Source organism: Procambarus clarkii, chromosome 71 (genome assembly GCF_040958095.1).
Source record: "Procambarus clarkii isolate CNS0578487 chromosome 71, FALCON_Pclarkii_2.0, whole genome shotgun sequence".
Lineage (NCBI taxonomy): Eukaryota > Metazoa > Arthropoda > Malacostraca > Decapoda > Cambaridae > Procambarus > Procambarus clarkii.
Window position 1 is genome coordinate 5,457,515 of NC_091220.1, and position 72,089 is coordinate 5,529,603.

At 43.3% G+C, this 72,089-nt stretch overlaps 2 protein-coding genes across 2 annotated transcripts; both read right to left on the minus strand.

The window, feature by feature from the left end:
- Nucleotides 1-11,979: 11,979 nt before the first annotated feature.
- Nucleotides 11,980-22,108, minus strand: LOC138356196 (piggyBac transposable element-derived protein 4-like). Its single transcript, XM_069311925.1, has 2 exons — nt 20,743-22,108; nt 11,980-12,140 (listed from the first exon to the last, which is right to left on the minus strand). Exons 1-2 carry the CDS (start codon nt 22,106-22,108, stop codon nt 11,980-11,982), a joined length of 1,527 nt encoding a protein of 508 aa, XP_069168026.1.
- A 7,762-nt stretch (nt 22,109-29,870) lies between these two features.
- LOC123745502 (uncharacterized) lies at nt 29,871-30,635 on the minus strand. Its single transcript, XM_045726077.1, has one exon. The coding sequence runs from the start codon at nt 30,633-30,635 to the stop codon at nt 29,871-29,873; it is 765 nt and encodes a 254-aa protein (XP_045582033.1).
- Between the last annotated feature and the right edge of the window lie 41,454 nt (nt 30,636-72,089).

Sequence of the window (72,089 nt, forward strand, 5' to 3'; positions counted from 1 at the left end):
ATTAATTGCACATTTGGTGGAGTCCCCAGTTGAGTTATCCCTGGAGCGTCGTCATTTACCACGAGACGACGTTAGTCACAGGTCGGCGTGTACATAATTTAATTAAACAAATAATATTTTTTTCAGTATCAGGGTACTTAACAAAAGAAATGCGCTAGGAAGAGATGTGGCAGAGGCAGACTCCATTGTGAGGGATATTATATATTGTTTTATTCCTGAAATTGCATGTAACGGCACTAGAACAGGTGGTAACACTGCAAGAGGTCACTTTGCAGAAAGTCCTAGCAACAGGCGAGAGCAATCACCGAGGTCCACTCAGGTGGAGAGAAAGACCCTCTGGTGGAGTCGCAAAATGTATTTTTTTTTTTATTATATAAAACAACAGTTATATACACATAAATGTAAAGATACCAAAGTAACATTGTTGTACACGAACACCACCAGATACAGCGCCAGAAACAATGCACCAAACCAGGGCTCCACAATACACCAAACCAATACATAACTTTATAAAACAATATATACACAATGCTAATACAGAAGACACATACCCAGGGCACAGCACATATACGTGCACTATATGTACACCAATCACACAAGTGGAACACACATAAGGTACTTCAAATACAGAGCACCAGTATCACACGACAGAAAAACATAACAATAATAATAACACACACAATAACCCTCCACAAATGATGGCGGTTACCACGCACCAAAATAAATAAAAAACAGACGGAAACACCCAACATAATAAGGCCCAAAAAGGGAAATCCAAAAACAATCCCATGAAAACATTACACTACAACTGACTACAGTCAGAGAGGAAAGAGGCACACACACGACCGGAATGAACATATTCCAGGGTCAAAACACATACACAGCTCAGTTGTAACTAGCAAGTAGGAGAGACACCTCTGAAACTTGCAACACAAACACACACACACACACACACACACACACACACACACCACACACACACACACACACACACACACACACACACACACACACACACACACACACACACACACACACACACACACACACACACACACACATTGAAATCCCCACATACAATGGGGTCAAGACAGCACAATGTCAAGGAAAAATGCATGGCAAAACTCATTGCAACGTTGGACACCACCTAAGAGCAGGACCAGGAAGCGCGGGCTTGTCCGCCCGAAACAACGGTTCCTGAAAAATAACATAAAGAGGGAAACCCTGCCGGACCGAGCGCACAATGGCAAGTAAATAATTATCAAAAGAAGGCACCAAGCCGGGGGAGGCTACATAACACCGTCAAAAGTGCGGGATATTCAAAAGGCACTAAATATCACTAAGGATGCCAATACGAGAACAAAAGCGCATAAGGGGAACAATATCAAAGGCATCTGATTCACCAAGGATACTATCGAGGGACAGGGAACCACGAGGGACAGATGGAAATCGAGGCGCACTAACATCCTGGAAGTCAGGACATTCAACAGGAATATGCACGACCTTAAGAGGGACAGTGCAGTTTGGACAATAAGGAGCAGGGCGGCGCCCCATTAAGTGCCTGTGAGTTAAGCATGTATGGCCAATACGTAACCTCACTAGAGCCATTTCTCACCGCCGGTTACGGTGGAAGAAGGAAGGCCGAAGGGACACACTTCCTTTAAGAGCACCCAGCTTGTTACCAATAACAGAAGACCAACGACCCTGCCAACAGGCAAGGATGGAGGAATGAATAACTTGGTAGAAGGGGGAATAAAGAATACCTTTACAGGAGATGGGACAAGTGTGGATAGCCTCCTTAGCAGCAACGTCCACACGTTCATTTAAGAACACACCAATATTGCTGGAAACCCAGGAAAACTCGACTGTCTTAAACCTGCTGGAGATAAGAAACAGCCAACATGGAATTTCGACGACCACAAGATGGACAGGATTAAAGGACTCGAGAATCATGAGGGCACTGCGAGAGTCAACTACAACAACAAAGGAAGAATTACGGCGCGAAAGCAGTTGACGAAGAGCGTATAGAATAGTATAAAGTTCTGCCGCGAAGATGCTAGTCTCCGGAAGCAGGCGACACATATAGGTGTGGTCAGGAAATACAACATAGTAGCCTACACCATCTGCAGACTTAGACCCATCGGTGAAAACGGAACTGGAGCGGAAGTGTGAAGAAAAGTGAGCAAGGAAAAGGCATTTCAGAACTGTATGAGGGGTAAACGCTTTAGTCATGCAGGTAAGGCTCTACAAAATATAGGAAGAAGGGTTCCACCCTACCCTCCATGGGGGCAAGGGTGGAACGACAAGAGAAGAAACATTGGCAACACGAACCGAGAGAGAACCATGCAAGCGAGACAACCGCTTGTCTCGGTTGTCTCGCTTGGGAAGGTGGTGAAAGGGAAAAGGGCCCACAGGAGGGGTAACGGTCAAAGTATAACATAAGTGAGAATGAGAGAATAAAGACCGCGCAAAGTAGCGAAGACAGAAGCGATCACGACGATCCTGAGAGGCAGGATGCCGGTCTCAACATACAGTCTTTGGATAGGGGTCGAATGAAATGCACCAGAGCTAAGACAGAACCCAATATGGTGAAGAGCATCAAGACGACGTTGTGTGGAGGGAGAGGCAGACGAATAAGCAGGATGACCATAATAAAGTTTAGACAGCACAGAGGAATGTAAGAGAGGAATGTGCGTCTATCAGCTCCCCGGGAAGTATGGGACAAGACTTTAAGTAAATTAAAGGCCTTAGAGCATTCAACTCGGAGGTAAGAGATATAGGGTGACCAGGACAAGTGTCAAAGATTAACCCCAAAAACTTACCAGAAGCCTTATACAAAGGAGGATTACCATAAAGTGATAGAGGGGGGTCGAAGGACGACCTGCTTCTGAGTGAAGGTCATAGCACAATTCCTAGCCGGAGAGAACTTGAAGCCATGATTGGTGGCTCAGGACGACACGGCATTAATCGCAAATTGAAGCCACTGTTGGAGGAAAGGCGAGTCATCACCTTGACAGCAGAGAGTTAGATCGTCAACATAAAGAGCGAAGAAAATGGCCCAGAGCAAAGAAGCACGCAACACACGCGCATAAGACATGCCAGACAGAGGGAAGACGGCGAACATGGCGACTAGCCTCAGGAAAAGACAAATGATCACGATGCTTCATACTGAGGATGGCTTCCTCAAATTTGTAAAGCACACATGCATGGGAGAAGACTGGGTGAGCGTCACCGCAATTGATGCAGAGAGTTTGGGAAGACGGGCACTCCGTCTTGGAATGACCCGAGGCTCCACAAGGGGCAGAGAGAGAGAGGCTTAACTTGTTGCAGCTGGAGGGACCATGCCCAAATCTCCAGGGAGCCTGACAGCTGAGTTGAGGGGGGCCTGATAGCTGAGTGGACAGCACTTCGGATTCAAAATCCTGAGGTTCCGGGTTTGATCTCCGGTGGAGGTGAAAACAAATGGGCAGAGTTTCTTTCACCCTGATGCTCCTGTTACTTAGCAGTAAATAGGTACCTGGGAGTTAAATTGCTGCTACGAGACACACCTACTTCCTGGGGGTATATAACAAAAAGGAGGCCTGATCGAGGATCGGGCTGCGGGGATGTATTCATGAACGGAGCATCTGGCACCAGCAAGAATGACTGAAGAGGGAAGGGACCGACCGTCAAACGTGACCTTCACAACGCTAAGAGGCTGACGGCGACGACCACGAGGGAGCCAAGTAAAGGTATCCACCTGGAGGATAGAATGGCCTTGGGCGTCAAGGATATACTTAATATCCTCTTGGCAGTCTTTAACTTCCCTATCACCAGTCGCAACATGGTGCAGAAGAAGAATTGTGCCGATGCAGGCATTCAACGGGGCATTTTTGGAGATCCGAACAGGGGTCTCCCCTAATGCAGGACAACGAAGCCAAGCGGGCAGACGCTTCCTGAGACGGGGCTGCAACAATACGGGTACCAGTACGGGTGGGGTTAGCGGTGATCATCGTATCCACCGAATCAACAAGGTGCTTATAGAGAAATAAGTCATCAGGACGAGGAGGGTCAACATGACTAAGATCAAAATACTTAGTCCATGTAGCAGGACTAAACAAAGACTGGAAAGAAAGAGATTGGGAAGGAATCAAGTGCGAGGGAGTGTGGAAGTGACGACGCTGAGTACCCCCACTAAGAGTGGGCTTAGTGGGGGCAAGTTGACCAAACCACACACTAGAAAGTGTAGGGACGACGACGTTTCGGTCCGTCCTGGACCATTCTCAAGTCGATTGTGGACCATTCACAATCGACTTGAGAATGGTCCAGGACGGACCGAAACTTCGTCGTCCCTTCACTTTCTAGTGTGTGGTTTGGTCAACATATTTCAGCCACGTTATTGTGACTCCTCGTCTGCAGAGGGGGTAAAAAGCACAGTGGTGACAACTAGAGATAGAGCCATGCCAGGTGATGAGGTTGTCACCACTGGAGGCTCAAACCCTCCACAGAGGTGGGAGAGGAGCAGAGAGGCAGTCGGTAGATCCGGGGAGGAAACATGATCAGTGGGCCAATGTAGCCGGGGCTATACAGAGACCGGTTTTCCAACACACTCTAACTCGGGGGCTTGGTCGCCCTCCCCACGAGTCTGGGAAGTGAAAAGAGGGTCTGTCATTGTCATAATAACGAGCAGGTAACAATTTCATTCACGAATAAGCCTCCATACCTACCATACCACAATTATGGAATAGGACACAGAATGAGTGTCCCTCTAAACAGTTGACGAACTTCTGAACACACCTTGCTGAGTAAACTTGACCACACGTCTGTCTCGCACGATCTGAATGCCCATCTCTTCCGCAAAGTTGAAAAGGAGCACCTTCACCAACGCCACATGGAACACTGATGAAAAACTCGAGGCCAGCCGGGGCAGTCCGCTTCACCGGAGGAAAGGGGCGATCCCATCCTTGAACAAACACACCCCGTACCAGCTGGGTGTGTTTGTTCACACTAACTTTTGTGTGTGTTGACAGACCCAAAACAGATCAAGGAACAGCCACACGACCGTCAGCTCCAAGCCTTACATGCCAACTGGGAGCAATAGTAGAGTAAACCTGCCTCCTCTGACGGCAGACTGTCGAGTCCTCAAAAGGTTCTGGTCAACCCTCGTCCCCAACCCAGTATTCAATTATCTCCCATCATTGGGTCGTTAGTCTCTCAACTGCTTAAGCAATCTAGAGGATAAACTAATGGGTCCTCACACCGAATTTGTATTCACTGTGTAAGACTATGGGTCTTGATACCCTGAGCTAGCTCAATTAAAACAAGCAGCAATACACACAGAAATAACAAAAGTGTGATGCATCAAATGAACAAATCCACAAGGGCCGTGACGAGGATTCGAACCTACGTCCGAGATGATCCCAGACGCACTTTAATCGACTGAGCTACGACATGGTATAAGAATTGCAACCAGGAAATCAACTTGACCTACCACGGATCCTGCAGTCTCTCCATGACACAAACCAGGTTTTTTACACAATTAACCCATGCACCCGAGCTCTGCCAGTACACTATTCTACCTCTTCGCCCATATTTCATTACACACAGATATCAGCAATAATTTAATAACAGAACATATATATCGAGACATGACTCAGAAAAAGGGATGACGGAAAGACACGTGTACAACAAAATAAATTTATTCTATAAACTTACTCACTAATACACTATGACATGGTTACGTTACGTTAATGGAGAGTGTTACTTCCAACAACTAGGAGATACTACAGCAGCAGGCCGTGGTCCCACCACTCTGAATGGCAAGTATGACACTTCAGTCTCTAACACTCTTTCATGGGCAAAAGAACAGATTGAGAGAAATTACCTCCCTCTAACGACTAGAGAGTTGGGATTGGACATAATTCCAAACAGAGACAAATAAGAGATAGAGATAATTCTTATTAATACATGTTTTTTACAGTAAACTATACACCCAAACTATAATCTAAACGAGTGAAATGAAGATCAAATGCTACTCTGAAACCACAATGAAAAAAAATGGTGATATTTTACTATTTACATTTTTGTTAATGTGAAATTGTCAATTTATTAAAATAATAATTCTGCTCATGTTACGATGTTGATCCATTAGGGAAAATGGGAGCATTTACCATGTAGATTACTAAAAAAATTGAGAGTGTTTGAGGAAGTTTGAGAACATCATTGCCGGCCCCTTCCTGACTTTTTCTGGTGGAGGTTTATCAAGGTCCTGGTTGATCTACACTCAAGGCAGGCGAGCAATGGCCTCGTCGTTAATTGTGGCAGGGTGGTTAAGGACTTGATAAAATTGCTCACCCCATCTATCCAAGACCTGCATCTTCTTTGTCAGCAGTTGGTCCCATCTGCACTGATGATAGAAGCTGAGCCAGAGGGCTGTGGTCCATATATATTACCTTCAGAGCGTCATAGAAATGCTTGGTGTCGTGACTGCATAACTTTGGATTTCATCGGCCTTCTTGCTAAACCATGCGTCCTGCATCTCACAGCATTTCCTTTGTACCATTATTCGGGCACTGGCAAAGGCATCTTTCTTCCCTTGTGACGTAGGATCATTCTGGTGTGCAGAGAACAGGTGATATTTTTTACCGCAATATCAGTTTCTCCTCATCGTTTTCGTCAAACCGGTCCTGGTTTATGCGGGTTGCTGGTTCGAGGTGCTCAAGAACAGTAGAGTAGACTGCATCTCTTTAGGCTGCCAACCTCACATCGATGCTGTCCTGGCCCTTCTGGAGTGTCTAGTACCCTGCTTCTAGGTCGTTGAAGAATCAGTCAGCACCTTTACTGCTCTTCAGCTTAGACATTGAGTCTCAATATTCTTCAGACTTTAGGGTTTTCTCGTGGGGAGGCTGTGAAGTTTGCACTTGGACACAATAAGGCAATGGTCATTTCATCAGTCGGCACCAAACATGGTCGTAGTCACTCTCATGTCCTGCCTGTCTTTCCTCCTGGTGATGATATAATCAGTAAGATACCAATGCCGAGAGCATAGGTGTATCCATGATGTCTTGTTGCGGGAGGGAAGGTGAAACAGCGGGTTGGTGACGATGAGGTCGTGAGTAGTACACAACGTGAGGAGCAGAAGGCCATTACTGTTTATCGGGGGGGGTTGGGGATTATCAGGATGGGGTTGGGGATTTAAACCTCAAAAGGGGTCTCTGGTTGTTACACCAGACTGTAACTTGCGAACAGGCAGACAGTGTCGGGGAGGAATTAGATCTACAATGAAATTATATTAAATGTTTCAAAGGACCAAAATTAATGTTAAAGATCAGAGAACCAGTGGCTTTTGGATCCCCAATAATAAATGCATGAATATAATTCAATATATTTAGAGAAATGAACTGTAATATTAATGCCAATTCAGAACTAACTCCATACACCCTACAACTTGGGATTAAATAATATGAAGTTAATACACTTCGGATTATAAAATAAATCATTCAAATGGTTAAATTCCAGTGAGAAGACAAGTATATTAGCTAACTGCTATATAAGACAGAAACAGCTTAGCTGCCAGAGATGAACGCAGATAACGTCTGGCTGCGTTAACCCCTTTATTCCTGTCTGAGTCAGCCGTCCCCAATGACACGTGAGCATGCAGGTAGAAACTTGTCCCTCTCACAGTTATTTCCACACTGAAAGGCAAATCTTATGTAATTTTCACTCTAGACTCTAAATTCGTGCATTCAATCGCATATTCTAAAGAAATTGGAGCAACCCGTTCTCGCAAATTCGTAAAGTCAATATTGACTTATTACCTACGTCCATAGGTGATATACTAAACATAATAGATACCCTCAAAAAGCTTCATAGAAAACACCGACCTTACCTAACCTTGTTAGTATCTTAAGATAAGCATCTTATTGCTTCGTAATTACAATTATTACTTAACCTATACCTATAATAGGTTAAGTAACAATTGTAATTACGAAGCTATAAAATGCTTATCTTAAGATACTAACAAGGTTAGGTAAGGTCGGTGTTTTCTATGAAGCTTTTTAAGGGTATCTATTATGTTTAGTATGTCACCTATGCACTTATTTAATAAGTCAATATTGACTTTACGAATTTGCGAGAACGGGTTGATTGGAGGGTAAGATCAGCACTTAAGTGGGGTTATTTTATCTCTCGCTACGTAACGACTGGACACCAACAATATAGTACATAAAATGGCCAAATTAAATACAAATGCAGTACTCTGTCCTGCCGAACGTGATGTTTGTAAATTATGGAGGCTGTACACTCGATGAGAAGCTCCCAGAAGTACGGATGTGCTCTATTTCGATCGATTACTCTCGTGCAGCTCCGGAACATCCAAACACCAGATTTCTAACATGGCGAGTCTATCCCCCTTCTCTCCTCCATCCCGTGGTGCATGCGCACTCACGCCAATGCTGGAACTCTGGGTATTAATTGTAATATTTCAAACAGGGTTTCGAATAGATGGAGACGTGGGTTGATGACTATTTACGTCATAATAAGGGGTTTTATAAGACTGCAAATGATTTTTCATAGTGTAGGTCAATTAATTTAGATGATGTTAAACACACGAGAAAATTGAGAGTTGAAATCAAATTTATCGTTTTATTTACAGGAACAGCTGATCGTGACTGTATAAATTATTTCCAGTAAACGGCCATATAGATTATTAACTAAAGGTAAATCTATTACTACTCAATTATGCTTAATAAAAAAAGGTAAAATAAGATTGGATTCAACTTGTTCCATTAATATGTGAAATTATTTCTTCTAGCCGGGTGGCTGACGCAACACCATGGCCATGATTTCTAGAAGGGATCGGGTGTTCTACGCCTCAAATCTATAACTTGAATATCTATATACTACTGGTCAGTAGTGTTAGTAAATTATAATGTCTAGTACAAGAATTACCTTTTTTCGTACTAGGTGGTTAGTAATTAAGTGTTGGAAATTTCCAACAGACAGTGTCCCCAACCACTCCACAACAGAACAAACAGCCAACCGCTACCGTTGGTCGATCAGCAGGGGACATTGGAGTGCTTGAAATTTACCTAAGAGATCTCCCTGTACGCCTCTTGATCTTGGGTGCGGGGTTCAGCATCAACTATTTAGGTGTGCGGCTCCAAAACTGACCTTGTTGTCTTGTGTACACACCCTACTCGAGCTGCCGTAACTCCCCTACTCTCTACTTGTTTGGAATGATCTCCTATATCCCCCTTTTGTGAATTAGTGTTTACTGTCACCCTATCAACAGCCGTGACCCTCTCTCTCTCTCGCTTACTGGGAAACCTCACTAGGACAAGAGCAAAAGCCAGCTAACATATAAAATTATTTAATATATTTTATAAACGTACACAATGAAAACATAAGAAGCAATATGACCATACAACACTCCAAACTGCTACAACCCAGTAGCACTCCAATATCATATCCTGGCTTCACCAACTTTCCTTATCAGGTGAGTGCACAACTCTATGCTCTCACACTTACTACTCCCTCACTGCTTGGAGGCAGAGATCCTCTCCCAACAGTTACTGTATCTGCAACCGTAAAGTACTATGAAACTGCTTGGGGCTAATATACCTGAAACATCTACATAAGTATCCCTCCCAACAAAAGAAGAACTCAATCTCTCCCCTTACACTTACACTTATCTCTCACCTTACAAGAAATCAAACCTCTCACCTGTCTTACATGCCAATAAGCATTCAAGCTCTCCACTTATACAATCATGTGTCACACAATGAACCTCTGTTCTGCTCTTATAGGTTTACAACCAATGCATATCTATAGGTCCTCCAAAATATCAGGAAAGAGACTTCTGCATTCCTCCCAGTTCTGGTGCTAACGAAGTCCTCCAACATCTGTGTCGCTTCTTCACTGCTTCCACAATGTAACCTGCAACTCCCCTACACTGCTTGAAGATCAACTTATTTACTTATTATTTACTTATTTATTTATTTACATATTTATATATATGTATTTTATGTACAAGAAAGGACATTGGATATATTGTGAGGATATATGGTGTTTACATTCTTATAAAGCCACTAGTACACACAGCGTTTCTGGCAGGTCCTTAATCTAACAGACAATTATAAGTAGGTAATTTTAATAAATTTTATAAAATGATAACAGGTACATTGCAAGGAAAAAAATAAGATGAGATTAATAGGTATATTAAAGCACATTGGTAGCGATGATTGATTGCATTGAAAGCTTGATTGGTAATTTAACGAAGATTAATAGGCACAATACAGCATATTGATAGCAACATATAAGAAGACACCAATGATCACAATGGTAAAGTGGGTTGGATAAGGTACATAAAGATTGGGAGATTGGGTAGCACTAGATACAGTGCGATTTTAAAGCACAGAGTAGGAAACTATGAATATGAAATTGGGTACTTTTTGGTTTTGGTTTTGAATGAGGCAAATACACACATTCACACAAATACACGTTGAACAGCTTTTCAATTCATTAGGGAGTGAGTTCCATAGACTAGGTCCCTTTATTTGCATAGAGTGTTACACAGATTAAGTTTGATTCTGAGGATATCAAAGAGATATTTATTTCTGGTGTTGTGATAATGGGTCCTATTACATCTGTCCAGGGAGAGTCCTCACTAAGGAGCTCTGCTCTTCCTCAGTGTTCAGCAAAACACTTTCACTCCAGCCTCGAAGTTCCCCCATTAACGTCTTCTCTAGCCTCGTAGTTCCTCCATTACCTTCTTCCCAGACAAACCTGCAATTCCATTACCATGCAAATAAAAATATTTCCTAATAAAACATAAGTAATAAAACCTATATCCCAGTATTAAATCTCGCCCTCCAACACCACCATGCCGTTAAACTGTGGTGGGGTATTCCCCCATCCTGGACGAATCCAAGCTGGAAACAAGTCTTGACACGCCGCCGGGAGCTTCCGTCGGCCGTGACGCTGTTGGCCACCGCCTCAGTTGACCCTTGACCTCCATCGAGAGCAGACGTACCACTGCTCCCTCCAGCATGTCCTCTCAACTTAAATTTCCTATTTCAGCTTAATGGCTCAATAAAAATTACTACCTTATATATACACATATACTCACTATGATCGCTGGGCACACGATCAAATACTGGTAGATAATCTAACCACTGATTAAACAGGCTTACCGCAGGGATCTATGACGTAGGGGCGTTCACTCCCTGGCCCTCAACATGGCACTCATACAGGCGGCCCACAAATATCGCTGTAGGACTGCTTCACAAGGCTTCTTCTAGTACTGGCTTAAGTACAAGGAGTCGCCCCGGCAGGCTCCACACAGAAACAGCACGCAATTAGAGTTCCACAAAGGCGCGACCAACACTCACTTCCAGGTCGCCTCCATTATATCCAAATCACAGGGAAATGGTGTACTATGTCCCCAACAGCTTCCTCACACTTGCAAACAAGTAGCTATCACTCCGGCACAAACACAGTGAACGATATTCTTCGTTCTTCCAGGAGAATCAACGAAGTACGACCATCTCTGAATACGTCGTGACGTTACACAAGTAAACGTCACGACGTTCCGCTAGCCTCACGTCAAGTCACCAAAATATCGACATGTCAATCCATGTCACTTTTACTAGAAGCTGCTCTTCAGCTCCTATTCTTAGACTACTCACTGATGTTTATTCAATTATTTAATATATACATCTTTCCTCTGACCTCTCGCATCAGGCCCGTAAAACAGAATAACCAATGAGGTGAAGACTCGTTTCCACCCAGGCTACTTGGGGTCATAATATGTTGCACTTTCCAGTGCCATGTCTTCCAATCATCCGTTCCCAGGTCTGGTAGTTCGTCCCTACTATGACGTTGAAGTCCCCGAGGATAAAAAGTTTCTCTGATTTGGGGAATGCTGCAATGATGTTGTCCAGTTTTTCATAGATCTTTTCCTTGATGTCTTCTGGGTAGGTCATGGTTGGGGCATACACACTAATGAGCGTTGTATTCCACTTGCTTCCAAGCGGGAGCTGGAGCCTCATTAGGAGGTCGTTGATGTCCTCTGAGAGCTTGGCAAGTTTTTGGGTGAGGTGGGATGTGATGGCAAATCCACCCCTTCAGCTTCTCGTCGTTTTGGCACTCCCTCGACCACTCTAGAAAAACGTGTACCAACCACAACTTTCTGTAAGCTGACCTTTGTCAGCCAAGCGTGGTTCACTGTGTGCTTCTATGTCCACAATGTAGCGTGTTAGTGCCTTGCAACCAGTGCAGTTCACCTTTCAGGTGAGTTCGAACGTCCCAAGTACCGAGATGGAGCATCCTCACTTTTTACTTTATATTTGTTCGACTGCTGTCGGGAATCCCCGCCAGCCGCGGCTTGCTAGCCACGATGATTTAAAGCAGGCTAAGTTTAAGGCACCTTTTCCAGCTCTTTCTCCATGGAGGCGAATAGAGTGTGTCCTAAAGAAGGCTGCTCAGGCACCCAGGAGGCTGCCGAACTCATACGTGCTTCTTCGGTCCAGAAGAGAGTGACCCTATGCCGTGACCCGCCCTGTGTGCAGGTCTGTGACTACAGCTTCCAGTGTATCCTCACCCGGTGCTTCGCCACTCGCCTATTGCTACAGGAGTTGAGGTTGCGAGGTATGGGTTGAAGTTATGACTTGCGCTTCATTTGGATTCAAGTGAGGGAGAGTTGTGCAAATCGTCAGCCTCGCTCTCTCGTCCTGGTCTATCTGAATAGGGCAGTCAAGGCAACAGAAAATAGGTTATGATGCAGTGGATAGCTAGCAGTGTTCAAACGTGTCTCACTGTGCTCTAATTGCGGTCCACAACGCTCTGCTGGTCCGCCTTCCTGCCCGTTCTGGTGGTTACCTCCAGATAGTCCGCCGGTCCAGTCTTCACATGAGTAGGCAGACAAGGCTGAACTCATTGAGGGCTTCAAACCTCCGTCTACCCTCACCTGGTTTTGACTGCCAGTCGAAGCAGTTTACCAGGGAGTGGCCGCTGTTGCATGCAAACAGGTGCTAGGAGCCACAGGTGAGAGTTGAGTGCAGGTGGGGACCACAGCAGGTGAACCACCTGAAGGTACGACTGTTTCCTGTCAGAGGTACTACCCCTAACTGACACCCAAGTATTATATACCCCTCCATTAAATGACAACAAAAGGCCAGCCATCAGTATGATAGAAGCAGCTTGGCAACCATTAATAAAATTTCGCTTGCAGGAATAGATCTAGACTGTTAATTACGGGAGACTTTACCTAAGGAAAGAAAGACTGAGAAAACAGACACACACATGGAGAGCTAAACTATTAGACCTGGTGAGAAGAAACTTTGCAAGTCAAGAGGCCCACAAGAATGAGGCAATGGCGAACCAGCTAGACTTGATCTCATGACCCTGAATGAGTCAGACATGAGGGAAATCAAACTAGAGGACAGTCCAGATCCACAGAGCTCTCAACAGGACTGCTAGAAGACCCAGATAAGTGGACCATCCCGGACCCAATTTATACTTGAAATATATATATATATATATATATATATATATATATATATATATATATATATATATATATATATATATATATATATATATATTATTAAATATGACCGAAAAAGTAAGATTAATAATTCTAACACGAATTTTCTCAATTTTTCGTACATTACGCTTCACTGTTGGAGGTAAATCAAAAATCACTTCTCCAAAATTCATTTTTATTTCTAGTCTGACGCGACACGGGCGCGTTTCGTAAAACTTATTACATTTTCAAAGACTTCACAAATACACAACTGATTAGAACTTGCGTTTCCCTGATTTTATATCTACATTTGAGTGAGGTGGGAAGGGTGATGTGGCATTAACACAAGACCAGAACACTAGGGGATATTAATAGGGTATTAAAAGTATCAACACAAGACAGAACAGAAACAATGGGTATTGAATAGAAGTGTTTGTAGACAGCCTATTGGTCCATATTTCTTGATGCTTCTATATTGGAGCGGAGTCTTGAGGTAGGTAGAATATAGTTGTGCAATAATTGGCTGTTGATTGCTGGTGTTGACTTCTTGATGTGTAGTGCCTCGCAAACGTCAAGCCGCCTGCTATCGCTGTATCTATCGATGATTTCTGTGTTGTTTATATATATATATATATATATATATATATATATATATATATATATATATATATATATATATATATATATGTCGTACCTAGTAGCCAGAACGCACTTCTCAGCCTACTATGCAAGGCCCGATTTGCCTAATAAGCCAAGTTTTTATGAATTAATTGTTTTTCGACTACCTAACCTACCTAACCTAACCTAACCTAACCTATAAAGATAGGTTAGGTAGGGTTGGTTAGGTTCGGTCAAATATCTGTTAATTTTAACTCCAATAAAAAAAAAATTGACCTCATACACAATTAAATGGGTAGCTTTATCATTTCATAAGAAAAAAATTAGAGGAAATATATTAATTCAGGAAAACTTGGCTTATTAGGCAAATCGGGCCATGCATAGTAGGCCGAGAAGTGCGTTTTGGCTACTAGGTACGACATATATATATATATATATATATATATATATATATATATATATATATATATATATATGTCGTACCTAGTAGCCAGAACTCACTTCTCAGCCTACTATTCAAGGCCCAATTTGCCTAATAAGCCAAGTTTTCATGAATTAATTGTTTTTCGACTACCTAACCTACCTAACCTAACCTAACCTAACTTTTTCGGCTACCTAACCTAACCTAACCTATAAAGATAGGTTAGTTTAGGTTAGGTAGGGTTGGTTAGGTTCGGTCATATAACTACGTTAATTTTAACTGCAATAAAAAAAATTGACCTCATACATAATGAAATGGGGTAGCTTTATCATTTCATAAGAAAAAATTAGAGAAAATATATTAATTCATGAAAACTTGGCTTATTAGGCAAATCGGGCCTTGCATAGTAGGCTGAGAAGGGAGTTCTGGCTACTAGGTACGACATATATATATATGTCGTACCTAATAGCCAGAACGCACTTCACAGCCTACTATGCAAGGCTCGATTTGCCTAATAAGCCAAGTTTTCCTGAATTAATAAATTTTCTCTAATTTTTTTCTTATGAAGGGATAAAGCTACCCATTTCATTATGTATGAGGTCAATTTTATTTTATTGGAGTTAAAATTAACGTAGTTATATGGCCGAACCTAACCAACCCTACCTAACCTAACCTATCTTTATAGGTTAGGTTAGGTTATGTAGCTGAAAAAGTTAGGTTAGGTAGGTTAGGTAGCCGAAAAAACAATTAATTCATGAAAACTTGGCTCATTAGGCAAATCGGGCCTTGCATAGTAGGCTGAGAAGTGCGTTCTGGCTACTAGGTACGACATATATATATATATATTGGTGTATACTGGCAGCAGGTTTTCTTTCAAACATGTTTCATTGAATATGACCGCATATTCTGTATTTATTATTTTCTGGTTTAGGGCTTCTATCCCTCTAACTATTTTCTTAGCATCAGGGCTTAATTGGAATAGGAGTTCTCCAAAACTCATTTTCGTACTTTTAAGGTGAAGAAAAGAAGTGATTTACTATAGAGTGTATTACACTTATTTGTATAATTTGCACGACGTTTCGAACCTCCATGGTTCATTCTCAAGTGAACAGATCTTACAATACTAGTTGATTTTTATACCCGCATTAGGTCAGGTGATAATACACTGAAGGTGAAAAACATGGGGGGATACATAAGGGATAAACATAGGGGCTGCAGAAGGCTTATTGGCCCATACGAGGCATCTCCTATCTAAACACAAAGATTAATCCAGTGTAATTGGCCTGTTATGTTGGACATTGTCTTCTGTGTTGGCATCGATATGTTCTTGTCTTGTCCTTACTCTCATGGTGGGTAGAGTAAATAGTTCCGTGATTTGGGTGTTCATGGTAGGTCGCTCTATTCTTATGTGAATTGCCTCAAGAATTTGTAATCTTCTTGAATCTTGGGTTTTGTCTATTATGCAAGTATTCTTGTTCAACATTTCTCTTGTTAGAGTAATGTCATGGGCTTGTCTCATGTGATTCCTAGGGGCACCAGATTGAAGATGGCATGTCAAACGCCTCGTCAGCTTGGTCGACGTCATACCTATGTACTTACATTGAAGGTTACATCCTTCGTGGGGGCAAGTGTACATGTATACAACGCTTGACTGCTGTAGAGGGTTCTCCGTCGGCTTCGGGCTGTTTTTGATAAGGAGTTCGGAAGTCTTCTTGGTTTTGTAGAATATTATCAGGTTTATGTTTTGGTTAGGAGTAGTGCTTTTTACTCCTTTACGGATTATTTCTTTCATTATTCTTTCCTCTTTTATATGTTCACTGTGCATGGTTGATTTGTAATATAATTTTATTGGGGGTGTTGTGGTTTCTGATCTAGGTTCTGAATTATACCAACGGTCCAAGTGTCTTCTTATAGCAGCGTTTATTAGAAGATAATAAACGCCTGCTATAAGAAGACACTTGGACCGTTGGTATAATTCAGAACCTAGATCAGAAACCACAACACCCCCAATAAAATTATATTACAAATCAACCATGCACAGTGAACATATAAAAGAGGAAAGAATAATGAAAGAAATAATCCGTAAAGGAGTAAAAAGCACTACTCCTAACCAAAACATAAACCTGATAATATTCTACAAAACCAAGAAGACTTCCGAACTCCTTATCAAAAACAGCCCGAAGCCGACGGAGAACCCTCTACAGCAGTCAAGCGTTGTATACATGTACACTTGCCCCCACGAAGGACGTAACCTTCAATGTAAGTACATAGGTATGACGTCGACCAAGCTGACGAGGCGTTTGACATGCCATCTTCAATCTGGTGCCCCTAGGAATCACATGAGACAAGCCCATGACATTACTCTAACAAGAGAAATGTTGAACAAGAATACTTGCATAATAGACAAAACCCAAGATTCAAGAAGATTACAAATTCTTGAGGCAATTCACATAAGAATAGAGCGACCTACCATGAACACCCAAATCACGGAACTATTTACTCTACCCACCATGAGAGTAAGGACAAGACAAGAACATATCGATGCCAACACAGAAGACAATGTCCAACATAACAGGCCAATTACACTGGATTAATCTTTGTGTTTAGATAGGAGATGCCTCGTATGGGCCAATAAGCCTTCTGCAGCCCCTATGTTTATCCCTTATGTATCCCCCCATGTTTTTCACCTTCAGTGTATTATCACCTGACCTAATGCGGGTATAAAAATCAACTAGTATTGTAAGATCTGTTCACTTGAGAATGAACCATGGAGGTTCGAAACGTCGTGCAAATTATACAAATAAGTGTAATACACTCTATAGTAAATCACTTCTTTTCTTCACCTTAAAAGTACGAAAATGAGTTTTGGAGAACTCCTATTCCAATTAAGCCCTGATGCTAAGAAAATAGTTAGAGGGATAGAAGCCCTAAACCAGAAAATAATAAATACAGAATATGCGGTCATATTCAATATATATATATATATATATATATATGTCAAGTTTTCATGAATTAATGTTTTTTCGACTACCTAACATACCTAACCTAACTTTTTTGGCTACCTAACCAAACCTAACCTATAAAGATAGGTTAGGTTAGGTTAGGTAGGGTTGGTTAGGTTCGGTCATATATCTACGTTAATTTTAACTCCAATAAAAAAAATTGACCTCATACATAATGAAATGGGCAGCTTTATCATTTCATAAGAAAAAAATTAAGAGAAAACATATTAATTCAGGAAAACATGGCTTATTAGGCAAATCGGGCCTTGCATAGTAGGCTGAGAAGTGCATTCTGGCTACTAGGTACGACATATATATATATATATATATATATATATATATATATATATATATATATATATATATATATATATATATATATATATATATATATATATGTATATATATATATATGTATATATATATATATATATAATTATAATATATATATAATTATATATATATATATATATTTATATATATATATATATATATATATATATATATATATATATATATACATATATATATATATATATATATATATATATATATATATATATATATATATATATATATATATAGATTGTGACGATAATCTCTTTCAAGAGAGATTGAGCCTGCTCTTCCCTTCAAAGTACGTAAAAACAACATAATATAGAAGATGTATCCAGCAAGTATCTCCAATACGTTTTGACCAGAGAGCAAAACGTATCCAGCACACCAGCACACCTGCTACCGCCTGCCACCGTTAACCGGCAAACTGCTTGTCCATTGCCTGCCTGTCGCTGATTGGCTGGTGTCCCGTCGCACCTGCCCTCCACCCTCCGCCACAAGTTGATGTCTGGGCTGCTGTGGCCCAGAGTCGTCAGAATATTCCAGTGCTCCTTGCAGTTGACATCTCTCATTGGTAGACTAAGCCTTGGCTTTCGTGTACTAAGGGAGGTGGCAGCTCGAAGCCAATATTCCAGCATCATTATTATAAAAATGTGACTGTGCAGGGAAATAAGGGCAACAAACCCCTTAACAAGGCATCCATCCCGGCCAACTCTAACAATATTCGTGTTTCTCCGTCTGGAAGCTCTGGGGTCCGGGGCGGCGGTGCTGCCCTCCCCTCCACCCCATTGAGCAAGGGAGCAGAGTCCTCTCAACCCTCTCCTATGAACATGCTAGCATCCCAGTATAAGCAACTCAAGCGAGCTTCCGGTCCCTCACCGGAATTCACTAACTGGACCGAGAATCAGTGGTTCAAAAAGTTGTGCCTAGTCCTCGAGTCACAAAATACTATCATCTTGAGTCTTCTAAATGAGAATCTAGCGAACCGCACTAATCTCCAACAACAACAAGAAGTAACACTGTCGCGCTCTCGGCGCTCAAAAAAAATCAATACCCCAGATGCTTTCGGCACTTCGCGCGCCTACGCTGTAAGACCGAAAAAGTGTACACTCTTTTGACTGTCCTGACAATAATTGAAGGCGCACGTATTTAAATTTGGTATCACTGTGTTCGCAATGAAATTGTCTATAAGAGCATACCTATAAAATGCCGCCCAAGCATAAGGAGTATCAACACCAAATAAAAAACTATGCAGATCACTCGCCGAGAGCGCCAAACAGCAACAAAATGTTTCCACTCTCTTAATGGTTGCGAAGCCTACAGTTTTCCTACATCGCTAATTTTGGTATCATTGGAATTGCAATAAAATTCTCTACACGGACATATGCATATGAATGTTTAATATAGGTAATTGCCCACCCGCAAGAGTGTGTGAAGTGGAGAGTAGTTAGCCGCGAGCGCACTGGCGAAAACACAGGGGGGAAATCATGCTTGGAAAGTTTATACATTTATACGTTTCCTGACCCTACTTTTCTATGTACGTATTTCTTTTTTATACCAATGTGTTCGCAATAAAATTTTCTATAAGATGAAATGTATAACATTTGTACAAAGCATGTGTAAGAGAAGCGCCAAATATAGAACAACGTCGCTCAGTATGCGTTCGCGGCAGAAACGAACGCATTGTTTTCGTTCGTTTGATGTTTGTCATGTTTATACTTGTTGAAACATTTTATAATTTGTATGACAGTGATCGCAGTAAAATTCCCTACACAGATATATACATAACACATACAAATATTTCCCACGTGTTGGATATATCAACGGCTAAAGGGAACCCACTGCCACACGGCCGCCACACCCAGAGCCACACCCCAAAACATACTTTGTGTTTTTTTTTTTTTTACTCATAGAAGTTTATGTGATATAATATTCATTCTGGTACCAAAAAATTCGCAAATAAATTCTCTACAAAACGTATATAATATAACTTCTTATACATGATAAAAAATTCCAAATAGGTGTACTTACCCTGTCTATGTTGATTGAAGATCAACAGTTGAGCATTTTTTCTTCACTCCACCATCTTCAGGCTTCTGATCCTGAAGTTGCTCATCTGATGTTTCTTAGGTGGAGTGAAGCTGTTGCCGGTGGTTATTTTTTCTCCACCCAAAATATCTTTCTTCGGTGGTACCTTGTGTAGCAAGGCGCAGCGCACAGTGCCACATCACAAATTTTACATCCATATATCACGTCCCTCCTTTTGCCAGACTTCTAACAAACACGGCATCTTCTTTTTTTAGCCAAGTGCACGAGTTCATGCGTTAACTTGTAGTTGAGACGTTGTTCTGAATCTATAATTCTTGTATTTCTTGGATGCACTGGAGGAATATTGTCTTCTACAGGAACCACCAAACTTGTAGTAGAATCTTCTATGAAATCAGAAACATCAAGTGGTTCTATGTCCTCAATGTCCATTTCAGAATTTGTGGTTGATAAGTGGGCTTGAGGTGTTGAGGTGAACAGAGGACGCCTCGCACCAGATGTGCCGGGTGTTGAAACTGCCGCGTCAGCAGGAGGAGCTGCGCTGGCATCTATGTCGGGAACATGTGGTATACTTGTTGTTGTTGGCCATTCCTCGCTGTTCCACGCCAATAAGGCTTTTATTCCTACTGCGTGAAACTCTAATAGTGTTAGTTTTTTTGTATCTGTTGAGTAGTGGTTATACAATGCGTATGCATTGTGCATGGCCATTTGCAGAAAATAGAAAGTGATCTTCTTGGTCCATTTGTTGGTTTTTCTTGCAAACTCATAATATTTGACCATTTGATCAAAATGATCAACACCTTTCATGAACTTACTGTAATCCACTATGGCCTTGGGTTTGTTCATTTTCACAATTTCTACTCCAGTTCTCCCGTCACGTTTACGAACGCGTTTCCTGCGCTGTGCTTGAGTAGTGTCGGCATTGTGGATATTGGTGATGACAGAGACGGGGCGCTTGTCCTTCCAAACTATAACAAAGGTGTTATCCTTATGCATGTGTAGGGTCGTGTCGGTTGCCATTTTACCCTTTACCACTTGTTGCAGATCCTTGGGGGCGCCACGTTGGAGTCTAAGTGTGCCACATGTGTAAACACCCACTTCACGTAATTGTTCTGTTAGGCTTACCGAGTTATAGTAGTTATCCATATACAGATGATAACCCTTGTTGACTAGGGGCGCCATCAACCCCATCATGGTTTCCACTGTCGTTTTTCCAATTCCACAATGCACATCAAATTTATATATGTAGCCTGATGTCCCTTCGGCCAACATATAAAATTTTACACCATATTTATCAGGCTTGTTGGGATTGTAGACCTTGAAAGAGAGGTGGCCGCGCCATGCCATTGTACCCTCATCGAGACTCAATTCTTTTTTTGGGATATATATAGATGCAAATTTTTCTGAAAAATAGTCCATTAGTGGTCTCACTTTTATCAGTCGGTCACTATTATTCACTGGAACGCCTTTTTTGTTATACATGTGGAAGAACTTAGAAATGTGTTGGAACCGAGCAGACGACATAAACAAGTTGAAGAAGCGACAATGCCACATCTGATTCGTCTGCCAGTACATCCTCATTGTAGGCATCTTCACTATGCCCATCAGTATGCACAGGGCCAAATATCGGGCCATTTCTTTCACAGACACTGGTTTCCACGTGTTTCTTGCTGAGTCAGCCATGAGATGTATGATGTGTGTGGCATGCAAATTGGTTTCATACGCTAAGTATTCAACCACTGCTCTAGTGAAAAACAGTTGTAAAAACTGCAATGGAGTAGTAGGTAGTGGAATTGTTAGGCCAGGGTTTGCAGAAAAGTCATCAACGATGGGAGGAGTATTGCTACGATTCCAGTCATCACCCAGCCTAGCCCTCTTTGGTACCGGACACGTGCGGTTTCCGCGTGGCGGGGCAGGGGCTTCTTCTTCACTCTCATCCTCACTCTCACTCGAAATATCATCATCAGTTGTGGAAACCTCATATAACACATCATTTTCAGGTTCGTCAGCCTCAAATTCATCATCAGAAGACCCTGAAAAGGCTTCAACAACGTCGGGAATCTTGGATGGAGTGAGCTTGACCCCACGATACAGATCGTGAATCATGGCGATCTCTTCTGCTTTCCTAGATTTCCTACCTTTCTTTTGCGTTCCACTGCTTGTTCCTGGTGCAGCATCCATATTGAAGGTATTGAATGGGTTTTAGGTACACGAGAACGGAAACGGAACGGAAATAAATGCGTAAAACGGGTCACGTTTGCCGCGAGAGGGGAGCGCAGTGTGGGCACTTGGAGTGTCAACAAAACAATGGGCCGACCACGTGATCGGGTAGGCCGAGATGCCATGTGTTCGGTGAGGGAGAACGGGAATTTCATGGAGAAAAATCTGAGAGTATCCCCATCCATTTCGGTTAAAAAATGGAATTTATAGAAATATTTTTTCGATGGACGAGAAAAGTAGGCTGTTATGCGGAATCGTAAGAAAAAACGGTGACAAGTTATCTCTAATATAAAGCGCGAAAGTGCTTTTTTTAACGTTTTTTTAAAAGTTTTTTTAACCCTCCTCCGCGAGGATATTAGAAACTGCAAGGCTAGCCAAGACCAACTACAGCATGATTTGAATGATCTCCGTGAGGAAAACAACCTTCTGAAAACTGATGAAGCCATAAAAAAACAGGAGGAAGCTCTCAGCAAAATGGCTGCATGTATCAGTACATTTTCAGCCCAACGTTCCGTCTCCCAGGATGAACAAGACCAGCAAAAGCTGCTAGACTCTGTTATTGTGTCGTCCCAAGATATACCTGTGGAACATGAAGGTGAAAATTGTGTCGAAATAGCTCAGGATCTATTAAAAAACAAATTGCAGCTCAGTCTAAACAAAACTGACGTTATTGTTGCCTACAGAGTAGGCAAAAAGAATCCATCAGGTCAAAACCAACGGAAAATTCGCCTGAAGCTGTCTTCCCAGTTCACGAAATCCCATCTAGTCCGGACAGCTGCATCCCAACGGAAGGGATTATACATCAACGAGTGCTTGACTAGGAACAGACAGCAACTCCTCTACCGCCTGCGTCAAATCCGTCAACAAAACCCAGATGCGATTCATAAGTGCTTCGTTAGAGATGGACTGATAAAGGTGAGAAAAACCGCAGAGGGCAAAATGTTTACAATTACTAAAGAAGAAAACCTCAACACTTTCCTCTCCCAATGTGGTTTGTCTCACCTTATCACTCCCAGTGAATTAACTTAATTAACCCCCTGTCAACTAGTGGGGCTAGGTATCCTAAGTCTCCTTGTTTCATTTTCTGTCTTAATTTTTAACTTACTCTTAACTAGTCATTTACTGAAATTATTTAATTGAGTGCATTAAGTAGTTCTTCAGGTCTTATTAATTATACAGTCATAACTGAACTATTTATAGTTAATAATCATTAGCTTAAATTTGCCTATGTTTATTATTCAACTTTTCTTTGATTTCATTTATTACCTAAGTTGCCTAGCCTCGCCATGCTCCCTTACTCCATTGTACCCCTGGCTTTGCCTGCATCTCAAATTGCAAATTGTTACTTACAGTGTACCTGAGAGTACTTGTAAGCAATCTACCTCATTTTTTTCATTTTTGCTCAATTTGTTTTTTGTATTGATTAGTCTTGTTTATATTTTTGTTTTGTATTTCTATATCTTGTGTTTTGTATAGTCTATGTTTATATGTTTTTTCTTTAATCTCATTTATTACCTAGGTTGCCTAGCCTAGCCATACTCCCTTACTCCATTGTACCCCTGTAAGCCCCTTGTAAGCTAACTTTTTTTTTTTTTATTCATTTTGTGTTTTTGTACAGTATTGTGTACATATTTTTCCCTATTTTATAGCTTATTTCTACCTTGTAATTTGCCTTTCTTTCCTTGTTTTTCCTGCAATCAGCTTTTTTTATGCAGACAAGTATAGACCCAGAACTTAACCTCTTATCCACTATCTATGACAATAATCACTTTAATGATCTAAATTGCAGATATTTTTCAGCACATGATGTAAACAATGTATTAACTCATAATCACAATATCTCTGTAATCAATTTGAACGTTAGATCCCTAGGTAAACACTTCGATGATGTTAGTGCCTTAATTGAAACTATTGACAACAAATTCTCTTTTATTATACTTACTGAAACATGGTTGAAAGAGGATACTACTCAACTCTTTAACATGCCTAACTACTCAGCAATTCACAACTGTCGTCAACTTCAGAGAGGTGGTGGCACTGCTCTTTACTACCACCAAGAACTAACATGCTTAAAAGAAATTAGAACTAGAGACTGCTATGGGGAGTATATCTTCGCCAGCTTCAGAGTCAAGGGTGCCGAGTCGGTCCTGTCTGTGGGTGCAGTTTATAGAATTCCTAACACTGATGTGTCCGAATTCAACTCAAACCTTAGAAATCTAATACTTGATAACAGACTGAACAAAAGCCACCTAATTATCGCAGGGGACTTTAATATTGACCTCTGTGAGCCAGAACACCCTACTGCTGTTAGCTTCCTCAACTGTATGAATTCCTGCTTCCTCATACCCTTAATCACTAGACCTACTAGAATCACTGATAGCACTGCCACGACTCTAGATCACATCTGGACAAACATAACCTCTCCGCTTACTTCAGGTATAATCACCGATAGCACTACAGACCATTACCCCACATTTCTCTTAACTAACATTAGCAAACCACCTCTTGAGTCAAGAGAGATACGTTTTAGACTGCACAATGAAACTGCTATAGACAATTTTATAACTGCTGCTGATAATGTCAACTGGGAGTCCGAGTTAGGTAACATAGAGGACATCAACCAAGCAGTGCAATCTTTTCTTCAAAAAACTCTTAGCCTTTATAATACCCACTGTCCTATGCTTACAAAACAAGTCACAACCAAAAGGCTCAACAATCCCTGGCTTACAAAGGGAATACTTAAATCTATTAATAAAAAACATTACCTTGAGAAGAAGTATAGGTTTGGAATTGTCTCCAAAGAATTCTCAAAGAATTACTCATTATTGCTATCTAAGATAATTAGACGAGCCAAAACTAAATACTACGAAGATAAATTTACCCAAATAAAGAGCAACATTAAACAAACTTGGAGCACAATTTCACAAATATTGGGATCAAAGAAATCTTTAAATAACAAACCGAATCTCCTGTCTAATAACGATGGTCAGCTTTCAGCCTCTGATTCTGCTATTGAGTTCAATAGGTTCTTCTCTTCCATTGGTTCATCCCTTGCAAATGATATTCCATCTTCCAGTACTGACATTAAGGACTATCTTACAGGTAACTATCCACAGTCTCTGTACCTAAAGCCTATTAACTCCACTGACGTCAATGAGATAATCCTTTCCCTTAAAACCAAGTCTGGTGCCCTTGAGGAGATACCAACTATAATTTACAAAAAAGCCTCCAGATCTTTAGCCCCTGCTATTGCTTTGCTCTTCAACAAGTCACTTGAACTCCAAACCTTTCCAGATATTCTAAAAAAAAGCGAGAGTAACGCCTGTCCACAAATGTGGTGATCTCACAGATGTTAACAACTACAGACCTATATCAATCCTGCCAAACTTGTCAAAAAATTTTGAAAAACTAATCTATAAGCAGCTTTACTCATATCTAGCCAAACTCAATATTCTTAGCCCTTGCCAATATGGCTTCAGACCCAAAAAAAGCACTAACGATGCACTTATTAGTATGCTTAACTCGATTCATACAGCTTTTGATAAAAAGGAGTTCCCTGTTGGGTTATTTGTGGACCTGCGTAAAGCTTTTGATACTGTCAACCACCAAAACCTTCTTCTTAAATTACATCATTATGGAGTCAGAGGACACTCCCTACAATACCTCAAATCCTACCTTACTGACAGGCTCCAATATGTTTCTGTGAATAATACAATTTCTTCCACCCTACCCATCAACATTGGTGTTCCTCAGGGCAGCATACTTGGCCCTCTCCTCTTTCTCATCTACATTAATGACCTTCCAAATGCCTCCCAACACCTCAAACCAATTCTATTTGCTGACGACACAACCTTCATTTACTCCAGTCCTGACCCCCTTGCTCTAAATGCCACAGTAAATACTGAGCTAAATAAAGTCCATCTTTGGCTAACTGCCAACGAACTCACCCTTAACATTGACAAAACTTTCTATATTCTGTTTGGCAATAAATCCTCTAGTCAAATAAATCTCAAAATAAACAATACCCAAATTTGTAACAAATTAAATGGCAAATTCCTTGGCATTCTCAATGACCACAAGCTGAATTTCCAGGGACACATTCTAAATATATCAAAAATAGTTTAAAAAACTGTGGGCATTCTTTCTAAGATCAGATATTATGTACCACGCCCTGCCCTGGTGACTCTCTATTACTCCCTTATCTATCCATATCTCAACTATGGTATTTGTGCTTGGGGCTCTACTACCCAAAATCACTTACGTCCTCTAATTACTCAATACAAAGCTGCTATTAGGACAATATCCAACTCTGGCCCCAGACATCACTCGATACCCCTACTCAAATCTCTGAATATGTTAGACATTAAGTCACTGCACATTCTCTCATGTGTATTATACATATATAAAACGCTAAACTATAATGCCAATCCTGATCTCAAAAGCTTCATAGAAGGTTGTAACAGAACCCATGAGCACCACACCAGAAATAAATACAGTTTTGATATTCCTAGAGTACGACTTAATCAAACTAGAAATGCTCTACAAATCTAGGGGCCCAGAATGTGGAATGACCTTCCCAACCATGTTAAAGACTGTACCTCTCTCAACCAGTTTAAGTTAAAAACGAAGCTATACCTAATAAATTCCCTGTAACCTACCTTACCCTTCTATTGTCAACCAATGTCTGTTTTTCTTTAAAGAGCGCTGTTTGTCGACTTAATTGTATTTGTGCTGCTTTTTCATCTATGTTTTCATTTCTTGTTTTCATTCTACTCATTATGCTCAATTAGTATTAAGCTTGTCATTTAAGTTTATCATGCCCGAAACGCTTTGCGTAATAGTGGCTTTAGGCATTGTATGTACTAGCTCTACCTATAAGTCAACCAATCTTTGTAAAAATTTATTGTATGTATGTACCTTACCTAAATAAACATTTTATTTTATTTTTTATTTTATTTTTATATATTTTGCTATTACTCACTTGTCTTAACGTAACTTTTCATTTGCCAGTGATTATTCTTAATATTTTGTTTGTTTACTTGTCTTTTATATTTTATGCTTAATTTTATTCAGGTCTTGTTTTTCTAACATAATTAAAATTTCATTGTTAAATTTACTTGTGTTTTGTGTGTCTCCCCATTTACCTTACCACAGACAAAAGTTCCAGCTTTTTCTTTTTTTTTCTTTAATGTGACGAGGCCCTGCCCCTAGCTTTTGAAACAGCCGAACACCAACGCTTTACCGTCACAATATATATATATATATATATATATATATATATATATATATATATATATATATATATATATATATATATATATATATATATATATATATATATATATATATATAAATATATATATATATATATATATATATATATATATATATATATATATATATATATATATATATATATATATATATGCATAAAAAACTAAATAAAAAGAATACAACCAAAAAAAATAATTTTTTGTGGTGCAAGCAGTGCAACTAACCTGATGTTGGAACCCCGACACTAACTTAGACAGCCACACTAGCCAACCCAGCCAACACTGACAACCTTACACAACACACACCCAAACAATCACACAAACTAAACAAACGATTCACACCTCATGCTAACCCAAGGTGGACAGGCCATCGACCTTTTCATCCCCCCTCACTCACAAACCCAATCCCCTTCCAGAATTTCATATCGTTCATCTCTCCCCCCCCCCTCCCACCCCTACCACCCCTTCAGAAGACCACCATGAATCAAATGAGAGGGGCTTAGGGGGTTCTCTTTGGGAGAAATCTTCTGTTAAGTAGGTTAGAGGTCTGTTGTTGACTCGTGCTTCAATTTCCACGACAAGGGTCTGTAACTCGGTGAGCTTAATTTTCTGCTGGTGTAAGGTTTTTCTTAGGCATTTCTTAACAGTTCCCACCATTCTTTCGTAAAAACCGCCGTGCCATGGTGCTCTTGGAGGAATAAATTTCCAATAGCATTGTCTCTGTTTGAGCACAGAGTGTACTTTTGGATGGTACCATATTTCTTGTAAGCAAGCTTCTCCTGCCACGAAGTTAGATCCATTATCTGAGATCATTAATTTTGGGCAAGATCTTCGTGCAGCAAATCTGCGAAAGGCTTCTGCACTCATGTCAGAAGTGACTTCTAAATGTACTCCGCGTGTGGTAGCACCCGTGAAAAGGCAAATGTAGGCTTTCACTGGAATCTTGTCCGGTGTGCCTGTTAAAATTAGTGCTCCTGTATAGTCGACACCTGTGGTTTCAAAGGGACGAAGGTGGACGACTCGCTCCTTAGGTAGGGGCGGTGGCCCTGGATAAGGACACACTCGAGCATCATATCTCTTGCAGATTACACAAGACTTGATTAAGGATTTGACAGTTTAGCGACCTTGGGGAAGCCAAAAACGTTGTCTGATTTCAGTAAGAATATCTAATACTTCACCATGCAATGTATTATGCTCATGGTAATGTAAAACTATGAGTTTAGTAATGATGTGATGACGTGGAAGAAGTATAGGATTCTTCGTATCTAAATTTATTTCTGCGTGAAGCAGACGTCCACCGCATCTCAAGATGTTATAGTTATCTGAGTCAAGCCAGATACCCAGAGACTTACTCAACCTTTCTGGGAGATGTTCATATTCCTTCCCATAAGTCTCTTGTTGAGCTTGTTTGACCCAATATTTGATGCAACTAGGAAATCGATACTTGATCCCCATCTTGTTGATGAAATCAAATATCATTTCTGTAACTCTTAGTAATTTGCATAAATTGGAATAACGATGAGGATTGATAGCTAAAATTCAAGGGGGTTTTGGATCCACAACAGGGGTAGTGACATTGGTCACAATGACTTGCGGCTTCTGTTGGGGCCACTGACCACTAACTAGCCATTGGGGTCCATTAAACCACATCTCGGTTTTAACTAATTTCTTTAAGTCAAACCTCTGGATAAATAGTCAGCTGGATTGTCCTTGGTTGGGACATGTCTTAATTTATAACCACCAGACAATTCTCGAATTTCCCTTACTCGATTGCTGACATAGGGAGTTTTGTTGTTGTCGTTTTTTACCCACTACAATACTGCCTCATTGTCTGACCACACTACTATTTCACCAAGGTGAACATTACTGAGGGTTTTGATCAGGCAATGAGCCAGTCTTACACCTACTAATAAGGCAGTTAATTCCATTTGGGGTAGTGACCTCCTTTTAATCGGGGCTACCCTTGCCTTAGATGTAAGCAAAAATGATTGTTGAGTATTAACTAGATAGGCTACTGAGCCATACACTTTGCCTGAAGCATCGCAGAATACATGTAAATTTGTGGGTAAATTTAGTCCTAAGGTATTTTGGGGAAACTGTAGAATACTAAGTTTGTTGTAATCAGGAATCAACTGCTGCCATTTTTCTTGGAGATCCTCCGGCAACGTTTCATCCCACCTCAAATTCCTTTGCCAGCACTCTTGCATAAGGAGTTTACCTTTAATTAGAATATGACTGAGTAGGCCTAAAGGGTCAAATGGCTTGCTGACATGGGAGAGTAGTTTTCTCATGGCTAGAGGTGAATGATTGAAATCCACCGACTTGATATTCAATTTGTCTGTGGAAGTATTCCACTCCATACCTAAGACTTTCAATTTGTGAGGTACCTTATAATCAGGGAATTCTTCCTTGATTATTTGGTTGAGTTGTTTATTATTGGAGGCCCATGATTAAAGGGGCATGTTAGCTCCCAACAGTTCACGATTAGCCTCATGGTAGATTTCCACCTGTTTATTCTCATCATTAGTGGTTCCTTGAAAATTGTCAATGTATAAATTGTTGCTAATCTCAGTCTTGTAGGGGCTATTAGACTTCTTAAGATGTGTATCCAGAGTAGCCTGGAGTAAGAATGGTGAAGATGTCGCTCCGAACAGTACTGAGGCAAATCTATAAGTAATGATTTCGCTGTTAGGATCCTGTGGATCTTTCACCCAGAGAAATTTAGTAAAATCACGATCCGTCTCTTGTAAGCCTACTCTTAAAAAGGCTTTACTAATGTCGGATGTATAGGCAAAAACACCAGAGCGAAATCGTAATAAGACATCTTGTAGTCTTTGGGTTAGGCTAGGTCCAGTTTGTAGACAATCATTTAGTGACACGCTGTCTGCCTTTAATTTGGCACTACAATTAAATACAATCCTGATTGGTGTTGTAACTGAATCTTTCAGGACAGCATGATGTGGCAAATAATGGCCTGTCTTATGGTTGTCTTCTTCAACAACTTCTATAAATTTGTTAGCAAGTTGTTGCTGTATTAAAGCATGATACAGTTGCAATTTATCTGGTTGCTTCCGTAGCCTAGCTAATTGAGAATTTAATTGGGTTGAGGCCATGAAATAATTTACTGGAAGCTGTGGGTCGTTCAGCTTCCACGGGAGTCTCACCCAATATTGATTATCTTGGAAAATCACAGTATCAAGATATTGTTGATACATCCATGTGTCATCTGGACTGGGTTGATCAGGGACTATGCCTAAGGTGTCCAAATCCCATAATTTGTGAACAGGGGCATTGGACTCATCATCCTCAGTTTCGTCTCTGACATCTAGTGGTGACTGCTCTAGGCCTAGTCACGCCACTATTGAATTAGTTGGTTGATTACTAGTAGATTTAGAATGTTGTTGGATCAACACTGGTCCTGTGAGTAGTTTACCCCCAGCTGACAGAAACAAGTTTACACCTCGTTGCCTGGTACATCCAGTAATAAATCTATAATAAAAGTCAGCTCCAATAAGAATACCTACATCGTTGAGATAATCTGTACTTATTTTATGATCCGCTAGCCTAATACCGCTGCATTTAAGAAATTTGACTGTTTGAGCAAGACCTGTAACATGTAAATCTGAGGGGAGCTTGTCAACGACTATGGCTTAAATTGGGCTGGTGCAGCCTCCTAAACGTACCAAGACTTTAACAACCTGGTAGTCATGAGGTCCACTATTGGTTAGGAATCCAGAGATATTCAAATTCACTCGAGCAATAGGCTTCAGTTTCAACTGATCAACTAGCTGTTGAGAAATAAAGGTTTTCTGTGAACCTTGGTCAAAGAGACCACGAGTGGAAATTTTAGATCTCTTATTGATTAATTTTAATTGAGCTGTTGGTAACGTAGTTGTGTTATTCGACTCTGTTGCAAGTATACTTATGTCTTGATGCACCTTGCAATACTGTACAGAAGTATAATTGGTAGTCTTCTTATGAAGATTGGTTGATCTTGATTGATCACTACCACACAAAGAGTAATGGTGTCTACCCTTGTGGCACTTATTGCACATACGTAAGGAAACAGTACAGCTATCGGGGTCATGAGGACCCGTGCACCTTGTGCATCTGTGTAATTCTTGCAAACGATGAATTCGGGTTTTATGGTCTGGATAAGTACTACACTTATAAGTAAGATGTTCATTATTGCAGAACAAACACCTTTTCACTGTAGAAGTCGTAGGAGTGGTGCTCACTACGGGGTTTATAGGGTTCACTGTGTATGTACCTACATTTCCAGATTTCCATTTCGGAGATGATTTATTGAAATCTGGTTTTACTACAGTAGTTGCAGTACGTTGGGGTTTATGATGAGAGTTAGTAGAGAAGTTTGAAACACTCTTCCCATCTTGATTGACTCTTTGTCTTTCGACTAGGGTATGTAAACCTTCTGTAACTTCATTCATGGTCAGAGAGGTTTTATTGTATATAGTACACAATTTATCTAAAGTTTCTCTTGGTAATTTGCACCTTACAACTACTTTTGTCATCCATTCAGAAGTTTGAATTTGGACTTTAAGGCTTAAGGCCTTGAGTAACGATTCTAACTCTAGTCTGAAAGTTTGGAGAGAATCTGTAGAATTATTAGCACATGGTAAATCCAGTAATTTTTGGACTAGGATAGTAATAGTCTTTTCTTTGTTATCGTAGTTGCTCTTAAGCAATTGAACAGCTAGGTCGTAACCATCACTGGTCAGTGTTATGTTAGAGATCACCTTCAAGGCTTCATTTCGTAACAAGCCTTGTAAATAAGTGAACTTGGTTGTTTGAGGGATGTCAGCTTAAGAGTCTACTGCATCCACGAATTTACTCCAGAAATCATCCCAACTCTCATTCTCGTTACCAGAGAATGTGGGTATATTGATCTGAGGTAATTTAACACCAAGATCTGGATGTTAAGTAGAGGATGTTGTTAACTTGTTTTTAGCAATTTGCTTTTTAAAGGGTTGAAGTTTAACCTGTACATCATCTTCGTACTGGGCTAAAACATTGAAAATGTCCTCAAGTTCAGTTTCACCTATTGAAGTTTTGTAAAGTTCTGTCAAGTACAGATTCATATGTTGCTTAATATGCTCGAATTTACTTTCGGCAACTTGAAGTAAGTCCTCTAATTCAGTGTAGTCAACAGGTGACTGTTGTGACAGATTTTGACACTTGGTAATCTATCGGGTCAAGTGACCTTTCAGACCGATAAGGGTCCTTTTCATTTTGTCAGCTGCTTCCATGTTGCTGGGTAAGGGCTGGTTTAATAGTAAATAGTTGTTACTGACGTAACTGGGATATTGGCTCATTCAATGGAGTTCAATATCAATATAATAGCCTAATGTATTTGAATAGACTATACTACCTCGTTTAGAGGTTAAGTTACCTACCTAACAATAGATAGCTAGTATTTTGAGTAGTACTCGAATGCCACTATTGAATTTTCGTCCGGCTAGCTCATCAATTATCACCATTCGATCCAACAGTGAACATTCGGCACTACTCAAAAAATAATACACGAATAATATGTTAAAAGCAGAAAAAAGGTTTTGATGATCCCACCCTAAATCAGGGTCAGTATAATCTAAATAATATGTATGTACACCAGTACTGTCTAGTACAGTACTCGCTAAATAATTCCTACCTAGGAATGACTAAATGGTTTAGGCTGCATTTGTACAAACATTAGTACAATTACAGTCTAAATATCCTACCTCATCAAAGGTTGGCATATATATGCAATGGTGCAGTAATATAGAAATATAGTGCTATGTTTTTGGGATTTTTTGTTTTGATATATATGTTTGTGCTTAGAAACACAAGTGAAAATTTATAAATATATAACACTAAGGCTACTTTATACATAAAGTATTATAGGAAATGTTGATAATAATTAATAAGTTTCAGGCTGTAATATGGGCAGTCTGCTGACAGCCGTAAATAATAAATATACTGGTAAATAACCTAATAATATTAACACACTAGTTGGTGTTAGTAAATAGGTAATTAATAATGATTAATGATAGCTTAATTTTCAGCTATCTAGGTTCGAAGGACCAAAATTTTGTTTTGGTCGCTGAGAACCAGTATAGATTTTAATATTAATTATGATCCATCCGGTTCATTAAGGACCAAAATTTTGTGGGGGAAAACCTGACTCCAGTAACTATTGTTTTGAGCTCTGAGAACTAATAATTAAATATATATATATATATATATATATATATATTGTGACGGTAACGCGTTGGTGTTCGGCTGTTTAAGGCTAGGGGTATGGCCTCGTCACATAGTTATAAAAAAAAATAGAAAACTGGAACTTCGTCTGTGGTAAGGTAAGGAGAAGACACACAAAAAACAAGTAAATTTTAACAATGAAATTTTAATTACGTTAAATAAATCAAAACATGAAAAAATGGACAAACAAATTCTTATAATAAAATCAATCAATCAAAATAATAAGAATAATTAAATGACACAATGAAAAGTTACGTTAAGATAAAATAACAAGAAGTGCAACACAAAATTAAAGGGAGGTGCTGGAATATTGGCTTTAAGCTACCACCTCTCTCAGTACACGCTAACGTCTAGCCGGGAGGAGTGATAACTGCGAAAGCACAGAATATTCTGAGGTCTGAGGTCGTGGCGACCCCAGACATCAAGTAGTATGGGGGGGTGGAGTGCAGTTGCAGCCCGGCCGGCGACCAATCAGCGGAGCCGGTAGCGATCAACAGGTAGTTTGGCGGTTTGAGTCTGAACAGGTGTCTCTGGCTGCAACGTTTTGCGCTCTGGCAAACCTTGCTGGTGTTGTTGTCGTTGTTGGACATTTCTTCCATAGTAGTTATATATATATTTGTGGCGACGTATTTGTGGAGGGAAGAGCAGGCTCAATCTCTTGAAGGAGATTATTGTCACAACTCTCCCCCGAAGCCTGCGGTTCTGGAAGAAGTACGTCGTTATGTGGTGGAGTATTAGATGGAGTTGCTTCTACTTCATAAACTCTGGAGAGATCATGGGCTAAGATGTTGTCAGACTCTTGGTATAGCGTGTCTCCAGGTTGAATTTCTGCAGGTAGCAAGCCCATAGTAGAAGACGTTGAGATGGGAAGTGGGCGTGCTGCAGGTGGTGCAGGGTGGTGTGGTCCGTATTGATGGTGGACCGAGCACTTTTCAGGTGTGGAGTGAAGTGCTGAAGCTTCAGGATGAGGAAGAGTAGCTCCTTGCCAATTGTTCCGTAGTTCCTTGTAGCAGTAGTCGCTGACAGGTGTATTCTTCTCGCCTCGTTGCTGCATCACGACACCACCAACGTCGGTACCCCTGGCGTCGACATGGAGGATGAAGGGCTTATCTGACGAGGTGAGAGTGGAATTAGAATATGGCAAAGGAGCACGATTATTATCCTGAAAGCATTTGGGAAGATCATTAAGGATTTCGGAATTAGAAAGCGCTGACTCCTTGTCAGTGCTTTCGGGAGGAGAAGCTGGGAAGGTCTCACTGTGGATGTAGGGTTCTGTGAAGGTAGAACAGTTAGTCAGGACAGTGGGAGGAGTACCATTATATTGCTTCAGGAGGTTGACGTGGCACAGCTGGGTCTTCCGCCGCCTATCTGGAGTCTCTATTACGTAGTTGTTATTATTCCTGCACTCTCTGACGCAGTAGGGTCCTGAAAACCTGTTTTGTAAAGGTGAACCTGGGATAGGGAAGTAGGCAAGGACGAAGTCTCCCGGCTTGAATTTTCTTACTTTGCTGGTCTGGTCGTAATGAGTCTTCATTCTCACCTGGGCTTTCAATAGATTATCATGGGCAAAGCGGTGGACTCTCTCTAGAATGTGTTGAAGGTTTTGAAGAAACTGGGGCACATTCTGATGCTCACTGAAGGTGGCATCTCTGAGAGAGTCTTTGAAAGCCTTAAGGGGAGTACGGCACTTACGGCCGTAGAGCATCTCATAAGGAGATACTCCTAGGGACTCATTGGGGAGACTTCTGAAAATACACATTATAAGGTCAATCTGCTTATCCCAATCCTTCGAGGTTTCACTACAAAACTTTTTCAAGAGTGTTTTGATGGTCTGATGACTACGTTCAAGAGAACCCTGTGAAGCAGGATGATAGGGGCTGGACAATACCTGTTTGATGTTGAACTCCTCCAGTGTCCTTTTGAAGAGATCACTGGTGAAGTTGGTACCACAGTCACTTTGAATCTCCCTGGGAAATCCGTATTGAGTGAAGATCTTCAATAGATGTTTTATAACCGTAGCAGCCGTGATGTTCTTCACTGGAACTGCTATGGGAAATCTGGTGGTAGGACACAGGATGGTTAGGATGTAGGCGTTACCTGAACTGGTCCGAGGTAAAGGACCAACACAGTCTATTATGAGTCTGTGGAAAGGTTCCGCAGGCACCTGTATGGGAATCAGTGGCGCTCTGGGAATGGAGATGTTCGGTTTGCCTGCCATCTGACATGTATGACACTGTTTTACGTACTGTTTGACGTTATTTACCATACCTGGCCAGTAGTAGTCTTGACGAATCCCATGGTAAGTCTTGTTGAAGCCGTAGTGGGAGAATGCTCCGTGGGCCAGGTGTAGAATAGTGGGCCGCAGGCTGGTGGAAATCACAAGTTGTTCGATGTTGGCCCAATCGTCCTCCTCCTTCAGTTTACTGGGTCTATATCTGCGGTAGAGTAAGTCGTTCTCTAGGAAGAACCCAGGAATACTGTCGGGTTGAGTCTCAGCCTGGAAAAACAATGGTGTTAAAGTAAGATCTTCCCTCTGCAACTTACGGAACTCCAACTTGGTCAGATGCGGGGGGAGTTTCTGAGGGTCTTGAGGGACAGCGGTAGCAGTAGAGTCAGCTGGCTGTGGACGTGCGGCTTGTGCACGGGTGGTCACGAGAACCGGAGGAGAAACTTCATCACTCTCTTGAACCTCTGCTGGAACATACTCTAGAATAGGGTTTATTGGCACAGAGTTACACACCTGGGGTTTGTCCATGACGATCAGGTTGGTCGGTTGCAGGTCTTCTGCCAAGTCGTTGCCTAGGAGAAGTTGCACTCCAGGCATGGGAAAAGGCTTTTCCCTGACGGCGACTTGGACTTCCCCGTTCACGTAGGGACAATCCAGGTGGACTCTGGCGAGAGGGTATGGAGTGGTAGCAGTGAGGTCAGTGATGAAGACAGTTTCTCCGGTGTAGACGATGTTGGGCACAGCCGACTTCAAGATGATCAATTGAAGAGCCGCTGTGTCCCTCAAGATCTTCAATTTGCAACGTCCCTCCGGATTTGAACCGTTGGCAGAGACAGTTCCAGTATACAGGTGGTTACTGAAAAGAGAAAGATCATTAACATCAACACCAACATTCATCACAGGCTTACCGGACTTAGGAGGAGTTGGTTTGGGTCTTTGTTGGTCAGTGGTTCCCTTGTATTGAGACTTACCACACTTGTCTATGGTATGTCCATAGAGTCTACAATACTTGCAGTACAGTTGTGAACCAGCTTGATCGGGGCTCACCTTCTCGTAACTGTACTACGACTTCTTACTGGAGGATGGTTCGGGTGTCAGCCGGTGGATGAGGCTGTAAGTGTCAGCCGACTTAGCACACTTCAGGTAGTCGGTTTCTTCTTTATCTGCTAAGTAGAGGCGGACAGGAGGCGGCACACGTCTCAAGAATTCTTCAACAAGCATCAGGTTGACGAGTTCTGTAAAAGTAGAGACATGTGCTGCTTCCAGCCATTTCATGAAATACCTCCGTTTCGTGTTAGCAAACTCAAGGAAGGTAGTGGTACTTGCCTTCAGGTGGTCACGGAATTTCCTTCTATAACTTTCGGTGGAAAGTAGGTAGGCGTCCAACACTGCTTGTTTCAGAGTGTGGTAGTCATTCTCAGACGCCAAAGTACTGAGTGTGACTGCAGCTCTACCTGTAAGATGGACTCTGAGAAGTGTGGCCCATTGGTCGACAGGCCAACTGAGTTGATTAGCAAGGGTTTCAAAGGTGGTGAAAAACACATCAACTTCGGCTTCTACAAAGGATGGCATTAACTTACTTGCATGTGATATATTAAAACTGACGGGAAGATTGGCAGTAGCTTGCTGGCGTTGAGTGAAGTGTGAAGTTTCCAAGGCGATTTCACGTTGACGACACTCAAGAGCCAGAGTCGCTTGTTGCTTGTCATGTTCACGTTGCATTTCCAACTCGCGTTGTTTGGTTTCAAGCCGTATGCGTTCCCGCTCCTGGAGTAAGGCAATCTCACGTTCTTGTTCTTCCCTTCGTATGGCAGCTGCTCGTTCTTGTTGTTCGAGGGCTTCCCTTTGTTGTTAGCGGGCTTCCCTTTGCTGCTCACGTTCAATCTTGGCCAGTTCCAATTGGAGTTTCATCGTTGCCAAATCAGTTTTTCCTGCAATATAGTAAGTTTCATGAGTTTCAGAGTCTATCTTACCTTGCTCTAAATAGTAATCCAGCAACAGGTTGTGTAGGTCATTTTTGTTGGCTTGGTAGGGAACTTCTAGTTGATACTCGTGTGCAAGAGTTTGTAATTCAGTCCTCTTGGCACGACTTAAAGGCCCTATTTCACCTGCTGGATTTGCACGGAAAGCTTGGAGACGAAACATGGTGAAATTAGCAAATAAAGGTACACGAATATTCAATAGTGAATGTCAGAAACAGGACAACGTGGCAACTGGTACCTATCCTGTGAGATCTTTAACAATTAAAGTTAAGTAAAAGATATTAAATGATTAAATTAAATCAAGGGCGCAGGAAATCTTGTACCCGGTACTCATGTAAGAGGATAAGGGCAAGAAAATCCTACTAACAAATGAAACAGAGTTTCGAAAAGAAATGAAACAGTAAATTGTCTCAAAAGTAAAATTGGTAGTCCAAGGATGTAGGCATACCTTGCCACGTCTCTATAGGACATAAAGCAAGTTTTTCCTACTGAATTTAATATGATACTTACAGAATTAGCGAACTTTTGTGCTCTGAAAAAGTAAGCTAATTCCCTACCGTTGTATGTATCATCATCTCTGACTGACGTGTAGGGGTGCGAGGTGTCAACTGGTGACGAGAACTGCTGCTGAGGTCCCAATTCAGCAACTAAAGTTCGAGCTAGAGGAACTATGGCCCTCTTTGTCCTCCTACAGTCAGATTGCAGAAGATTGGGTACTCTTGACCCGGGGCAGACCACAGTACCAGGGTACCAATATGATGATCTGTCAAAATGAGAAATATTCAAGGGACATAGATGGTAAACACGAGTAATAACAAGGAGGGAGAGATGACCAATTAAGAGTATGACTGCGGCCTACAGTCACCACGTAATCCAAAGTTGTCTCACCTTCACTATATGTTACTCTCGTATGCACAATACACCGCACCTTATAAAAAATGAAATTGAATATGAAAAATAGTAAAGCTACGTTAACAAAGTTAAATACGCTTACCATAAATTACCACTTGGCACCAGTACCTGAGTGAAGCTCCTAGGACAGGCCCCCATATAACTTGTGACGGTAACGCGTTGGTGTTCGGCTGTTTAAGGCTAGGGGTATGGCCTCGTCACATAGTTATAAAAAAAAATAGAAAACTGGAACTTCGTCTGTGGTAAGGTAAGGAGAAGACACACAAAACACAAGTAAATTTTAACAATGAAATTTTAATTACGTTAAATAAATCAAAACATGAAAAAATGGACAAACAAATTCTTATAATAAAATCAATCAATCAAAATAATAAGAATAATTAAATGACACAATGAAAAGTTACGTTAAGATAAAATAACAAGAAGTGCAACACAAAATTAAAGGGAGGTGCTGGAATATTGGCTTTAAGCTACCACCTCTCTCAGTACACGCTAACGTCTAGCCGGGAGGAGTGATAACTGCGAAAGCACAGAATATTCTGAGGTCTGAGGTCGTGGCGACCCCAGACATCAAGTAGTATGGGGGGGTGGAGTGCAGTTGCAGCCCGGCCGGCGACCAATCAGCGGAGCCGGTAGCGATCTACAGGTAGTTTGGCGGTTTGAGTCTGAACAGGTGTCTCTGGCTGCAACGTTTTGCGCTCTGGCAAACCTTGCTGGTGTTGTTGTCGTTGTTGGACATTTCTTCCATAGTAGTTATATATATATTAGTGGCGACGTATTTGTGGAGGGAAGAGCAGGCTCAATCTCTTGAAGGAGATAATTGTCACAATATATATATATTTGCTGTGCCCAATGCAGCCCTGGGAACTCGCCTCAGTCATGACGCTCTCCGCATTGGAGTTGCCCTTCGCCTTGCCGCCCCCATCCTCACCGAACATAGGTGCATCTGCGGAACTGCGATGGCAGACCAATATGGTCGTCATGGTCTGGTATGTCGTAAATCACAGGGTAAAATTGCAAGACATGAAGAAGTCAACGACATCATCAAGAGGAGCCTCGCCACAGCCCGCTGCCCGGCACAAAGAGAACCACACTTATCCAGACCTAACGACCCTCAGAAGCGCCCTGATGGGTCACCTTGCTACCTTGGAAGGATGGTAAGCAAGTGGTATGGGACTACACGTGCGCTGCCACACTGGCCAGTACCTACCTCCACTACAGCACACGTGAAAGCGGTGGTGCTGCTTCTTTCAGGGAATCGCAGAAAATTATTAAATACAGAGTTCTAGCACACTGCTACAGCTTTGTTCCGATCGGCTCGGAGACCCTCGGTTCGTGGGGAAAATGTGCATTGAAGTTCCTGAAGGAATTGGGGGACAAATTGATCAGCGCTACAAAAGACCAGAGAGCAAAAAGTTTCTTGTTCCAGCGCCTCAGTGTTGCGATTCAGAGGGGAAATGCCTGTTGCGTCTTGGGCACTAGTCCAACTTCAGAGGAATTCGAAGAAGTGTTTGACTTGCAACAATGATCGAACCCGTCTGTGACATTCATCAATGTTTCCCATTGTTGTGTTCTTCAAGAGATCCATAACCTTTAAGCACCTTTTTGCATTATTATTTTTGTATCAACCCATGTATATCTTGTAACCATCAAATGCATAATAAAGCACAAAATATATATATATATATATATATATATATATATATATATATATATAGATAGATAGATAGATAGCAATGAAGGACCACCACTTTTTGAGAAAAAGAGGAAAACAAATTAAAGCAATGGAAAAACTGATCCCAAGAACTAGTGTCCTATGGATCTTAGTAAGACTGTAATTCTTATATAAATGGAGTCAAATTAACTTACACAAAATTGGGGGGTTACATGCTAAAAGATGAATACATCCCTAGCATTATTCTGGTGCTGGTTCTTCACCAGAGTAAATCAAATATGAAAGTAAACAAGGTTGAATATATAATATTGATTGTAATTAAATGCACCGAAAATACTGTTGAAATGTTGAATAACATCAGTAAATCAATGGGTTAGTATAATTGATCTCTTTAAGAGATCACTACTATAACTACAGTTATTGCTACAGATAAAAAAGGGACAGCTTAGCTGTAAATCTAGTGAGGTGTAATCAGTTGGTACGCTCCACCGACGTGTTGCATAAGGCAAATTGTTGCACGAAACGGTGGGGAAGCCTAGCACCTCGGTTGACGTCGCCTTGGTAGGGATTGTATTGGTTTACATTCGGCCTAACAACTGCTAGTCTACATGTTAACTGTAGCCACATGATAACAAACAGATAAACCTAGCTGCCGAGCCGCGTGTCCGTTGATGTGGAGACTTGAGCAATTCTTCGTCCTCCAGCTGCTGCTTGAAAGACGGTAACTCTGGAATTGCAGATATGATAGTCTGGGACACGGCTATTGTACCAAATAACGTGGTACCGCTCAACTGATTGTGGGAGCGAAATAAGTAGGTAAAACGTAGCTCTGCTACACGCTGTCAATGGCGTCCGAGTCGTGCTCTCTCGTGTATACTCGCGTGTCTAGTGACGCTCTCTCGTCTTCCCCCTCTTCCTTATTGCGCATGCGCATCTCTCGATAGACATCTCGAGCGTAAATGTATATGTATATATCGCAATTGACTAAGAAAGGAAGAGGTAATGACGAGGATTAATATGACATTAAATTCTTCTGTGATAAAATAAAATTTCTCGTAACATAAATTGGTTTATTAAGGTTGTGTAGCTAATCGAGGAAATTAAAAATAAAATCATTTACATTTAAGTAATTTCCTCTAGAATGTTTGATATTAATTAAATAAGGGAGTTCCAGTAAGTAGTAGTATACTACGAAATTAAACTTATTAGTAAGGAACTATCTTTAGTAAAGGAAATGATAAACTAGATTCTTGTTATAAATCCAACTAAATGTGGAGAGAATTCATGTTACTGCCTGTCGTTCCTCACGTCGTCACTCTGACTAGGAAGAATTTGGCAGTGAATAAATCATGATAATGATTAAATTTACAAATTAGTAATTTTAGTAACTACTTTGGTTAATACAAAGGTTGTATAAAATACAAGAATGTATAAAACTATTGGTTATTTCTAACAGTGTACGAGGCCTGAGACACTAGACACCAGAAAGTGGACGAGGACTGCATTGCAAAATATGTTGACAAATCATTCATTACTGGTGTTCAGGAAGAGTTAACATTGATGCCATCTTCCGCAGGTTTAATTATTTTTCGTTGGAAATTAACATAAATGTTGACGTGTGCAGGAGCGTGTGGCGGGGGCGGCCATGGTGGGCGGCGTGGTCTCCGGCTGGCTCTACCTACTGAGAGGACCACTGAACCAGAGCTTGCCGGTTCTCCCCCGCACAGTGTGGCGGAGGATGTTCGTCGGTGTGTGGTACCTCTATTGTCTCATCATCAGTGGTGCCTACACCTGCAACCTCATAGCCATCTTCACCAGACCAACCTATCCACAGCACCTCCACACTCTCCAGCACCTGGTGGACAGTCACTACAGGTATAGTCCCCAGCACCTGGTTGACAGTCACTACAGGTATAGTCCCCAATACCTGGTTGACAATCACTACAGGTATAGTCCCCAGTACCTGGTTGACAGTCACTACAGGTGTAGTCCCCAGTACCCACAGCACCTCCACACTCTCCAGCAGCTGGTTGACAGTCACTACAGGTATAGTCCCCAGTACCTGGTTGACAGTCACTACTGGTATAGTCCCCAGTACCCACAGCACCTCCACACTCTCCAGCACCTGGTGGACAATCACTACAGGTATAGTCCCCAGTACCTAGTTGACAGTCACTACAGGTATAGTCCCCAATACCTGGTTGACAGTCACTACAGGTATAGTCCCCAGTACCTGGTTGACAGTCACTACAGGTATAGTCCCCAGTACCTGGTTGACAGTCACTACAGGTATAGTCCCCAGTACCTGGTTGACAGTCACTACAGGTATAGTCCCCAGTACCTGGTTGACAGTCACTACAGGTATAGTCCCCAGTACCTGGTTGACAGTCACTACAGGTAAAGTCCCCAGTACCTGGTTGACAGTCACTACAGGTATAGTCCCCAGTACCTGGTTGACAGTCACTACTGGTAAAGTCCCCAGTACCTGGTTGACAGTCACTACAGGTATAGTCCCCAAATTACCTGGTTGACAGTCACTACAGGTATAGTCCCCAGTACCCACAGCACCTCCACACTCTCCAGCACCTGGTGGACAGTCACTACAGGTATAGTCCCCAGTACCTAGTTGACAGTCACTACAAGTATAGTCCCCAATACCTGGTTGACAGTCACTACAGGTATAGTCCCCAGTACCTGGTTGACAGTCACTACAGGTGTAGTCCCCAGTACCCACAGCACCTCCACACTCTCCAGCAGCTGGTTGACAGTCACTACAGGTATAGTCCCCAGTACCTGGTTGACAGTCACTACTGGTATAGTCCACAGTACCCACAGCACCTCCACACTCTCCAGCACCTGGTGGACAATCACTACAGGTATAGTCCCCAGTACCTAGTTGACAGTCACTACAGGTATAGTCCCCAATACCTGGTTGACAGTCACTACAGGTATAGTCCCCAGTAAATGGTTGACAGTCACTACAGGTATAGTCCCCAGTACCTGGTTGACAGTCACTACAGGTAAAGTCCCCAGTACCTGGTTGACAGTCACTACAGGTATTGTCCCCAGTACCTGGTTGACAGTCACTACTGGTAAAGTCCCCAGTACCTGGTTGACAGTCACTACAGGTATAGTCCCCAATACCTGGTTGACAGTCACTACAGGTATAGTCCCCAGTACCCACAGCACCTCCACACTCTCCAGCAGCTGGTTGACAGTCACTATAGGTATAGTCCCCAGTACCTGGTTGACAGTCACTACAGGTATAGTCCCCAATACCTGGTTGACAGTCACTACAGGTATAGTCCCCAGAACCCACAGCACCTCCACACTCTCCAGCAGCTGGTTGACAGTCACTACAGGTATAGTTCCCAGTACCTGGTTGACAGTCACTACTGGTATAGTCCCCAGTACCCACAGCACCTCCACACTCTCCAGCACCTGGTGGACAATCACTACAGGTATAGTCCCCAGTACCTAGTTGACAGTCACTACAGGTATAGTCCCCAGTACCTGGTTGACAGTCACTACAGGTATAGTCCCCAGTACCTGGTTGACAGTCACTACAGGTATAGTCCCCAGTACCTGGTTGACAGTCACTACAGGTAAAGTCCCCAGTACCTGGTTGACAGTCACTACAGGTATAGTCCCCAGTACCTGGTTGACAGTCACTACTGGTAAAGTCCCCAGTACCTGGTTGACAGTCACTACAGGTATAGTCCCCAATACCTGGTTGACAGTCACTACAGGTATAGTCACCAGTACCCACAGCACCTCCACATTCTCCAGCACCTGGTGGACAGTCACTACAGGTATAGTCCCCAGTACCTAGTTGACAGTCACTACAGGTATAGTCCCCAATACTTGGTTGACAGTCACTACAGGTATAGTCCTCAGTACCTGGTTGACAGTCACTACAGGTATAGTCCTCAGTACCTGGTTGACAGTCACTACAGGTATAGTCCCCAGTACCTGGTTGACAGTCACTACAGGTATAGTCCCCAGTACCTAGTTGACAGTCACTACAGGTATAGTCCCCAGTACCTGGCTGACAGTCACTACAGGTATAGTCCCCAGTACCTGGTTGACAGTCACTACAGGTATAGTCCCCAGTACCCACAGCACCTCCACACTCTCCAGCAGCTGGTTGACAGTCACTACTGGTAAAGTCCCCAGTACCTGGTTGACAGTCACTACTGGTATAGTCCTCAGTACCTGGTTGACAGTCACTACAGGTATAGTCCTCAGTACCTGGTTGACAGTCACTACAGGTATAGTCCTCAGTACCCACAGCACCTCTACACTCTCCAGCAGCTGGTTGACAGTCACTACAGGTATAGTCCCCAGTACCTGGTTGAGAGTCACTACTGGTAAAGTCTCCAGTACCTGGTTGACAGTCACTACAGGTATAGTCCCCAGTACCTGGTTGACAGTCACTATAGGTATAGTCCTCAGTACCTGGTTGACAGTCACTACAGGTATAGTCCCCAGTACCCACAGCACCTCCACACTCTCCAGCAGCTGGTTGACAGTCACTACAGGTATAGTCCCCAGTACCTGGTTGACAGTCACTACAGGTATAGTCCCCAGTACCCACAGCACCTCCACACTCTCCAGCAGCTGATTGACAGTCACTACAGGTATAGTCCCCTATACCCACAGCACCTCCACACTCTCCAGCACCTGGTGGACAGTCACTACAGGTATAGTCCCCAGTACCTAGTTGACAGTCACTACAGGTATAGTCCCCCAATACCTGGTTGACAGTCACTACAGGTATAGTCCCCAGTACCTGGTTGACAGTCATTACAGGTATAGTCCCCAGTACCTAGTTGACAGTCATTTCAGGTATAGTCCCCAATACCTGGTTGACAGTCACCACAGGTATAGTCCTGAATACCTGGTTGACAGTCACTACAGGTATAGTCCCAGTACCTAGTTGACAGTCACTACAGGTATAGTCCCAGTACCTGGTTGACAGTCTCTACAGGTATAGTTCCCAGTACCTGGTTGACAGTCACTACAGGTATAGTCCTCAGTACCTGGTTGACAGTCACTACAGGTATAGTCCCCAGTACCTGGTTGACAGTCACTACAGGTATAGTCCTCAGTACCTGGTTGACAGTCACTACAGGTAGAGTCCCCAGTACCTGGTTGACAGTCACTACAGGTATAGTCCTCAGTACCTGGTTGACAGTCACTACAGGTATAGTCCTCAGTACCTGGTTGACAGTCACTACAGGTATAGTCCCCTGTACCTGGTTGACAGTCACTACAGGTATAGTCCCCAGTACCTAGTTGACAGTCACTACAGGTATAGTCCCCAGTACCTGGTTGACAGTCACTACAGGTATAGTCCCCAGTACCTGGTTGACAGTCACTACAGGTATAGTCCCCAGTACCCACAGCACCTCCACACTCTCCAGCAGCTGGTTGACAGTCACTACTGGTAAAGTCCCCAGTACCTGGTTGACAGTCACTACAGGTATAGTCCTCAGTACCTGGTTGACAGTCACTACAGGTATAGTCCTCAGTACCCACAGCACCTCCACACTCTCCAGCAGCTGGTTGACAGTCACTACAGGTATAGTCCCCAGTACCTGGTTGACAGTCACTACTGGTAAAGTCCCCAGTACCTGGTTGACAGTCACTATAGGTATAGTCCCCAGTACCTGGTTGACAGTCACTACAGGTATTGTCCCCAGTACCTGGTTGACAGTCACTACTGGTAAAGTCCCCAGTACCTGGTTGACAGTCACTACAGGTATAGTCCCCAATACCTGGTTGACAGTCACTACAGGTATAGTCCCCAGTACCCACAGCACCTCCACACTCTCCAGCACCTGGTGGACAGTCACTACAGGTATAGTCCCCAGTACCTAGTTGACAGTCACTACAAGTATAGTCCCCAATACCTGGTTGACAGTCACTACAGGTATAGTCCTCAGTACCTGGTTGACAGTCACTACAGGTATAGTCCTCAGTACCTGGTTGACAGTCACTACAGATATAGTCCCCAGTACCTGGTTGACAGTCACTACAGGTATAGTTCCCAGTACCTAGTTGACAGTCACTACAGGTATAGTCCCCAGTACCTGGTTGACAGTCACTACAGGTATAGTCCCCAGTACCTGGTTGACAGTCACTACAGGTATAGTCCCCAGTACCCACAGCACCTCCACACTCTCCCGCAGCTGGTTGACAGTCACTACTGGTAAAGTCCCCAGTACCTGGTTGACAGTCACTACAGGTATAGTCCTCAGTACCTGGTTGACAGTCACTACAGGTATAGTCCTCAGTACCTGGTTGACAGTCACTACAGGTATAGTCCTCAGTACCCACAGCACCTCCACACTCTCCAGCAGCTGGTTGACAGTCACTACAGGTAAAGTCCCCAGTACCTGGTTGACAGTCACTTCTGGTAAAGTCCCAGTACCTGGTTGACAGTCACTACAGGTATAGTCCCCAGTACCTGGTTGACAGTCACTACAGGTATAGTCCTCAGTACCTGGTTGACAGTCACTACAGGTATAGTCCCCAGTACCCACAGCACCTCCACACTCTCCAGCAGCTGGTTGCCAGTCACTATAGGTATAGTCCCCAGTACCTGGTTGACAGTCACTACAGGTATAGTCCCCAGTACCTGGTTGACAGTCACTACAGGTATAGTCCCCAGAACCCACAGCACCTCCACACTCTCCAGCAGCTGGTTGACAGTCACTACAGGTATAGTTCCCAGTACCTGGTTGACAGTCACTACTGGTATAGTCCCCAGTACCCACAGCACCTCCACACTCTCCAGCACCTGGTGGACAATCACTACAGGTATAGTCCCCAGTACCAAGTTGACAGTCACTACAGGTATAGTCCCCAGTACCTGGTTGACAGTCACTACAGGTATAGTCCCCAGTACCTGGTTGACAGTCACTACAGGTATAGTCCCCAGTACCTGGTTGACAGTCACTACAGGTAAAGTCCCCAGTACCTGGTTGACAGTCACTACAGGTATAGTCCCCAGTACCTGGTTGACAGTCACTACAGGTATAGTCCCCAGTACCTGGTTGACAGTCACTACAGGTATAGTCCCCAGTACCTGGTTGACAGTCACTACAGGTAAAGTCCCCAGTACCTGGTTGACAGTCACTACAGGTATAGTCCCCAGTACCTGGTTGACAGTCACTACTGGTAAAGTCCCCAGTACCTGGTTGACAGTCACTACAGGTATAGTCCCCAATACCTGGTTGACAGTCACTACAGGTATAGTCACCAGTGCCCACAGCACCTCCACATTCTCCAGCACCTGGTGGACAGTCACTACAGGTATAGTCCCCAGTACCTAGTTGACAGTCACTACAGGTATAGTCCCCAATACTTGGTTGACAGTCACTACAGGTATAGTCCTCAGTACCTGGTTGACAGTCACTACAGGTATAGTCCTCAGTACCTGGTTGACAGTCACTACAGGTATAGTCCCCAGTACCTGGTTGACAGTCACTACAGGTATAGTCCCCAGTACCTAGTTGACAGTCACTACAGGTATAGTCCCCAGTACCTGGTTGACAGTCACTACAGGTATAGTCCCCAGTACCTGGTTGACAGTCACTACAGGTATATTCCCCAGTACCCACAGCACCTCCACACTCTCCAGCAGCTGGTTGACTGTCACTACTGGTAAAGTCCCCAGTACCTGGTTGACAGTCACTACTGGTATAGTCCTCAGTACCTGGTTGACAGTCACTACAGGTATAGTCCTCAGTACCTGGTTGACAGTCACTACAGGTATAGTCCTCAGTACCCACAGCACCTCTACACTCTCCAGCAGCTGGTTGACAGTCACTACAGGTATAGTCCCCAGTACCTGGTTGAGAGTCACTACTGGTAAAGTCTCCAGAACCTGGTTGACAGTCACTACAGGTATAGTCCCCAGTACCTGGTTGACAGTCACTATAGGTATAGTCCTCAGTACCTGGTTGACAGTCACTACAGGTATAGTCCCCAGTACCCACAGCACCTCCACACTCTCCAGCAGCTGGTTGACAGTCACTACAGGTATAGTCCCCAGTACCTGGTTGACAGTCACTACAGGTATAGTCCCCAGTACCCACAGCACCTCCACACTCTCCAGCAGCTGATTGACAGTCACTACAGGTATAGTCCCCTATACCCACAGCACCTCCACACTCTCCAGCACCTGGTGGACAGTCACTACAGGTATAGTCCCCAGTACCTAGTTGACAGTCACTACAGGTATAGTCCCCCAATACCTGGTTGACAGTCACTACAGGTATAGTCCCCAGTACCTGGTTGACAGTCATTACAGGTATAGTCCCCAGTACCTAGTTGAGAGTCATTTCAGGTATAGTCCCCAATACCTGGTTGACAGTCACCACAGGTATAGTCCTGAATACCTGGTTGACAGTCACTACAGGTATAGTCCCAGTACCTAGTTGACAGTCACTACAGGTATAGTCCCAGTACCTGGTTGACAGTCTCTACAGGTATAGTTCCCAGTACCTGGTTGACAGTCACTACAGGTATAGTCCTCAGTACCTGGTTGACAGTCACTACAGGTATAGTCCCCAGTACCTGGTTGACAGTCACTACAGGTATAGTCCTCAGTACCTGGTTGACAGTCACTACAGGTAGAGTCCCCAGTACCTGGTTGACAGTCACTACAGGTATAGTCCCCAGTACCTGGTTGACAGTCACTACAGGTATAGTCCTCAGTACCTGGTTGACAGTCACTACAGGTATAGTCCTCAGTACCTGGTTGACAGTCACTACAGGTATAGTCCCCTGTACCTGGTTGACAGTCACTACAGGTATAGTCCCCAGTACCTAGTTGACAGTCACTACAGGTATAGTCCCCAGTACCTGGTTGACAGTCACTACAGGTATAGTCCCCAGTACCCACAGCACCTCCACACTCTCCAGCAGCTGGTTGACAGTCACTACTGGTAAAGTCCCCAGTACCTGGTTGACAGTCACTACAGGTATAGTCCTCAGTACCTGGTTGACAGTCACTACAGGTATAGTCCTCAGTACCCACAGCACCTCCACACTCTCCAGCAGCTGGTTGACAGTCACTACTGGTAAAGTCCCCAGTACCTGGTTGACAGTCACTATAGGTATAGTCCCCAGTACCTGGTTGACAGTCACTACAGGTATAGTCCTCAGTACCTGGTTGACAGTCACTACAGGTATAGTCCCCAGTACCCACAGCACCTCCACGCTCTCCAGCAGCTGGTTGACAGTTACTACAGGTATAGTCCCCAGTACCTGGTTGACAGTCACTACAGGTACAGTCCCCAGTACCTAGTTGACAGTCACTACAGGTATAGTCCCCAGTACCTGGTTGACAGTCACTACAGGTATAGTCCCCAGTACCTGGTTGACAGTCACTACAGGTATAGTCCCCAGTTCCCACAGCACCTCCACACTCTCCAGCAGCTGATTGAAAGTCACTACAGGTATAGTCCCCAGTACCCACAGCACCTCCACACTCGCCAGCACCTGGTGGACAGTCACTACAGGTATAGTCCCCAGTACCTAGTTGACAGTCACTACAGGTATAGTCCCCAATACCTGGTTGACAGTCACTACAGGTATAGTCCCCAGTACCTGGTTAACAGTCACTACAGGTAAAGTCCCCAGTACCTGGTTGACAGTCACTACAGGTATAGTCCCCAGTACCTGGTTGACAGTCACTACAGGTATAGTCCCCAGTACCTAGTTGACAGTCACTACAGGTATAGTCCCAGTACCTGGTTGACAGTCACTACAGGTATAGTCCCCAGTACTTGGTTGACAGTCACTACAGGTATAGTCCCCAGTACCTGGTTGACAGTCACTACAGGTATAGTCCCCAGTACCTGGTTGACAGTCACTACAGGTATAGTCCCCAGTACCTGGTTGACAGCCACTACAGGTATAGTCCCCAATACCTGGTTGACAGTCACTACAGGTTCAGTCCCCAGTACCTGGTTGACAGCCACTACAGGTATAGTCCCCAATACCTAGTTGACAGTCACTACAGGTATAGTCCCCAGTACCTGGTTGACAGTCACTACAGGTATAGTCCCCAGTACCTTGTTGACAGTCACTACAGGTATAGTCCCCAGTACCCACAGCACCTCCACACTCTCCACCACCTGGTTGACAGTCACTACAGGTAAAGTCCCCAGTACCTGGTTGACAGTCACTACAGGTATAGTCCCCAGTACCTGGTTGACAGTCACTACAGGTAAAGTCCCCAGTACCTGGTTGACAGTCACTACAGGTATAGTGCCCAGTATCTGGTTGACAGTCACTACAGGTATAGTCCCCAGTACCTAGTTGACAGTCACTACAGGTATAGTCCCAGTACCTGGTTGACAGTCACTACAGGTATAGTCCCCAGTACCTGGTTAACAGTCACTACAGGTATAGTCCCCAGTACCTGGTTGACAGTCACTACAGGTATAGTCCCCAGTACCTGGTTGACAGTCACTACAGGTATAGTCCCCAATACCTGGTTGACAGCCACTACAGGTATAGTCCCCAATACCTGGTTGACAGTCACTACAGGTATAGTCCCCAATACCTGGTTGACAGTCACTACAGGTATAGTCCCCAGTACCCACAGCACCTCCACACTCTCCACCACCTGGTTGACAGTCACTACAGGTAAAGTCCCCAGTACCTGGTTGACAGTCACTACAGGTATAGTCCCCAGTACCTGGTTGACAGTCACTACAGGTAAAGTCCCCAGTACCTGGTTGACAGTCACTACAGGTATAGTCCCCAATACCTGGTTGACAGTCACTACAGGTATAGTCCCCAGTACCCACAGCACCTCCAAACTCTCCATCACCTGGTTGACATTCACTACAGGTAAAGTCCCCAGTACCTGGTTGACAGTCACTACAGGTATAGTCCCCAGTACCTGGTTGACAGTCACTACAGGTAAAGTCCCCTGTACCTGGTTGACAGTCACTACAGGTATAGTCCCCAGTACCTGGTTGACAGTCACTACAGGTATAGTCCCCAGTACCTAGTTGACAGTCACTACAGGTATAGTCCCCAATACTTGGATGACAGTCACTACAGGTATAGTCCTCAGTACCTGGTTGACAGTCACTACAGGTATAGTCCTCAGTACCTGGTTGACAGTCACTACAGGTATAGTCCCCAGTACCTGGTTGACAGTCACTACAGGTATAGTCCCCAGTACCTAGTTGACAGTCACTACAGGTATAGTCCCCAGTACCTGGTTGACAGTCACTACAGGTATAGTCCCCAGTACCTGGTTGACAGTCACTACAGGTATAGTCCCCAGTACCCACAGCACCTCCACACTCTCCAGCAGCTGGTTGACAGTCACTACTGGTAAAGTCCCCAGTACCTGGTTGACAGTCACTACAGGTATAGTCCTCAGTACCTGGTTGACAGTCACTACAGGTATAGTCCTCAGTACCTGGTTGACAGTCACTACAGGTATAGTCCTCAGTACCCACAGCACCTCCACACTCTCCAGCAGCTGGTTGACAGTCACTACAGGTATAGTCCCCAGTACCTGGTTGAGAGTCACTACTGGTAAAGTCCCCAGTACCTGGTTGACAGTCACTACAGGTATAGTCCCCAGTACCTGGTTGACAGTCACTATACGTATAGTCCTCAGTACCTGGTTGACAGTCACTACAGGTATAGTCCCCAGTACCCACAGCACCTCCACACTCTCCAGCAGCTGGTTGACAGTCACTACAGGTATCGTCCCCAGTACCTGGTTGACAGTCACTACAGGTATAGTCCCCAGTACCCACAGCACCTCCACACTCTCCAGCAGCTGATTGACAGTCACTACAGGTATAGTCCCCAATACCCACAGCACCTCCACACTCTCCAGCACCTGGTGGACAGTCAATACAGGTATAGTCCCCAGTACCTAGTTGACAGTCACTACAGGTATAGTCCCCCAATACCTGGTTGACAGTCACTACAGGTATAGTCCCCAGTACCTGGTTGACAGTCATTACACGTATAGTCCCCAGTACCTAGTTGACAGTCATTTCAGGTATAGTCCCCAATACCTGGTTGACAGTCACCACAGGTATAGTCCCCAATACCTGGTTGACAGTCACTACAGGTATAGTCTTAGTACCTAGTTGACAGTCACTACAGGTATAGTCCCAGTACCTGGTTGACAGTCTCTACAGGTATAGTTCCCAGTACCTGGTTGACAGTCACAACAGGTATAGTCCTCAGTACCTGGTTGACAGTCACTACAGGTATATTCCCCAGTACCCACAGCACCTCCACACTCTCCAGCAGCTGGTTGACTGTCACTACTGGTAAAGTCCCCAGTACCTGGTTGACAGTCACTACTGGTATAGTCCTCAGTACCTGGTTGACAGTCACTACAGGTATAGTCCTCAGTACCTGGTTGACAGTCACTACAGGTATAGTCCTCAGTACCCACAGCACCTCTACACTCTCCAGCAGCTGGTTGACAGTCACTACAGGTATAGTCCCCAGTACCTGGTTGAGAGTCACTACTGGTAAAGTCTCCAGTACCTGGTTGACAGTCACTACAGGTATAGTCCCCAGTACCTGGTTGACAGTCACTATAGGTATAGTCCTCAGTACCTGGTTGACAGTCACTACAGGTATAGTCCCCAGTACCCACAGCACCTCCACACTCTCCAGCAGCTGGTTGACAGTCACTACAGGTATAGTCCCCAGTACCTGGTTGACAGTCACTACAGGTATGGTCCCCAGTACCCACAGCACCTCCACACTCTCCAGCAGCTGATTGACAGTCACTACAGGTATAGTCCCCTATACCCACAGCACCTCCACACTCTCCAGCACCTGGTGGACAGTCACTACAGGTATAGTCCCCAGTACCTAGTTGACAGTCACTACAGGTATAGTCCCCCAATACCTGGTTGACAGTCACTACAGGTATAGTCCCCAGTACCTGGTTGACAGTCATTACAGGTATAGTCCCCAGTACCTAGTTGACAGTCATTTCAGGTATAGTCCCCAATACCTGGTTGACAGTCACCACAGGTATAGTCCTGAATACCTGGTTGACAGTCACTACAGGTATAGTCCCAGTACCTAGTTGACAGTCACTACAGGTATAGTCCCAGTACCTGGTTGACAGTCTCTACAGGTATAGTTCCCAGTACCTGGTTGACAGTCACTACAGGTATAGTCCTCAGTACCTGGTTGACAGTCACTACAGGTATAGTCCCCAGTACCTGGTTGACAGTCACTACAGGTATATTCCTCAGTACCTGGTTGACAGTCACTACAGGTAGAGTCCCCAGTACCTGGTTGACAGTCACTACAGGTATAGTCCCCAGTACCTGGTTGACAGTCACTACAGGTATAGTCCTCAGTACCTGGTTGACAGTCACTACAGGTATATTCCTCAGTACCTGGTTGACAGTCACTACAGGTATAGTCCCCTGTACCTGGTTGACAGTCACTACAGGTATAGTCCCCAGTACCTAGTTGACAGTCACTACAGGTATAGTCCCCAGTACCTGGTTGACAGTCACTACAGGTATAGTCCCCAGTACCCACAGCACCTCCACACTCTCCAGCAGCTGGTTGACAGTCACTACTGGTAAAGTCCCCAGTACCTGGTTGACAGTCACTACAGGTATAGTCCTCAGTACCTGGTTGACAGTCACTACAGGTATAGTCCTCAGTACCCACAGCACCTCCACACTCTCCAGCAGCTGGTTGACAGTCACTACAGGTATAGTCCCCAGTACCTGGTTGACAGTCACTACTGGTAAAGTCCCCAGTACCTGGTTGACAGTCACTATAGGTATAGTCCCCAGTACCTGGTTGACAGTCACTACAGGTATAGTCCTCAGTACCTGGTTGACAGTCACTACAGGTATAGTCCCCAGTACCCACAGCACCTCCACGCTCTCCAGCAGCTGGTTGACAGTTACTACAGGTATAGTCCCCAGTACCTGGTTGACAGTCACTACAGGTACAGTCCCCAGTACCTAGTTGACAGTCACTACAGGTATAGTCCCCAGTACCTGGTTGACAGTCACTACAGGTATAGTCCCCAGTACCTGGTTGACAGTCACTACAGGTATAGTCCCCAGTTCCCACAGCACCTCCACACTCTCCAGCAGCTGATTGAAAGTCACTACAGGTATAGTCCCCAGTACCCACAGCACCTCCACACTCGCCAGCACCTGGTGGACAGTCACTACAGGTATAGTCCCCAGTACCTAGTTGACAGTCACTACAGGTATAGTCCCCAATACCTGGTTGACAGTCACTACAGGTATAGTCCCCAGTACCTGGTTAACAGTCACTACAGGTAAAGTCCCCAGTACCTGGTTGACAGTCACTACAGGTATAGTCCCCAGTACCTGGTTGACAGTCACTACAGGTATAGTCCCCAGTACCTAGTTGACAGTCACTACAGGTATAGTCCCAGTACCTGGTTGACAGTCACTACAGGTATAGTCCCCAGTACTTGGTTGACAGTCACTACAGGTATAGTCCCCAGTACCTGGTTGACAGTCACTACAGGTATAGTCCCCAGTACCTGGTTGACAGTCACTACAGGTATAGTCCCCAGTACCTGGTTGACAGCCACTACAGGTATAGTCCCCAATACCTGGTTGACAGTCACTACAGGTTCAGTCCCCAGTACCTGGTTGACAGCCACTACAGGTATAGTCCCCAATACCTAGTTGACAGTCACTACAGGTATAGTCCCCAGTACCTGGTTGACAGTCACTACAGGTATAGTCCCCAGTACCTTGTTGACAGTCACTACAGGTATAGTCCCCAGTACCCACAGCACCTCCACACTCTCCACCACCTGGTTGACAGTCACTACAGGTAAAGTCCCCAGTACCTGGTTGACAGTCACTACAGGTATAGTCCCCAGTACCTGGTTGACAGTCACTACAGGTAAAGTCCCCAGTACCTGGTTGACAGTCACTACAGGTATAGTGCCCAGTATCTGGTTGACAGTCACTACAGGTATAGTCCCCAGTACCTAGTTGACAGTCACTACAGGTATAGTCCCAGTACCTGGTTGACAGTCACTACAGGTATAGTCCCCAGTACCTGGTTGACAGTCACTACAGGTATAGTCCCCAGTACCTGGTTGACAGTCACTACAGGTATAGTCCCCAGTACCTGGTTGACAGTCACTACAGGTATAGTCCCCAATACCTGGTTGACAGCCACTACAGGTATAGTCCCCAATACCTGGTTGACAGTCACTACAGGTATAGTCCCCAATACCTGGTTGACAGTCACTACAGGTATAGTCCCCAGTACCCACAGCACCTCCACACTCTCCACCACCTGGTTGACAGTCACTACAGGTAAAGTCCCCAGTACCTGGTTGACAGTCACTACAGGTATAGTCCCCAGTACCTGGTTGACAGTCACTACAGGTAAAGTCCCCAGTACCTGGTTGACAGTCACTACAGGTATAGTCCCCAATACCTGGTTGACAGTCACTACAGGTATAGTCCCCAGTACCCACAGCACCTCCAAACTCTCCATCACCTGGTTGACATTCACTACAGGTAAAGTCCCCAGTACCTGGTTGACAGTCACTACAGGTATAGTCCCCAGTACCTGGTTGACAGTCACTACAGGTAAAGTCCCCTGTACCTGGTTGACAGTCACTACAGGTATAGTCCCCAGTACCTGGTTGACAGTCACTACAGGTATAGTCCCCAGTACCTAGTTGACAGTCACTACAGGTATAGTCCCCAATACTTGGATGACAGTCACTACAGGTATAGTCCTCAGTACCTGGTTGACAGTCACTACAGGTATAGTCCTCAGTACCTGGTTGACAGTCACTACAGGTATAGTCCCCAGTACCTGGTTGACAGTCACTACAGGTATAGTCCCCAGTACCTAGTTGACAGTCACTACAGGTATAGTCCCCAGTACCTGGTTGACAGTCACTACAGGTATAGTCCCCAGTACCTGGTTGACAGTCACTACAGGTATAGTCCCCAGTACCCACAGCACCTCCACACTCTCCAGCAGCTGGTTGACAGTCACTACTGGTAAAGTCCCCAGTACCTGGTTGACAGTCACTACAGGTATAGTCCTCAGTACCTGGTTGACAGTCACTACAGGTATAGTCCTCAGTACCTGGTTGACAGTCACTACAGGTATAGTCCTCAATACCCACAGCACCTCCACACTCTCCAGCAGCTGGTTGACAGTCACTACAGGTATAGTCCCCAGTACCTGGTTGAGAGTCACTACTGGTAAAGTCCCCAGTACCTGGTTGACAGTCACTACAGGTATAGTCCCCAGTACCTGGTTGACAGTCACTATACGTATAGTCCTCAGTACCTGGTTGACAGTCACTACAGGTATAGTCCCCAGTACCCACAGCACCTCCACACTCTCCAGCAGCTGGTTGACAGTCACTACAGGTATCGTCCCCAGTACCTGGTTGACAGTCACTACAGGTATAGTCCCCAGTACCCACAGCACCTCCACACTCTCCAGCAGCTGATTGACAGTCACTACAGGTATAGTCCCCAATACCCACAGCACCTCCACACTCTCCAGCACCTGGTGGACAGTCACTACAGGTATAGTCCCCAGTACCTAGTTGACAGTCACTACAGGTATAGTCCCCCAATACCTGGTTGACAGTCACTACAGGTATAGTCCCCAGTACCTGGTTGACAGTCATTACACGTATAGTCCCCAGTACCTAGTTGACAGTCATTTCAGGTATAGTCCCCAATACCTGGTTGACAGTCACCACAGGTATAGTCCCCAATACCTGGTTGACAGTCACTACAGGTATAGTCCCAGTACCTAGTTGACAGTCACTACAGGTATAGTCCCAGTACCTGGTTGACAGTCTCTACAGGTATAGTTCCCAGTACCTGGTTGACAGTCACAACAGGTATAGTCCTCAGTACCTGGTTGACAGTCACTACAGGTATAGTCCCCTGTACCTGGTTGACAGTCACTACAGGTATAGTCCTCAGTACCTGGTTGACAGTCACTACAGGTAGAGTCCCCAGTACCTGGTTGACAGTCACTACAGGTATAGTCCCCAGTACCTGGTTGACAGTCACTACAGGTATAGTCCTCAGTACCTGGTTGACAGTCACTACAGGTATAGTCCTCAGTACCTGGTTGACAGTCACTACAGGTATAGTCCCCTGTACGTGGTTGACAGTCACTACAGGTATAGTCCCCAGTACCCACAGCACCTCCACACTCTCCAGCAGCTGGTTGACAGTCACTACTGGTAAAGTCCCCAGTACCTGGTTGACAGTCACTACAGGTATAGTCCTCAGTACCTGGTTGACAGTCACTACAGGTATAGTCCTCAGTACCTGGTTGACAGTCACTACAGGTATAGTCCTCAGTACCCACAGCACCTCCACCCTCTCCAGCAGCTGGTTGACAGTCACTACAGGTATAGTCCCCAGTACCTTGTTGACAGTCACTACTGGTAAAGTCCCCAGTACCTGGTTGACAGTCACTATAGGTATAGTCCCCAGTACCTGGTTGACAGTCACTACAGGTATAGTCCTCAGTACCTGGTTGACAGTCACTACAGGTATAGTCCCCAGTACCCACAGCACCTCCACGCTCTCCAGCAGCTGGTTGACAGTTACTACAGGTATAGTCCCCAGTACCTGGTTGACAGTCACTACAGGTACAGTCCCCAGTACCTAGTTGACAGTCACTACAGGTATAGTCCCCAGTACCTGGTTGACAGTCACTACAGGTTTAGTCCCCAGTACCTGGTTGACAGTCACTACAGGTATAGTCCCCATTTCCCACAGCACCTCCACACTCTCCAGCAGCTGATTGACAGTCACTACAGGTATAGTCCCCAGTACCCACAGCACCTCCACACTCTCCAGCACCTGGTGGACAGTCACTACAGGTATAGTCCCCAGTACCTAGTTGACAGTCACTACAGGTATAGTCCCCAATACCTGGTTGACAGTCACTACAGGTATAGTCCCCAGTACCTGGTTGACAGTCACTACAGGTAAAGTCCCCAGTACCTGGTTGACAGTCACTACAGGTATAGTCCCCAGTACCTGGTTGACAGTCACTACAGGTATAGTCCCCAGTACCTAGTTGACAGTCACTACAGGTATAGTCCCAGTACCTGGTTGACAGTCACTACAGGTATAGTCCCCAGTACCTGGTTGACAGTCACTACAGGTATAGTCCCCAGTACCTGGTTGACAGTCACTACAGGTATAGTCCCCAGTACCTGGTTGACAGTCACTACAGGTATAGTCCCCAGTACCTGGTTGACAGCCACTACAGGTATAGTCCCCAATACCTGGCTGACAGTCACTACAGGTACAGTCCCCAGTACTTGGTTGACAGTCACTACAGGTATAGTCCCCAATACCTGGTTGACAGCCACTACAGGTATAGTCCCCAATACCTAGTTGACAGTCACTACAGGTATAGTCCCCAGTACCTGGTTGACAGTCACTACAGGTATAGTCCCCAGTACCTTGTTGACAGTCACTACAGGTATAGTCCCCAGTACCCACAGCACCTCCACACTCTCCACCACCTGGTTGACAGTCACTACAGGTAAAGTCCCCAGTACCTGGTTGACAGTCACTACAGGTATAGTCCCCAGTACCTGGTTGACAGTCACTACAGGTAAAGTCCCCAGTACCTGGTTGACAGTCACTACAGGTATAGTCCCCAGTACCTGGTTGACAGTCACTACAGGTATAGTCCCCAGTACCTAGTTGACAGTCATTACAGGTTTAGTCCCAGTACCTGGTTGACAGTCACTACAGGTATAGTCCCCAGTACCTGGTTGACAGTCACTACAGGTATAGTCCCCAGTACCTGGTTGACAGTCACTACAGGTATAGTCCCCAGTACCTGGTTGACAGTCACTACAGGTATAGTCCCCAATACCTGGTTGACAGCCACTACAGGTATAGTCCCCAATACCTGGTTGACAGTCACTACAGGTATAGTTCGCAATACCTGGTTGACAGTCACTACAGGTATAGTCCCCAGTACCCACAGCACCTCCACACTCTCCATCACCTGGTTGACAGTCACTACAGGTAAAGTCCCCAGTACCTGGTTGACAGTCACTACAGGTATAGTCCCCAGTACCTGGTTGACAGTCACTACAGGTAAAGTCCCCAGTACCTGGTTTACAGTCACTACAGGTATAGTCCCCAGTACCTGGTTGACAGTCACTACAGGTAAAGTACCCAGTACCTGGTTGACAGTCACTACAGGTATAGTCCCCAGTACCTGGTTGACAGTCACTACAGGTATAGTCCCCAGTACCTACAGCACCTCCACACTCTCCACCACCTGGTTGTGTTATGACCCTATATAGCCTGGGTGGAACGAGTCTGCGCTGTGAGAGTTTTCCTGCTTTCCGGACCAGAAATTAAGAGATTTGTGGAAAAATATATAATAAACGTCAGTGAGTAATTTTAAAATACGAGCAGAGGATAAGCTTCTAATTAAAAGTGACATGAGCAGCTTAAGGGTTAAGGAGCCTCTAGGAGCAGAACAGAGGTTCATTGTGGACACATGATTATAGAAGGGGAGTGCTTGAATGCTTATTGGCAAGTAAGAAACTGTGTAAAGTGAGAGATTGGTTTCTTCTTTTGTTTGGGGGATACGTATGTAGATGTTTTTGGTGTTTCAGCCCCAAGCAGAGTTTCATATTCTTTTAGGGTTGAGGATACAGTATTGTTGTGTCAGGATTTCAGTCCCCAAGCGGTGAGGGAGTAGTAAGTTATAAACCAACAGTTGTGCAGCCATTTCATATAGACAATTGGTGAAGCCAGGATACGATTTTAAAGTACTACCGGGTTGTAGCAGTTTGGAGTGTTGTATGGTCATATTGCTTATCATAGGTTGTAATATGTACGTTCATTAATGTATTAAGTGTTTTGTATGTTGGCAGACTTTTGCCCTTGTCCTGGAGAAGCTTCTTAGAAAGCGCGCATGAGAGAGAGACCAAACAAGAAGACATATGGAGAGCAGTAAATAAAGTCAGGGGTTGTAAGACCAAATTCATTGCTCACTCAGATCCAGGGAAGGTTGCTAATGAGTTAGTAGATAAATGGGCTAGTGCTGCTGGTATGGAGTCCTTACCTGCAGACACGAGAATCACCATTGAGTCATGGGAAAATATTAGAAATGGAGTAACTTTATGTGCCTTAAATACAAGATCTATAGCGTGCACTGAGATAACCCACGATGAGCTACTGGATGCTATAAAAAGTGGCAGCTCTACTGCTCCTGGGAAAGATGGAGTAACGTATGACATTCTTAATTATTTAGCCGGTATGAAACCTAGTCCCTTACTTGATTTGTTTAATATGAGTTATAGAGAGGGAAAGTTACCAAGAAAATGGAAAGAGGCAGTCATCATTCCTATCCCTAAGTCAAACGGAGGTTACAGACCTGTCTCCTTAATATCCTGCTTTTGTAAAATGATGGAAAGGATTTTGTTAAATAGGCTACTCTACCTTGTAGGTGATAACATGTCCAGTAATCTCTTTGGTTTTGTCAAAGGCAAAAGTACTGCGGATTGTCTCTTAAAGTGTTTGTCTAATGTGGATGACAATTGTAGAGTTTTTGTTGATCTACAAGGAGCATTTGATAAAGCCAATGGGGAAGTAATCTTATACGAATTAGCCAATCTGGGAATAACAGGGAGATTGTTACACTGGATAAGGGATTATCTACAAGGCAGAAAAGGTCAGGTGTATTATCAGGGATGCATGTCTGAGGAACGGAGGTTTCAGTTAGGTACCCCACAAGGGGTAGTATTAAGTCCCACCTTATTCAATGTCTTAATGAACAGATTAGCATCAGAAATGTATCCTCCAGGGGTCACGACGATCATATATGCTGATGATATTCTTATACAAGGCACTTCCGGGAACAAAATTCAAACTGCTCTTAACATACTTGGTACAACCTGTCACAAGTTAGGCTTAGTTATAAATGCAGATAAAACCAAATATGAGTATAGGAAACGAAGAAATATAACACTTACTCTAAATGGTGTGGAACTGAGCCGTGTTCAGAAGTACAAGTATCTGGGCATGTATGTTGGATACACATGTGAGAGTAAAAATGCTGAAATAAATCATATCAGCACCTTATGTAAAGCCCGTCTGCATCCTCTAAAAGCACTGGCTTTTTCTGGTAAAGGTGTTGGGGTACCTATCTTACGGATGTTATACATAAGCACTGTTCGGTCCCTGATAGACTACGCAGCACCCGTTTTGTCTTACACAGGCCAAGGCAGAATTCAAAAAATAGAGCTGATACAGAACGAGGCTATGAGGATTATTCTTGGATGTCAAAGAAATGCAATGATTGAAATAATGAGAATGGAATTAAATTTACAGAGTGTGTGTGATAGAGTCCGTGACATTAACACTAGAGTAGCTATTCGTTTCATGCGGAGAAAAGGAGGGGATAATCTGTTTGAGAGCGTTCAGACCTGCTTGAGTGACGTACACACTTCCAGGAAACTGAGGGAGACACGCTACACGAGGGGATTAGCTCATGACCTCAGGGAATACGATGTACTTGACTGCTGTAAACCCTCTCGACAGGGTAATATGTCTGCTCCCTGGAAAGTACAGAAAATAGACGTCGAAATTGTACCCCTCAATGTGAAAAAGATTCATCATGAACCGGGACAATTACGGTGTATGTATGGAAGCATGATATCCAGGTTACCAAGAGGCAACAGTTTACATGTATATTGCGACGGGTCGGTGGCGGAGGATGGCAGGGCAGGGTGTGGTGTCCTAATAAGGGAATATACGGAGTTTGGGACTGTGGACAGGAAAATTGAACTCCGGCTTAGTAATTATATATCATCCACACAAGCTGAACTGCAGGCCATTCTGGCGTGTTTGGAGGAAGTACGTCATGACGACAAAAATGTTTTTGTATTTGTCGATAGCCGAGGAGCACTGGAGTCCTTAAACAGTCGAAACCCAGTATTCATGTCTATAGTTGAGGATTGTAAGAGAAGAATAGCTGAGATACAGCTGAAAGGTCATAGTGTGAAATTCATGTGGATTCCATCTCATGTTGGAATAGTGCTCAACGAGGTGGCGGATGACTTGGCCAAACGTGCCACATCAAAACCACAAATTGACATTGAATGTGAATTCACAATGAGACAAATAAGAACCAAAATCAGAAATATTCAGGCACAGGCAGGAGTGGAGAGGAGACGGATAATGTATGAGAGAAGTCTAACCATGCAACACTACATGTATGTGAGTCAAAACACCCTTTTCACTTATGGTAAAAGGAGAAATGCTTGGAGTGACTCTGTGTACATGCGGCTCAGGCTTGGGTACAAATATTACTGGGAATATGGGATAGGCGTTCATGATAATGACACGAAGTGTAAACTATGTGGTATGTTAAGGTCTCACACCCTTGCCCATTATGTTCTTGATTGTCCGTTGATTAATGTATATAGAAACACTGAGATAAGGACTGTTCCTGAGCAAATAGCCTGGATGTGTCACAAAGGAAAGGTTGATGATATTCTTGAGAGATATAAGAATTTTGCACCAAGACTGTAATATTTTGTTGAATTATCCGTATAACTAGGTCATAAAAGTATTTGTGTACGTCTGATACCATACCACTTGTGAAGGAGGAAATGTACATGTTTATCTCTCAGAATGTTTGGTAACAGGTTTATTGTTAGTGATGTGTGTCTATGTATGTACTAACACGTTGTACTGAACGGGGTGAGAATAGCTTGAGCTACCTCATCCCTTTGTGTGTATTTTACCTCAATAAACTTATTTTAATTTCAATTTCAATTTCAAGGAGAGAGTGGGGAGTACTCCCCACGGGCCGGGCGTACTCCCCACGCCCGGGCCGAGGCCAGACTTGACTTGTGAGAGTTTAGTCCACCAGGCTGTTGCTTGGAGCAGCCCACATCCCCACCACAGCCCGGTTGGTCCTGCACTCCGCTACACCCGGAGTAGGGTGTACACACAAGACAATGAGACCAGCTTTAGAGCCGCACCCTTAAATAAGTGACGCTGAACCCACTCTCCAAGATCAAAAGGCGTACAGGGCGATCTTCCAAGTAAATTCCATGCACTCCAGTGTTCATTGCTGGTCGACCGACGGTAGCGGGAGTGTGGCTGACGAGGTCGGCTGTTTGCTCTGTCAGGAAGTGGTTGGGGACGCTGTCTGCCTTTACGCTAGTAACAGTCTGGTCCAACAACCAGAGCTCCTTTTTGAGGTTTAAATCCCCAATCCAATCCCAATAGAAATTTTGGGGGACAGTCCATGATTGAATTGAGACACCTACAGTTTAAGCCCAGTCGGTTGGATTGATTCACCCATTGCAGCAGTAGGTAGCCCGTGTGACCACAGGTAGATTTTTTGTTTCTCTCAGGAAGACCCTCAGGACAGGATGGAGAAAATGAAAACGTTTGTAGGGTCAAGCAAGCCTGAAGATTTGGAAGGTTGCACCAAAGAGTAGTTAAAGCAGATAGCGGAGAAATGAGGCGTCAAGGTAAAGTCTTCTAAAGTGGCCGGAATGAAGGCTAAGATCCTCAGACAGTTGATAGTTACAAATGAAGCGGCAGAACAAGGAGCTCAGAAAAGAGCTGAAGGCAGAATAGAAGATGACAAACGAGATGAAGTGAAATCCCAAAGATCAAGTAAAGTAAAGTAAAGTAAGTAAAGTAAAGTAAATTTTATTCAGGAAAGTACATACATAGTTGATTTACAAACATAATGTTGGATTTATAGATAGAGCTAGTACATATAATACCTAAAGCCAATAGTACGCATAGCGTTTTGGGCAAGGTGAGGTGGGGGGAAAAACACTTAGACTAAAACTTAATAGTAATTGAGCTTAAAGTATAAAATGCGTTAAAAAAATAAAAGATAAAAAAGGGAGGAACAATATACAATATAGGAACAATAGTCAATATACAAGTTGGTCAACAAACAGCATTGTTTAAAAATAGTAAGACATGGGTTGACATTTAGAGGAAAGGTAGGTTACATGGAGTTAATTAGGTAATACTTAGTTTTCATCTTAAACTGGATGAGAGAGATACAGCCTTTTACATGATTGAGAAAGTTATTCCACATTCTGGGTCCCTCGATTTATAGAGCATTTCTAGTTTGATTAAATCGTACTCTTGGAATATCAAAGAGATATTTGTTTCTGGTGTGGTGCTGATGGGTTCTGTTACAACCTTCTAAGAAGCTATTAAGATATTCCATCTTCCAGTTCTGATGTTCAGGACTATCTTACAGGTAACGATCCACAGTCTCTGTACTTAAAGCCTACTGATTCCACTGATGTTAATGAGATAATCCTTTCCCTTAAAACCAAGTCTAGTGCCCTTGAGGAGATCTTATCTTGAGGTTATGTTGAGATGATTTCGGGGCTTTAGTGTCCACGCGGCCCGGTCCTCGACCAGGACTCCACCACCAGGTAGCAGCCCGTGACAGCTGACTAACTCCCAGGTACCTATTTACTGCTAGGTAACAGGGGCATTCAGGGTGAAAGAAACTTTGCCCATTTGTTTCTGCCTGGTGCGAGAATCGAACCCGCGCCACAGAATTACGAGTCGTGCGCGCTATCCACCAGGCTACCAGGCACCCTTATACCAACCAAGAGATACCAACTCTTATTTACAAAAAAGCCTCCAGATCTTTAGCCCCTGCTATTGCATTGCTCTTCAACAAGTCACTTGAACTCCAAACCTTTCCAGATATTCTAAAAAAAGCGAGAGTAACCCCTGTCCACAAATGTGGGGATCTCACTGATGTTAACAACTACAGACCTATATCAATCCTGCCTAACTTGTCAAAAATATTTGAAAAACTAATCTACAAGCAGCTTTACTCATATCTAGCCAAACACAATATACTTAGCTCTTGTCAATATGGCTTCAGACCCAAAAAAATCAGTAACGATGCACTTATTAGCATGATTAACTTGATTCATGCAGCTCTTAATAAAACTTAGTTCCCTGTTGGGTTATTTGTGGACCTCCGTAAGGCTTTTAACACTGTCAACCACCAAGACCTTCTTCTTAAATTACATCATTATGGAGTCAGAGGCCACTCCCTGCAATACTTCAAATCTTACCTTACTGACAGGCTCCAATATGTTTCTGTGAATAATTCAATTTCTCCCACCCTACCCATCGACATTGGTGTTCCTCAGGGCAGCATACCTGGCCCTCTCCTCTTTCTCATCTACATTAATGACCTTCCAAATGCCTCCCAACACCTCAAACCAATTCTATTTGCTGACGACACAACCTTCATTTACTCCAGTCCTGACCCCCTTGCTCTAAATGTCACAGTGAATACTGAGCTAAATAAAGTCCATCTTTGGCTAACTGCCAACAAACTCACCCTCAACATTGACAAAACTTTCTGTATTCTGTTTGGCAATAAATCCTCTAATCAAATAATTCTCAGGATAAACAATTCCAAAATTTGTAACAAAGTAGATGGCAAATTCCTTGGCGTTTTCATTGACTCCAAGCTGAATTTCCAGGGACACATTCTAAATATATTAAAAAAAGTTTCAAAAACTGTTGGCATTCTTTCTAAGATCAGATATTATGTACCTCGCCCTGCCCTGGTGACGCTCTATTACTCCCTTATCTATCCATATTTCAACTATGGTATTTGTGCTTGGGGTTCTACTACCCAAAATCATTTACGTCCTCTAATTACTCAACACAAAGCTGCTATTAGGACAATATCCAACTCTGGCCCCAGACATCACTCGGTTCCCCTACTCAAATCTCTGAATATGTTAGATATTAAGTCATTGCACATCCTCTCATGTGAATTATATATATATATATATATATATATATATATATATATATATATATATATATATATATATATATATATATATATATATATATAAAACGCTGAACTGTAATGCCAATCCTGACCTCAAAAACTTCATTGAAGGTTGTAACAGAACCCATGAGCACCACACCAGAAACAAATACAGTTTTGATGTTCCAAGAGTACGACTTAATCAAACTAGAAATGCTCTACAAATCAAGGGACCCAGAATGTGGGAATGACCTTCCCAACCATGTTAAAGACTGTACCTCTCTCAACCAGTTTAAGATAAAAACTAATCACTACCTAATAAATTCCTTGTAACCTACCTTACCCCTCTATTGTCAACCCATGTTTGTTATTTTTAAACAATGCTGTTTGTCGCTCTAATTGTATTTCTGCTGTTTTCCTGCCATGTTTCCCCCTTTTTTATTTTTATTTTTTCTCAACACATTTTATACTTTAATCTCAATTAATATTAAGTTTTAGTCTTTAATGTTTTTCCTGCCCGAAACACTTTGCGTAATAGTGTCTTTAGGCATTGTATGTACTAGCTCTATCTATAAATCTATCAATTTTTGTATCACCTCTTGTATGTATGTACTTTACCTGAATAAACATTTGAATTTGAATTTGAATTAAGCTCAGGATTGACATTACAATTCAGAGTTTTATATATATACTATCAGTACCCGGCCATGCGTTGCTGTGGCTCAGCAACGCATGTGCGTTACTGAGCCACAGCAACCTTTCCCTGTCTCCAAGTCCTCCTCACCATTCCCTCCTCTCCGTCCCCTCGTCCTCCGAACCATTCCTCACTCCCCCATCCCCTTGCTCTCCCCATCATCTCCTCCCCTGCCCCGTTCCCTTTTTCCAACCCACTATTCCCCACTCCAGAATCTCCTTGTCCTCTTAAACCTTCCCCACTCTCCCATCCCCTCGTCCTCCCCACCATCCCCGACTCCTGTCCCCTCGTCCTCCCTACCATTCCCCCATCCCCTCGTTTTGCCCATCATCTCCCCACTCCCCTGTCTCCCCCTTGTCCTCCCCACCATTCTCCATTCCCCTGTCCCCTCGTCACCACCATCCCCAACTCCTCCGTTCTCTCGTCCTCCTCACCATTAACTCCTCCCCTGTCCCCTCGTACTCCCCACTATTTCCCACTTTCTCATTTAATGAATTCCCAAATGATCTGATGTTCCCATCAGAAAATTGGGAACATCAAATGATCTGATGTTCCCATCAATGAAATATTAGTAAAACGGTAAAAGAATCAAAATGAAACAAGTGAAAAAAGAAATAAATAAACTATACTTACAAAATGGACGGTATGGTAAACAACACAGATCAATTCCAATGCAATGTCACGCAAAATAATTAAATCAATATGAAAATAAATTGAAATCTATGAAAATTCAATTTATCAATGAAATCGGAAACATTGAAATGAAATCGTAACAGATTTAGTAAAGGGACTATACATATTTAGTCCTCTCGCCCTTCTAAACATTCCCTACTCCACTATCCCCTCATCCTCCCCTCCATCTCCCAGTCCCCCATCCCCACATCCTCCCTACCATTCCCTACCTCCCCCGTCCCCTCGTCCTCCCTACCATCCCCCACTCCCCTGTCCCCATGTCCTGCCCACCATTCTCCATTCCCCTGTCCCCTCGTCCCCACAATTTCCAACTCTCCCGCATCCTCCCATCCATTACTCTCCTTCCCTGTCCCCTTGTCCTTTCCGTCATCCCCCACTCCCATCTCTCGTCCTCCCCACTATTCCCCAATCCCTCGTCCGTTCATCAGATCGAACGAGGATGATGATGATCATCAATGATCTGATGTTCCCATCAGAAAATTGGGAACAACAATTAATCTGATGTTCCCATCACTGATATATAAGAAAAACAGTTAAAAAACGAAATGAACAACAATGAAAAAATATAAAAATAAACTATTCTCATGAAATGAACGGTATAGTACACAACACTGCTCAATTTCAATGCAATGTCACACAAAATAATTAAATCAAAAGGAAATTAAATTGAAATCTATGAAAATTCAATTTATTAATGCAAATTGGGAACATTGAAATGGAAACGTCACGTATTTAGTAGAGTGTGTATTGCTATTACAGTGCGTGCGACAGATGGCTCTGTTTTTCACAAAAGCATGTTTTTACCTGTCACAGGTGTGGCATCTATATAGTAAGTATATAAAAAAACGTGCGTATTCGAATGGAACGACGTGTCAAAATTTCAAAGGAATCGGTGAAGAACCTTCGGAGATTACAGCGTGTGTTGTTCTTATGTCCAACAGATGGCGCTGTTTAAAAAAAAAAAATGTTTTTTCCTGTCACAAGTGAGGCATGTATTCAGTAGGTATATAAAAACATGTGTCTATTCGATTTGCAATGTTGTGTCAAAAGTTAAAAGCAATCGGTAAACAGGTTTCGCAGATTTCCCTCACATGAAAAACACAAAAAATACAGTTTTTCAAAAAAGCAGGTTTTTCATGTCAAAGACGTGACATCCATATAGTATGTATATAAAAACCTGCACGGATGCGAATGAAACTTTGTGGGAAAATTTCAAAACAATCAGTGAATAACTTTCGGAGATTAGCGATTTTGAACAAACGAACATTTCCATTTTTATTTATATAGATAGCTGTACCCGGCTACACGTTGCTGTGGCTCAGTAATGCATGTGCGTTGCTGAGCTACAGCAACCTTTCCCCCTTCTGCCAGGTCTCTCCACTATTCCCCCCTCCTCAGTTCCGTCGACCTCCCAACCACTCCTCTCTCCCCCAAACCCTTGTCTTCCCAACCATTCCCCACTCCCCCATCCCCTCATCCTCCCCCCCCCCCCTCCCCTGTCTCTTTGCCCTCCCCACCATCCCCCACACCACCGTCCCTTCGTTCTCCTAACTATTCTCCCCTACACTGTCCCCTCGCCCTCCCAACCATCTGCCACACATCATCTTCTCGTCCTCTCGACCATTCCCCCTACTCCCCCGTCCCCTAGAGAACGAGATGGGGAAGTCCCCATCCCCCTTGTCCTCCCCACTATTCTCCGTTACCTTGTCCCCCCGTCCCCTCGTCTTGTGCACCATTACCCCCTCCCCCTGTCCCCTCGTCATCCCCACCATCCCCCACTCCTCTCCCTTCGTCCTCCACATAATTCCCCACTCCCTCGTCCAATGCATTCCCAAATTATCTGATGCTCCCATCAGAAAATTGGGAACATCAAATGATCTTATGTTCCTGTCACTGAAATATAAGAAAAACAGTTAAAAAAGCGAAATGAAAAACAATGAAAAATAATAAAATAAACTATACTTACAAAATGAACTGTATGGTAAACAACAAAACTCAATTTCAATGCAATGTCACACAAAATAAATAAATCAAAATGAAAATATATCAAAATTTATGAAAATTCAATTTATCAGTGCAATCAGAAACAGTGAAATGGAATCGTGACATATTTAGTAAAGCGTGTGTTGCTATTACGTGCAACAGATGGCGCTGTTAAAAAAAACAAAAACATATTTTTTACTTGTCACAGGTGTAGCATCTATATAGTTGGTATATAAAAACACGCGCCAATTCGAATGCAACATGGTGTCAAAATTTCAAAGCAATCAGTAAAGAGGTTTCGAAGATTTCCCTCACATAAAAAAACACATGAAAAACACAGTTTTTCAAAAAAAGCCTTTTTCCCATCACAGACGTGACATTTATATAGTATATATGTAAAAACCTGCTCAGATGCGAATGGAACGTTGCATGAAAATGCCAAAGCAATCGGTGAAGAACTTTCGGAGATTAGCGATTTTGAACGAACGAACATTTACATTATATTTATATACATATAGTACACATGAGAGGATGTGCAGTGACTTAATATCTAACATTTTCAGAGATTTGAGTAAGGGTACCGAGTGCTGTCTTGGGGTCAGAGTTAGATATTGTTCTAATAGAAGCTTTGTGTAGGGTAATTAGGTAATTGGGTAATTTTGTAAATTAGAGATGGTATCTCATCAAGGGCGCTTGACTTGGTTTTAAGGGAAAGGATTACTTCGTTAACATCAGAGGAAGCAGCGGGAGCTAGGGACAGTAGCTAGGAAGTAGCTAGGGAGCTAGGACAAACGAGATGAAGTGAAATCTCAAAGATCAAGTAGGAGTAGCCGCAGTAGCAGGAACCGGAGTTTGGAAAGATTTCAGCTGGAGCTCCAGATGCAACGACAACGTGAGCATGAGAAGAGGCAATTCCAACTGGAAAAGTTAGGATTAGAACTTAAGATGAAAAATGAAGCAGAAAAAGAAAAGGAGAAAACCAGGATAAGAGAATTGGAGTTGGAACAGGAGAAATAAAAATAAAAAACTAAACTAGAGGTAGACAAAAAGAAAACCAAACTAGAGGTAAAGAAAGAAGAGGCGAGAACAAAACAAACGCAAATATAAGCGAATTGAGCTTTGGCAGAGCAAAGGATTGAACGTGGTTTGCCAGAGAGCACCACACATGTGTCACATAATCACAATAATAAAGTTAGGGAGAAAGATATTCCATTGTTTGTGCCTGAGGAGTCAGAGAGTTTCTTCGAGCACTTTGAAAAGATTGCCAACATCAGACAGTGGACGCAAGAGGAGTGGTCTCAGTTGGTACAGTTACGGCTGACCGGTGCTGCCAGGGAGGTGTAAACCCAGTGGTCTTTGGAGAAATGCCAAGATTTCTGGACTGTGAAGAGCAGCATGTTGTGCTCATTTCTGTTAACGCCTGAAGCTTGCAGAAAGCTTTTCAGAGAGATGATGAAAGCTCCTGCAAGTACAAATGCTGAGACAGCGAGTGACTTGGAAAGGTGTTTCCAGAGGTGGATAGAAGCTGTCGGTGTAGAATTGTATGATGATTTGAAGCGGTTGATGATTATGCAGAAATGTCTGGAAATGATGCACCCTGAAACGAAATTTAAGATCCAAGAGGCAGGAGTGAAGAATGTGAGAAATGCAGCAGACTGATTACGGATGCTTACCGGAGCTTGAGGGAAAACAGAGTGAAGAGCGATGTGAGATGCAATTATGGCAAACCCAGGGAAGCCTAGAGTGAGGAAAAAATTTGATAGATGGGCGAATAAACGAAAGCATCCTAAAACTCAGAAAAGGAGGTCATATGCTTTGTCTGAAAGTGAGGATGACGGAATTAAACAAGAAACTAAGTGCGTGCAAAGAGATCAAGAGTCTAGCCAGACCCCAGCAGAATGCAGGTGGTGCACCTGTTCAGAGAACCTCCAAGGCGAGTGGACAGAGTTAAAGCCACTCAAGGAGATATAGAAGAAACTTCTCTCAAATTAGATGCTATAGATGTAACGGACAAGGTCACATGATTAAACATTGTTGGCCGGGCAAGAGAGTTATGACCCTGACAATGTGTGACCCCGTAATGTATGTGTTAATTTAATACAGGACAAACTGCAGAAAGTGAATTTAGTGAACGAGAGGTATAGCCCGTTCATTAGTAAAGGTTGGGTTAGTATGGAAGTCCAACCTGAAGTGGAAGTTAGTATCCTAAGAGGTACAGGAGTGAATCAGAGACTGATTTTCAGAAGCCTGATCGTGGATGATCGACTTTTAGATGACACTTGGAAAATAAGGGAGCATGGGTTATTGTCTGAGGGTGACATGCCCATTTGTGCTGTCAGGCTCAAGTCGGATTATTTGTCGGCG

Excerpts from the sequence above, each read along its gene's own strand:
- LOC138356196 (XM_069311925.1), bottom strand. The coding sequence starts at position 22,108 with ATGGATGCTGCACCAGGAACAAGCAGTGGAACGCAAAAGAAAGGTAGG. Across the intron at positions 12,141-20,742 it reads CAAGGCCATAGTGGATTACA|AGTGGTCGAGGGAGTGCCAA; the intron begins GTAAGTTCATGA and ends ACGTTTTTCTAG.
- LOC123745502 (XM_045726077.1), bottom strand. The coding sequence starts at position 30,635 with ATGTATCAACAATATCTTGATACTGTGATTTTCCAAGATAATCAATAT.